At 39.1% G+C, this 72089-nt stretch overlaps 1 non-coding gene and 1 pseudogene across 1 annotated transcript; one reads left to right on the top strand and one right to left on the bottom strand.

The window, feature by feature from the left end:
• The first annotated feature begins 27807 nt into the window (after positions 1-27807).
• Positions 27808-56739, top strand: LOC130865834 (uncharacterized protein C6orf136 homolog; annotated as a pseudogene).
• Positions 56740-58304: 1565 nt separating this feature from the next.
• On the bottom strand, positions 58305-58387 carry Trnal-cag (transfer RNA leucine (anticodon CAG)). Its single transcript has one exon. It is a non-coding gene; the product is annotated as a tRNA-Leu (tRNA).
• Positions 58388-72089: the final 13702 nt, after the last annotated feature.

The following is a 72089-nucleotide window of genomic DNA, read 5'->3' as shown; positions in this document are numbered from 1 at the left end:
ACCACCTTGAATTCACATGAGGTGATAGCCTGGCTTCATTCATTGTTTCTGACCTGTTCATCATGTGGCCATTAACCCTGAGACATACTGTTGCCATTACTAATAACTACAGTGATACAGAGATGCCAGGGTCGTGCTGAGCCAAGTAAGCCTTGTCATTTCACTAACATAGTCATATTATTTTGTTGCCGTAATGCAAAGCTAACTGCTTTAGGAAATTAATAAAATTTGCTGCTATGAGCCTCTTGGATTTTTTTCTTCTCTTATAGATTCAAGGGTTGCCTTACGCTGTTATAGCAATCTTGTTTGTCAGATTGCCTGTGTTGATAGAAAATTTAGCTTTGATTATTGACAACTTAATTATTAATGACTATACAATTTTAAAAACAAATTATAATTGACTTAAAGATGTTTGTATATTAATTTTCATCAGTACCTTCTTTGGTAAAAGTGGAAAAGAACTGATGAGACAACGTAGACCTACAAACATACATGCAAAAACTAGGACCTGGGCAGTGCCAACAGTGTTCACACATGGTTCACATGTTTTTATGGCATTGTGTAAAAAGTGCTAAGAATGACTATGGGAAAAGATCGTATGGGAAAAGTAAGGTCTCCTGCATGGTTCAGGCTGATCCTTGGCTGTGACTTCACTTGTAAGAGGGTCAAGTGTACTACTGACCCTTGCTAAAGACAGAAATGCTGCAGGCAGAAAAGGTTAAATACAAATAATCAAATGAACAAAAAAGAAAAGAAAAACTTTATGAACTTCAACGAAACACTGGGTCTTATTCCTTGTTCTCCTGGGTGTGGACTAAACAAGGTGGGATAGAATCTAAGAAGACAAACTCACCTACGTATTCTTCTTTTCATCACTGATATAAGGTTAAGGCAGTGATAAAACACGTGAGTAGTTTTTCCCCACTTCACCCTAAATCTTGCCTCCTAAACTCCTCTAGAAGGTAATGTTGGGAGCAAAAGGAGAAGCTGTACTGTCAACTTCCAAACAGTAGATGAGAAGGAGGGTAATCCATGAAGCATATTACAGAACAGGAAAATCCAACAAAAAGTAGAAACATGAAGTTAACAAACTTTCCTAAATCCCAATTAATATGGGATGGTATACGGATATAAAATTAAGATCTGGTTTTTAATTGTATCTAGTATGAGAGTTACCTTGGAAGTCAGCGGAATATACTATATTATACAGGTCAGCTAACTCTGCTACTTTTATTTATCTCTACTACTGTAGCAACTGAGCAATTTGAGAAAGCACACAGAGCAATGTGTGTGACAGTAACCCAGAAAACTTTGTAGAAAAACATGTAGTCGGACTAGTTTGAAGGCCATACTTTAACTCATGCACAATATGCAAACCCTTAGATTTAGTTTAGTTATAAGCTACTATATTGTATAAACTGAGTACGTTTGCTCAATCCTTCAAAATCTTTTTTGTTCTTCACATTCCTCATATGTAAAATGACTAAAAAATAAGCACTGTAATAACATAAGAAATACCTATGATACAATACACATAATGATATTCATTTTAAGCCAGTGAATATGACAACTATTGTTGGCACAGAATCTCAGTATCATAATAAAATGTAAGCTTGTTTCTCATTCATAACAAGTTCAAAGTTGATGTTATATGTGTTTGACTTTGGGGCTAAGACACATACAAATGATTCAGGGAGCCCATTTCCATTCTTTGGACCTACTTTTCAGATACACCAATGTCATCCAGTCAGAAATGCAGAAGGAAGAGAACACTGAGGACCACTTCACCGTGAACACACAGATATTGCCAGAGACCATGCCCAGCTTTGACTGGTCTCAGGGACTACTTGAGTCCAAGAGAGAGGCATATAGGTTGTGGTCTCATTGTTCAGGAATAATCCACATAGTAGACACTACTCAAGTTTTTTGCATCAGGTGGATTTTGCAACAAGGAAAGTCTCATGTGGATCAAACTCTTCTTGAACTTGATATGTAGTGGAGAGTGATCATACTTCTGACCATAAAATGACTATGACTTTGCCCTTCCTTTCCTCCCTTCAGCACACTCCCCAGGCCCCTCTCTCCAAGTCCTTACATGTCTCCCCCTCAGTCTCTAATTGACAACTCTGTCTTCCCTTATTATTGTTGTCTGAGTTTTCTGTCCTGCCCAGTTCCCACAGCCATTAAGTCTCAAAGAAATGATATAGAGGTCTACATTAGTCACAAACTAATTGACCCATTAGCCCAGACTTCTTACTAACTCTTATAACTTATTCTTATCTGTGTTAACCACATGGCTCAGTACCTTATTCAGCGGGGCAGTCACATCTTGCTTCTTCTGTGGTGCAGAAAGAACTGCAGAAAGAGCTTTCTTCTTTTCAGAATTCTTCTGTTCTCCTCAACCCACTTATACTTCCTGCCTGGCTACTGGCCAATCAGAATTTATTTAAAATATAATCGACAGAATATATACCAATGTCCCACACCATATTATTACCATTACAGGTGTGTGTGTGTGTGTGTGTGTGTGTGTGTGTGTGTGTTTATATAAGCACAGCCTACTACATCTGTTTTGTTGCTTGTGTGTATATAGATGCAGGGTTGACCACTTTGTATTGGAAAACCAATTAAAAGACTTTTTCCTGGGATATGCTAACTCTCCCTCTCTCAGCAATCTTTTGTTGCCTATAGTTCCTCGTTTAGGGGTGTGGCAACCGTGAGATCTTACCCCATCTGCTTTAGCACCTCTAGTAATATTGCCAGTGTTCAAACCTTTTTTATGTAGACGTTTCTATAAGAGACTGCTCTAGGTGGAAGTTTCTGTCTTACCTGACCCCACAACTAATCCGTCCCAATTATACACATTGAGGTTTATATTAATTATAAACTGTTTGGCTTATTACTCAGGCTTATTACTAACTAGCTGTTACAACTTAGATTAACCAATAATTCTTATCTATGTTTAGCCTTGTGACTTGGTACCTTTTTTCAGTAAGGCATTCCTATCTTGCTTCCTCTACATCTAACTTGTGACTGCATCTCTGCCTTTCCTCTTCCCAGAATTCTCCCAGTCTGGTTGCCCCACTTGTACGTTCTTCCTGACTACTGCATTTTATTAAACCAATATGAGTGGCAAATCTTTACAGTGTACAAGAGCATTCTCCCACAGCAGCTGCTTCACAGCAGTTATCCTGGCATCTGGTTCCTATAATCTGTATCACCACCATCCCCTCCATTATGGATGATGTTCCCTGAGCCATAGATGCAGGTGGTGTGATGTAGATTGAATCCACTGGATGCTTGTGATGCTTGAGTGTGGGATTACAGGCATTATCCACATGCCTGATTTATGTGGATATCTAACTTGCTTTGTGAATGCTAGGCAAGTACTTCAGCAATGGAGCTTCATTCTGAACCCTTAGCCTCAACTTAGACACATCTACATGTCTTAGAAAAGTATTTATTGATTTAAAGATGCTAAAAAAGTATTAACTCTACCTTCTATGAAGTTTCGCGAGAATAAATACACACATTTAAATTATTGGGGAAGCAACAGATGCAAAAAATATCTCCAGTCAATTGCATGTGTGTCCACAATATTGAGGTTCCAGTAAAGACCGCAAACCATGGACTCAAATTTTAATTATATTATGAAGTCATGTTTATAATAAATTGAAATTTCCACAAGAATCTGATACCCATATCTACAAATGGATATTAGTAGCTCCCAAATTCCAAGTGGGCAAAGAACTATTTTGGTCTCTCTGGAATAACCAAGTGAAAACATTCTGCATCATAAGTATGGATAATTACACTTTATTCTCATTAGTTCACTTCCCTCCTGATTTTCTTTATAGCTGGTCGTATCCCCTACTCTGCTTGCCTGTCAAGTGTATTCCATTACCTTCTTTCCTACCTACTAAGAGTAGTATCTCCTCCCTTCTCAGGATTCCCTTTCTACAACCTCCCCCAAACAATACACACACACACACACACACACGCACGAGGAAAAAAGAAATTTTTATGGTGAATCAGATTTAGATTTCAAGCACAGGAAGGAGCTGAACCCCCTGTTAGGGATTGATATTTATGAGGAGATTATTAGAAGATGATTTGGACAGTACTGCTACCTGGTCTCCAATGCTGCAGAAATAACATACTCTTGATGCTTGTGCTGTCCCTAAAGTTTAGCTGCTGCAATTAGTTTTAAGGGTGTTACAAGCCAAGGGAAGATATATATTCAACCGTTTACTCTTTCTGAATACTGAACACAACACACATGCTTTTCTAAACAAAGTAATTACTTCAAAGCAAGATTACCATCAAGGCAGCCTACCAAGCAAATGAAACAACTCTTTTAAGAGAATTCATTTACTGAACATGTATTTACTGAATACTTTATCTTATCAGGAACAATATTGGGACAGGATATGCAATGTGATGGAAAGCAGTAGCAATAATCCTTGTCCTCATAGAGCTTAGAGTCTGTGTGAACGTGGAGACTAGGCAGGTAATGAAGCAAAGAATGTTCTGGAAATACTAAACATAAGGAATAGTAGATAGACAACAACATAAGATTACTCATTTATAATAGGTAGACAAAGATAAACTGAAAGGCATTGTACCTTAGACTTAAGGAAGAAAAGGAACAAGTCAAGTGAAGCCACAGAAGAACATTTCAGAACAAAAAGAACAAGAACAACAGTGCAAAGATGGAACACAGGAGGAGTCCAGCATGGCACACTGTCCTGAGAGAGGGCTCTGGGAGATCACAGGGACTGAAGGGAAGAGCTCTACAACCTGGACTCTCAGTCCAAGCTGAATGGGAAGCTAGAGTGGGGTTTAGAGCAAAGCCACGGTATGATTAAAGTTAATTTGGTTTTTATAAAAGTTCTGACTATGGAGAGAGAACATAATGTAGGGGGATAGGAGAAAGCCAGAGGCAGAGATAAAAAAATAAAATCAGAGTGAATTCTAGTTTTGCTGTCAATCTTGAACATGAATGAACATGAATTTAGAGCCTGGTGTGGTTGGCCCTTGAAGGTGAGACAAGAGAATCCAGGTCGACCTTGACAGAGGACCATACAGCTATTATAATAAAACCCAGTAAGGCAAAAATTGAGAAAAATATTTAATAAAGTATAACAGAAATGTAATTTTTATTTTAGGGCATAATTTTAAAGCTATTTATATGTATATAAACTTCAAGTTTCTGATAGCATATAGTACATATCACTGTAGCATTGTGTATACTCACAATTAAAACAATACACAGTGCATACTGAATAATTCCTTAAAGCGATAAATCCCAACACTAGAAACCAGTAGCAACACATGGCTTTGGATAATACTTAATAGGGAAAAAAAAAAGAATCATGCTAATTCAGAGGAAATTTACTTCCTTAGCATTCAGACCTGACAGTGTTGGAGAGACTTCATCTTAAGGTTAAAACTATTTGAAATCTCTCAAATGTGAGCAACTCAATTTTTATAAAACCAGATCACAATCAACAGGTGGTAAACTTCTCCACAGTTTGAGAAGAAGAAAATTCAGTAATATATATATATATATATATATATATATATATATTTCAATTATATATATAATTGAAATATAAAATATAGAATGTATCGTAAGAAAAAAATTAAAAATGCCAGATTTGGGGTTTTTGTGAACTTCATCCACAAATAATGGTTGGTAAAGGCTGCTTCAGTATCCATTTGGTATCACAAGGAAGGAGAAATTAAAAACATAAGAAAAATGTGGAATTATGTAAACTAGAAGGAATGGGTGTAACACGAGGGGCTGGCTTGTTGGGGTTAATGTCCTGCCCAGTACCCCACAGCTGGCAAGCCCCAAAGAAAATCACACAGAAGACTCCATAAGATTTTAAACTGATTGGCCCATTAGCTTAGGCTACTTATTAGCTTTTGTAACTTATATTAACCCATTATTCTGATCTATGTTAGCCATGTGGCTCAGTACCTTTCACAGTGGGGCAGATCACATATAGCTTCTTTGGAGTCTGGGCAGGAATGGGAGGAATGGGCTTCCTCCTTCCTAGCATTCTCCTGTTCTCATCACCCCACCTCTACGTCCTGTCTGGTTGACCCGCCTATAGTTCCTGCAGGTCAATCAGCATTTATTTAAAACATGATTGACAAAATACAGACAATTCTCCCGCACCAAATGGGCATCACTGATACCCCACAGTGACATGCAGTTGCTAACTAGCCTAAGGACCAGCCTTCAGGATCTGTCCAGAAACCACTCAATCCAACATCCAACCTGTATCCATGGCAAAGACTTGTTACCATAATGAAGGGTGTGGTGGTCTATCCTCTTGCTATTACCTATGTGGGAAAAACAACTAAGTTACACGTACAAAGGAGGTGCCATTGGACAACTCTTTTCCAGGCCTCAGTAATCAAGGAAAATGCAAGGAATGGCAAAACTAATTTCTATCTTCAAAACTAACATTAGGTAGTACCATTGACACTGTGTCTTTATATTATATTAAATAATCGACCAACACAGAAATGAAAATATAATGTATTTCAAAGCAATTTTAAAAATTCCAGGATATCACACATTTGGTTATGATTATTTTACAAGGCTTTGCTATATATTAAGCAGTTATCTAAGATTCCACTGTGTATAAAATAAACATGGGAAAGTTTCCATGAAATGAAATAAATGGATTTTGACTTCCCAGTTGCCTTAGTTTGATATTCATTTTTCTGAAGTTGCAACAAGGTCCTTTCTCAGAGTCTGTTAGCCATGGTACTTGCTTGAATAGGCTTTCCTTTGAGATTGCTTTTCAGCAAATCCTTATTAAATACTAATTTTCTATCTACCATAGTGCCTTAAGTTGGAGATAAAAAGCAAATAAAACATGATGAGTACTGCAGAGAGTTTAGCACATAGTGTGGGTAACCAGGCCCATAAATGACCATTAGCATCACAGTAACTATCATGTTGATCTGCCTCCACTTGGAGTGTGTCCTTCTGTGATTTTCTCAATAGAGCCATGGATGACCTTGGATGGGAAGACTCTGTCCAACCAATCTGGAACCTGCCAAATTAGCTTGCCAGGCAACTCAGGCCTCTTCCAGAGCCACAATTCCTTGACATGCTTTTGTAGAATTTGTAATAATGCCCATTCATTCCCACACCTACTTCCACTGGAGAAATCATGCTCTTTTCCCTCCTTTGAAATCTTCTACTTGGAAAACAAATGCATGCATTTTACTTACATAGAACTTACTGAATGTTTCCAAGACATAAATCAGTACACAGTGGCCCTGTGACCATTGTGAACCCCATATCATTCACCTATAATCTTCTCAGCACCCAGTGACCGACGGCAAAGGGAGCACTGCACACTCCTGCTCATCCAGGCTCATCGCGCAGCTCGCTTCTGAATCCACCAAGAAGCTTGATCTGTTGACTCTGAAGGTTCCAGAACAGAAAGAACTACCCTTTCTTCTGTTCAGAACTTAGTCGGTGTCTGCTGGTTGCCGGTGTTTTGTGAGTCACGTAAGAACAAGGCGAGTTTAAAGACGTCTGCAAATGACATTCCTCCTACCACCTGAAGTTAACAAAGGAGCAAACTCTGTCCAGAAAATCTCCTTAGAGATAGAAAAAACTTATAAAATAAAACTGAGTAAAAATAACTCTTTGAAAGCGCATAGTGTAGAGAAATGAAGAGAACCCAATATTTTAGACAGAAAAGGACCTCCTGTCAGTCAGGGTTCATGACTCCGGTCTTCTTATTAGGCAGTATAAAGTATAACTAAGGTTGTCTAGAAAGCAATAAATTAATGTTAAAATGATTTAATGTTGTCTTTGATACTATTTCTTCTTGGTTTATAGGGCCCTGAAAGAAAGCCTCATCTCTCTTCTGTGTCTATATGTTGCTCTTGATTTACTGACCTTCTTTTTTCTTTGAAATTTACTGGCCACAACTCATTTCTGAAGGCATAAATTTTCAAACAGTCAAACTTTTTAAAGCGCCATTTGAAGCCCTCATGTGGTGCCCATTACATCTAGTCACTCAATGAATATCGGCCTTTCCTTCCCTCCTGTCAAGTGTTACAAAATAATGCGTGTCAATGAAAATTTATTGCAGAAATATTTTTAAAATGATGGTGGACTTGCTGAATTAAGGAACATAGTAGACTGAGAATTTTATATTAGTTATGTTTCACATCATTGTGGCAAATTAGCTTACAAATGACAAGCTGCTTTGACTCACAGCTAGATGAAATAGTCAACCATGACAGGGAAGTCAGGAAACAGCAGCATGAGGCAGCTGGACACACTGGCTCTGCCATCAGGAAGCAGAGAGTTTTCTTTTTAATTCAACCCTAGATTTTAGCCCATGGGATGATGCTGTCCGTTTTTAAATATGTATTCTTGCCTTGATGACCATCACAGTCATGCCCAAGGGAGCAACTTGAATTATTCATGAACATAAACAAACTCAGTGTGTAATGTCTGATTCAACACACAGTATCAAAAGAATTTGAACAAGCACAAACAAAGAAGATAACCAAAGTTCACCTTATCACTCAGTCCCAAATCAGACCAAACTTAACCAAATAAAAGCCCTACACCCACCCCCCAAGAAAACTTTCATTCAAAATCCCTGAAGATCAAAGGAGTTTGTTAAATAACCTGGAAACTGTTAAGACAGTTCATCAGGTGAGGTGGCCTCACCAAGAACCACGTGGGGCATTAAACACGTGCAGACTGCTTTGTCGGAATAGGTTCCCAAGGGCAGCTAGAGTCCTTGAACTACATCAAGAAAAGTGATCAAGTCCTGGTGTTGGTGGTGCTTGCCTTTGATCCCAGCACTCAGAAGGCTGATTCAGGTGGATTTCCATGAGCTTAGATCCTGCTCTACAGATCAAGTTCCAGAACAGTCACAGCTACACAGAGAAACCCTGTCTGTCTGCACAGACATAAACACAGCTCCTCTCTCTCTCTCTCTCTCTCTCTCTCTCTCTCTCTCTCTCTCTCACACACACACACACACACACAGAGAGAGAGAGAGAGAGAGAGAGAGAGAGAGAGAGAGAGAGAGAGAGGTAAGTAGTTTGGGAAAAATATAGGCAAAGTAAAACAGAAGAGAGCCAAAAGGCTAACTTGAAAGTACTGATTGAAATAAGGCGCAGTCTAAATTTTTATATGTAATGACCAAGCTACAGGGTAGACTTCAGAAAGAAGAAAGTTGGCTTAAGGACTATAATGACTTAGAGACAAATGATCAAAAATACTAGCAGTGTGTAAGCAAATGAGACACTGACTTGCTGAAAGAATAGGAAGCTGAGTTTTCTTGTCCATCACTCCACGATACTGTATAGCTCTGTTTTGAATTAGCTGACTAAGGTCCTAGAATAATCCTGAACTACACCATGGCAACAGTAACATGCAATACAGGAAAGAAAAAGAAAGGGACAGGTCTGAGCCCTTTATGTGAGGCAGATGGAGATCTTCAAACACATAAAAGCTAAAATATTAAAATTACTAAAAACCACAGTACCCACAAGGCTGCTCACAATCTCTTGGAACTTCAGTTCCATGGCATCTGATGCTCTTCAGAAGTCATCAAGCAAGCTCCAGGTTTGTATGCGGTGCATATGAATATATAAAGGCAAAATGCTCATTTACATAAAACAAAAATAAAGGTAAAAAACTCAATCATATAAAAAATAAGACAAATGGGAAGTCGATAGTCTACCTGATTGACAGCATACACAGAAACCTGCAGGAACAGGCTTTAGAAATAAAAGTGTGGCAAGATATACATGTAAAACTTAATGGCACATAAATGATGATTATAATGTTGAAAATTATATACAAGGAAATTACTAGTTAATGGTAAGGTAATGTGGCTTTACAGGTGGCAGACAAAGCTGACAGGGCCAAAAGCCTTTGTTATGAATAAAAGATTTACTCCATAATTTTGAAAGGAGCATTTTATGAGGAATCTTACAATTCTAAAATATATGTGCACTTAGTCTTCTCCAAACAGTTAATGCAAAATGTGACAGACATTTTCAGAAGACAAATTCAAAATCATATGTGAAAGTTAGTATAATTCTTTTTCTCCAGAAAAAGAAAGGTATGTATATGAGTGTGTGTGTCTGTGTGTCTCTGTTTGTAAGCATGTGTCTGAGTATTTGTGTGCATGCATGTGTATGTGTCTGTCTACTATCTGTCTGTTTTCACATGTATGTATGTATATATACACATAAAATTAAACATTCAAAGAATATAATAATTAGCAACTTAGTATGTTGGTCTACTTGAGCTATCATAACAAAATTCCACTTACGAGAATCCATTTCTTACCTCATTGTGAACTGTAGGGTTCAAAGTTGAGGCTCCCCCAAGGCGAACATTGTTATAAGGTCTAATCTTGACTCCATGCTGTCACAGTCTACCGTATCTGTGCACGGGTGAAGGAAGAGAAAACGATCCCTTTCTTCCTACAAAGCCACTTGCATACTTGGTTTAGGACATCATTTCACCTGAATTGTCTTCTAAAGACCCTATGTATCTTTAATATATGAACTTGTCAGGGAAGGAAGGGTGGCAGAAATAAACCTCAGAGTGTAGTACTTAGTTCTTAGAATCCAGAATCTTGAAACCCAAAATTAAAAACTACCGATTGTCTGCAAGGATGTGGAAAAGCTGTTGAAGCTGTCTAATGCACTGAGCAATACAAGTGACCCTTAACAAACATGTGGCACTCATTCCAATTTAGTTTCTGAGGTGCCAGGGATTAAAGCTAGGGCTTTAGCCATATAAGCCAAGTACTCTGCAACAGAGTTTTATTTATAGCACTCCCCCCATTATGTATTTTCTAAGATATGACTGTTGTTTTGAAATTATTTGTGAGTCAAAGGGGAATTATAAACTTTTGAACTTGACAGAGAAAGAAAACACAGGTATTCTGAGTCTGTGTGAAGAAGGACGCTTAAAAGAAATCCCACACTAACTCAGAATTGAGATTAATAGAGGGTTATTTATTTAGGGGTAGACACAATCATCTGCTGAAATGGGGAACAGCAACCAAATCCCACAGCCAGAAAACAGGTGGGACACATGCTTTACGTCGGCATAAATATAATATGTAAATCCGTATAAGAGGCCATGCCTTAGTATGCAGGTAACCTAAAGACTACTGGTGGTCGGAATTCCTACAGCACCTCCTTTTTGTTTAAATAAGAAAGTTCTAAACCCAATACAAAAGTATATACAATAAGAACAAATATATTAAGCAAAAAAAATGTGATAAATGGTTCAATAATTATCCTAATGAGTTTAAGTCTTGTATAATAAATAACTTGGCCAAATCATGAGAGGAAAGTAACTACAACTATCTAGTCTTCAACCCCATCAAAGATCCAAGGAGGGAAATAATATTACTTGAGTGAGCAGGAAGTGTAATCAAACAACTTCCAAAAGGTACAACAAATGACAGAGACAACTGGCTATCTGGGCAATCACCCAAAGTCTCATTTTCAATGTTGGAGCAACCAACTTTGGCTAAGGCCTTGAGTAACTGACAGACTATTTTCAGAGGCAAAAATATTTTGAAAACTATATTACCCTGTCTTGGCAAGATTTGACAGTCTCTTTTTCTTGTATCCTGCTTGTCCTGACTGGAAATGGTGCATTTTGCCAGTGGTCAATGCATGGGCAGTCCTTTGCCCAAAGGCCAGTTTTGCCAAGAATAAAACAAGCTCCAAGTGGAGTGTCTTCAGTGCTCAACATTCTCTCCGGAATAAATCAGTGCTATCAGGAGCAATCGTCTCTCACTTCAACAGAACCCTAAGTTATTTAAATGCCATATTCTACAGCTCTTTGAAGTGGTTGAAGATTACCTATCTATGCAGAATACAATCTCTATGTATCTAAATAACCTGATTAGTTTAACTATAAGTATGACAAACATAGATGACTGTTGATGTATAATTCTTAATACCTATATAACTTAAAGACTAAGACTTCATATTAGAATATTATACAATAAACAACCGTGCAACAAATGAGGAAAAAGACCTCAAAATGTAAACAATGTATAAGTATCTTGATCGGAGGTAGAAATGTACATTGCAATATGATAAATATATCCTAAAATTGTATCAAAATACAAAATATTTTAAGCAGATGTAGAAGCATGCATGCATACAATATGACAAAAATAACTTTACCTAAGTATACAAATATTGTGGATGAAATAGGAATATATTCAATATAATTTAAGCTTGCATTAATATACAAGAATGTATACCAATGTAAATTGCAGCTTGCAAGTATTCACTCTATTACTCACTATTATTATTAATGTGAGTAAGCTCACACTAATCTATTATCCCATCCAATTTTCTCCCCTTCTTTTTCAAAGAGATTCCTGAGCCTAGATAATTTCCATTCTAACCTCCAACCTATACCAGTTATAATCAACCACTAAATGATGTCCCTAACCCTGAAAACAAACTTGGTTGGGAGAGGGAATGTCATCTTCTAGAATTACTTCCAGCTGTCATGGGGGCAATGTTCTTTCTATGTGATCCTGTGAAAGTAAAATGATGTTTATGTTCCAAGATTACTGTCTGGTATTATCTCAAATAGTCTCTGAGTATTCGGTGGGATTTTTCTGAGTTCCTATTTGGAGTTCTGGCCATAGCATTGTAAAAAAGTGCACCATTTCAGCTATCCAAGTTGAATCCATCTTAAGCAGCCAGTACCAAAAACAGGTCTTATAGTAGTGCTATCAGCATCATGACGTCATATCAACAAGGTGGAGTTGTTGTGGGGCCCCATCTTCTTCCTGGAAACTTGAAAGATTACTGCTGCAAAATTCATTGTTCATTGTGGAAAACTTAAACATTATTTATACAGACATATATTCAATGAAAGTTATAATAGAGACAAAAAAATAGGTATGAAGAAAAGTCAAATTCTTTTCTAAATTCTTTTTTCTTTCTGTCCCATATCATGCCTTTTGACATTAGACAGAAACTCTGAATTTTTATTTTAACAACATGCTTGGATTTAGAGAAGGACAGAGCCAGTGCCCAACTCCAAAGACAGTTTTTATTTTTAAGTGACTCATGATTATTATTTTAGTTTATGTTTCTTGAGATTCTTACCTTCGGATGACATGTCCTCATAAGTCATAATTCTCTTTGCTTGGTGATCCTATCTGGATAATTATCTTTTCCTCTTTAGGTATCTAGATGTCCAGGGTCTTTTGAGCATTTGAAGATGAGTATTTTTTCTACAAAGACAAGAACAGAACCCTGCCCCAACCCTTATGAGGTTTCCTTACCACCTGTATGGTTGTCACCATTATGGATGAGCTGTAATTTCTCTTTTTCAAGAGGTTTCTCCTTTTCAAAGTGAATCTTTATTAATTTTGATAGTATCCACAGTTTTTCTTCTCCTGTGGAAATAAGAGCAAAACCCCTTCCCCAATATAGCACATCTCCTGGTTTCCATTGTAAGGTCAACACATCCTTGAAATACACTGGGTGGTTTAATTCAGAAAACTTTTCTATTATCTCTTTGCTGCTGTTGTCCCTTTCTCATTAGCATTAAGAAAATTTAAGGTTACTAAAGCATTATGTAATATACTTCTGGGGATATTTTCCAATGTTTTCTGATTATTTAACTTATCATTTATAGTTTGATTTGATCTTTCTATAACTGCCTGACCTGTAGGATTGTGTGGTATACCTGTAACATGCTTAATATTATAATAAGCAAAAAAATGATTTGATTTTCTTAGGACATATGCTGGATCATTATCTCTCTTTATTTGTGCAGGTATACCCACGATGGCCATAACTTCTAATAAATGTGTGATTACCAAATCAGCCTTTTCTCAGCTTAAAGTAGTTGCCCATTGAAAACCTGAATATGTTTCTATGGTGTGGTGAACATATTTTAATTTACCAAATTCCGTAAAGTGGAACACATCCATCTGCCAGATCTCATTTCTTTGAATACCCTTTGGGTTACCAATGGTGTTTGGTTATAGAAAGAGCAAGTAGGACATTAGCTCTGCCATGGTGGGGGTTTTACAAAAACCATGTAGGTAAAAACAAGCCAAGCGGACAGGGTTGGGAGACTTTCTGGGCTGTGGACTGGTTAGACCTTTAGGCCATACCTGGTAGGTGTGGAGTCCAAATCCACATGGGGCGCCAGACGAAGAAGGATGCTTAAAAGAAATCCCACACTAGCTCAGAATTGAGAACAATAAAGGGTTATTTATTTAGGGGTGGACTTACAGATCACAATCCTCTGCTGAAATGGTAAACAGCAACCAAATCCCGCAGCCAGAAATGAGGCCAGATGTGAGCTTTACATCAGCATAAATAGTATAAGAGGCCACACCCAAGTGGGCAGGTAACTTAATGGTTACTAGTGGTAGGAATTCCTACAGCACCTGTGCAATATGCTTAGCTTCTCTTTTCCTTAAACCATCCACCAATGGGAAAATAGGCAAATAAATACAACACCTGAAGTCTCCAGAGCTGTGTCTTGAGATCTAGTGAAAGTGGTAACAATCTGGAATGGGGAGAGGCGATGTAGAAGAGTGCATGTGGAGCAAGCGTGAGATCCTGAACTTCGATCCTATATCCCATGTAAAGTCACACACCACTGCACATGTGTGCAGCCTCTGCACCTCTATAGTGAGACAGAAATAAGATAATGCCCAGGAATCTCCTAGGTGTGCTAGTCTGGCATATGCAGAGACAAACAAGTGACCCTGTCTCAAACAAGGATGAAGGCACGGACCAATGCCTTAGGTTGTCCTCTGACTACACAATACATGCACTGTTGCTTGCATGTGCCCACATTCATTCACATGAGAACACAATATAACATCATAATAACAGTCCCTACTAGACCAATAGCCTGGATAATAAGCATGTCTATTCTTAAATAATTCATTTCTGTGGTAAACATGAAGCTTTATTTCTAAATAGAACAAACATAATAAGAAGGTATTGAGGAAGCACAAGGGGTGCTAAATTACAGCAAGACTGAAATGCACGGAGAAGGGAAAACTCACACATGAAGCAATTGCAGGAGCGGCATGCGGTGAACAGAGTGGAGGCGAAGCTGGGGTGGTCTGGGTATCCTGTATACCAGGAGCTAGTATAGCTAGTAGAATTCACTTTGCTTTCTGTCTCAGTGCTATTGTTATGCCAAGATCATGAAAAACCCTCAAAAGACCACCACGGAGACCAAATTCCTTGTGTAAAAACAAAGAGCTTTATTCAATCTCAAGCTTGAACTCTCTACCTGTCCGATGCAGTGGCTGAGAGCAGAGAGTGTCCAGTCCAGGTGGGGTAGGATTTTTATTATAGTAGATGTTGGAGGTGAGGGGATTTCCAGGGACCAGGACCCTGATTGGCTGGTGTTTATCTGGGGGTATCTTGGCAAAATGGAGCTAGGTGAGACCTAGGCTCAAGGACATAAGGTGATCTTATCTTATCTGAATATTGGAATGTCAGGTATTCCCTTTAGATGCTGGCCTTCCCTGGGTGATGACAGCTTAGGTAATGGCTTTTCCTGGAACCTGTGATGTCTGCCAGTAAACAGGACTATGTTTTCGTTTGCATCTGCCTTGGCAACCGTGTGGCCTGAGCCCCATATGTGTGTCTAGGCTGCCCTGGGCATCACAGCTATTACAGTTGGTAAGGTAAAATTTAAATATATTTGGTTCATTTATTTGTGTGTGGTGAAAATGGTTCCACGGTGCTTACATAGAGGTCATAGACAACTTCATGGAACTGGTTCTCTTCTCAGACGATGAAACTCAGACCTTATGGTTTTCATACCATATACCTTTACCCTGAGGCAGCCCAACATTTGTTTCTGTTATTTGTATTTTCTTGTATTAACTCAAACAATACATCTACTATGCCATCCTCATCTCTAATTCTTGGCACAGAAAGAATGTGCTATAACAGAGGAGCTCTTGCCATTTGTAGAAAATTCACTGCTAAAATTGGATTAATAACTTTAAATGTGGTTTATTAGAAAATATGCCAAAGTACCATAATAAAGTGTAGTCCTTTGTGTGTTAATTTTTTTTTCTTTTTTTATGTACAGAAGGAAAAGAACACACTGAACTGGTGGTAAAATCTGTAATCCCAGAACCTGGAGGCTGGAACGGGAAGCTCAAAAATATCAGGTAGCAAGATTCCTGGAGATACAGAAAAACAGGAAGACAGGGAGGGAAGGAGAGAAGTAGAAGGGAGGGAAAGAGAAAGGAGGAGAGGGAGGGGGAGGAAGAAGAAGAAAAAACCTAGGTGTGGCTTGAATTTGGAAACTGATTATGCTGAGAGCTACCTAAAGATCAGAAAAGAATCCTAAGATACTCTATTCAAGGCTTGAAGGAGAGTGTCCAAGGCAGGGCAGTCTTAAAAAGCTTCTCAAACCTTGTCAAAGGTTTGGTAGCAACCAGTTAGGTTAAATAACCAAGACGTTTGCTAGACTTCCAAAGTGGAGCTGGTCCACAGTTGTCAGCCCAAGCAGGAAGAGCCCACATTGGAGCACAGATAAAGTGAAGATGATGGAGTTGAAGCTTCATGGCGGACATGGGGAGGAGAGTGAGTCACTGGGTTTACATTAGCCAAGCTGCAGGAAGCAAACCTTGAAGATGCAGGAAGCTAGACAAGCAGATTTGAAGCTGGAGTGAGGAGAAGGGATGTCGGCTGGAGGAGCAGACAAGGGAAAAAAGAAGACTGGTGGGGCAGGGGGAAGTCTGGGTGGGGGAGAGGGTAGAGGGCCTTACTAGATGCAGGAGCTAGAGGACTTAGCACTCTTCTTCCTGGCTGCCACAGCACAGCTGGTTGTAGAACTGATACTAAAGATGAGGTTTGGGTGAGCCCTCACTAGAAGGTCAGCTGTTGTGCCCCCCAGTATGGTGCAGTTAGGGCTAAGGGCAGAGGGTAGGCAATAAAGACTTCATTTAGTTCAGGCACTAGAACCAGCCCATGCCATTGTGAGGCTTGACCAATGTTATTGCTCCCCATTTCAACACCTAGAAAAATAACAGGACAGTCGATCACTGGTGAATGCTGAACCCTGCAGGTACCCAGCACTGGACATACAGGACAGACCGAGCAGCGCATAGAAAGATGCGCTCTTCACAGCTGGACCATCAAACTGCCCCAAACAAAAGGAGCCCACACAGTTTCTGCTCCAGTACACTTTGAGGTCTTCTTTGCAGGAAAAAGAAATACCCACAAGGCCAACCTCTTCTTTAAAAAAAAAAAAAAAGCATAGTTTGGAAATGAGAGGCATAAATCAGAGACCATCACAGCATTATCTTGGGAAAGTAGAAAAATAAAAATAAAATATAAAAATACTGAAGAAGGAAAGAAATGAAGCAAGGCAAATTCAAAGAACTGAAAAACACAATCCATGAATACAAAAACACTGACTCTTGGAAAGGCAACTAAAAGACACTTACGTCCTGTCAGAATTCATCAAGAAAATTATATGGATATCAATAAAAATTGGGGATTGAAAAGTAGGATGACGGTAAAATTATAGAAGAGCCCCCAAAACAAAATGAAGCTATAAATAAATTTCATGTGGGATAGTTGAAAACTCATAAAGAGATTGTTTACTAGGAAGCTATAATTCTCACCAACAATAATGAAAGATGAAAGAGAAAAGTCCTAAACAATTTATGATCATTAAAGAAATATATTCAGTAAATAAAAACGTACCTTCCAATTTACACAAACACAAAGAAAAATAACAAACTATCAGACCTAAGGAAACAGATAGCAAGCTTTAAACAAAGAAGAAAGATAAAAACAATTCAGTTCAAGCATGAGGACATGGGCATGGGCCTAGCAGCCTTGTAGGAAGCCAGGAATGGGCAAGCATCTGTGCCTGTAAGTCCAGCATTGCACAGGGTGGAGATGGAATACTCCAGTAGCTTGCAAGCTTCAGCTAAATTGCAGGCTCAGTGAGAGACCTGTCTCAAGGTAACAAGTCAAAGCGACAAAGACACCTGACATCCCCCTCTGTCACTGTATTGACACAAACCTGGTGTATGGGCATACACCACACACATATGCCTTATTCTCTCGCCATTTTTCTGTCTCTCTCCCTCTCTCTCTGTCACTGTCTCTTTGTGTCTCACTCATACACACACACACACACAGTTTGAGTCAATCTCAGAGAACTATTAGAAACAAGTACACAACAATTTCACTTTGGTATGCAGTGAAGCTAGGCTAGAGTGATCTAATCTAAATTCAAACTACCCAGAAAAATAACCGAGACTATAGTGACTTTCATTTTAGTTTAATGTTGAGCGAATAAGCAACTAATATACAAGCCATGTGAACTAAAACCACAACATGAAGGAGATGTTTCTTAGATTGTGTTCTCAAGGCAGACCAGAAAAAGTTACAACCCCACCATTCAAAGCACCTACCGTCACTGGTTCACTCCCTTTGATGAATTCAGAAAAGACAAGAACCATTTCAACACTCAAGAGTTAACATGGTTTGCAGCAACTCCTTTTTACAGAAAAGTCACATTTTCTGCCATTGCTGTGCTTTTTTTAATTTGGAGCCTCACACTATGTCTGCACATAACTTTTATAAATATGTGCTCTGTGTGTATGTGTGAGTGTTCACACTGAATCCGTGCCTTAGTTAAACAGCAATTCATGACCAGGTTAGCCTAGAAGGGCTGAGGTAATATACTGTTAAAAGCCCTAACAATGTAACTCATAACATTAATAGATTCAAAAGGAAGGAGCATAGTTTTTGTATGTACAGAAAAAGTCAGCCCTAATTTAAGGAGGAAAAATAGTGAATACTACATCCCATGTTGGTTAATCAAACCACATTTCCAACTCCTTTCCCAGCCCTGGGAAGAACGCTTGACAAGTTGTGCTCCCAGCAGCCGCCCTGGGAGGAGGAGGGAGCAATGTACAGCTTTACAAGTTGAACTCTCAGACTCTCAGCCCCTTATGTCACCTGAAATGTATTCCTAAGAGCTGTGAATTATCGAACAAGCTCAATGATGATTATCATCAGCATTACCTTTAAACTTCACGTTGCAGTTTATTTTTCTGTCGCTACTATTCCAGTTTATCTTGATGTGAGACTCCATCCAGTTTATCTTGATGGGAGACTCTGGCAAGAAGTAAAACCCCCAGATTTTACAGGGGAAAGCAGGGCCCTCCTTATCACAGAAACTGGACATTCAGAAATCTGATGAAAAATTATTACAATTTAGGAGAAGAGTTTAGGAAGACTGTTGATATATGAAGACCCAAAGTAACATCAAGTGCAATTGTTTAAAAATAACAAAAGGGTGCAGGTTAAGCATACATCCTGTTCTTCTAGGAAATGCAGTTTTCTTCCCAGCCACCATCGCTGGTGGTTCACAATCACCTGTATTTCCATGAGATCCAATGACACCTACACTTGTTTGTACATAAACACACAGATACTAATACACATAATTAAAACTAATAAATTAAACATAAGATTAAATAAATTAACATTAACAGCCCTGCTCTAATTCCATTGTGGTAACATTCTTTTGACAGGAAACAATAAGGAAACAGGAGGAAGGCCATCAAATCCCTTTTAGATACCGCAAATCATGAGAAACAAAACTGTCACACACTCCAAAAAAGGAATGACAGACACAAGTACCATGAACCTGAAGAACAGAAACCCTGGAGTGTGGTAGAATGGGAAGATTCTTCAACAAGACATAGTGTCTTATTCACTGAAAAGTAGCGTGTTTAATTAATGGAGTCTCAGATACTTGAAAGTTGAATAGTTGAATTGTAGAGATAAAAAACCATGTATAAAAGCGTGTCCTAGAACAGATATACATATAAATATACATTTAACAGATAAATGTTAAACTGTACATACATATAAAAAAACTACATGAGATTGTAAGTACTTGGAGGGTTTGATAAACTATATAATTCCAACAGCTTGTTTGAGGCAGGTAGTCGTGTCAACTGTGACCAACTGAAATGGACAGTATTACAAACCATGGGAGCAGTGAGAACCCCAGAAAATCACATCTGGGCAGTAGAAGGAAATCGCTCTTGGAGTAAAAGTGAATCAGTACTACCCTGTCACAGTTTTAAAATGACCTTGAGAAAACCAATACATTCCTGATAATCAAACAGTCTTCCAGAAAAAGTACAGACATCATTAACAGAAGCTTTGAAAAATCCAAATTCGAACAAAACGATAATGTTGAGCTGCCAATAAAAAATAACAAGGAAACCCAGGATGTAAGACACTGTGACCAATCAGCGAGACAGCTAGTCTCAGAAACCCTCAGTAAGCTGACACCAGAAAGCAACTTCATGGACCTGATCGCGAACATCTGTCAAGTCCAACACTGTCATGCAATCCAGGGTGGAACAGAATACGTCCTCTGAGCTCTGGAAAATAAAAGGATGTAAGCTCTCACTGCTCTACTGAACACTAAGCAACGCATTTCAGAGAAGTATTCTTTATTTACAAATGGCATGATCATATATAGAAAGTTCTGAAGGATCTTCTTTAAAACGACTCAGATTTATGTGAGTTTAAACCAAGATGTAGGACTGAAAGTCAGCACATGAGGAGAAGGCTCAGGCAGGCTTGAGGACAGAGATCTACATGAAAACCAGGTACAGAGACCCTCACGGTAGCACTGGACTGAACTCCCAAAGTCCAGTTGAAGAGGGGGAGGAGTGAGAATATGAGCGAAGAAGTCAAGAGGACACCCACTGAAGCAGTCTACCTGAGCTAATGGGAGCTCACCAACTCCAGCTGGACAGGGAAGGAACCAGCATAGGACCAAACTAGTCCCTCTGAATGTGGGGGCAGACTGCAGGGCCACAGGCAGTGGCACCAGGATTTGTCTCTACTGCTTGTACTGGGTTTGGGGAACCCATTCTCTTTGGATGGATACCTTGCTCAATCTAGATATAGTAGGGAGGGCCTTGGACCTTCCCCAAAACAATGTGTCTTACACTCTGAGGAGTGGATGGAGGTTGGGGTGGGAGAAAGGTGGAGGGAATGGGAGGAGGGGAGGGAGTGGGAACTGGGATTGGTATGTAAAATGAAAAAAGATAGTTTGTTCTCTTTTTAAAAAACAGAAAAAGAAAAAAAACCAGATACACATGGAAAGTCCACCTTTGAGATTGAGACACAGATTTCTGGTTCAAACTGGTTACACTAGAAAAATCAGAAAGTTTGGGATTCAAGTTAGATACTTGCCTTGATGGTGAAATGAAGAGCAATCTCTGAAGACAATTTCAACCTTTGGCCTCCACATGGATGCATGCATGCACTCCTTCACACATGTGCACCCATACATATGCAAGCATCTATACATGCACATGTTCTAAACAAAGAGTCAACATTCATGTACCAATTGTATAATAAAATGGAATTTGAACTTTGAAAACATGTGTTCCTAGTTTTGTTTTGTTGCTATGAGAAGACAATCTAACGAGGAGCATCTTATGGAACAAAGGGTTTGGTTTACTGGTCCTACAGTTCCAGTTCCCAGCCCCTCGCTCTGAGGAAGTAAAGGCAGGACTTAGAGACTCGCAGTCACAATCAAGAGCATGGAGCGAGAAAGGGAGATCCTAGGTCTCTTACCTGTGTGCTTGTAGCTGGATACTTCCTCTCTTTCAGCTCAGGACCTCCTGCCTAGGGAATTGTACTGCCACCGGGTCTTCAGACATCGATTAACACAGTCTAAACAACCTGACAGCCATATCCACAGGCCAACTTGATCTAAGTAATTCCTCATTATGAACCCCTTCCTTGACGATTCTAGGTTGTGTCAAGTTGAAAGTGGGGGCACAGCATTGGGGCTGACATGTTGGCACAGGATTGGTGCTGGAATGGGGGAGCGGGAGTGGGGGCACAGCATTGGGGCTGAAGTGGGGGCACAGCATTGGGACTGAAGTGGGGGCACAGCATTAGGGCTGGAGTGGGGGCACAGCATTGGGGCTGGAGCGGGGACACAGCATTGGGGCTGAAGTGGGGGCACAGCATTGGGGCTGAAGTGGGGGCACAGCATTGGGGCTGAAGTGGGGGCACAGCATTGGGACTGAAGTGGGGGCACAGCATTAGGGCTGGAGTGGGGGCACAGCATTGGGACTGAAGTGGGGGTGCAGCATTGGGGCTGGAGTGGGGGCACAGCATTGGGGCTGGAGTGGTGGCAGCAAGTGCTTTTACACAGCACCCAAAATTGGTTCTCACCACTTACATGATGTCCAAAAGTCATGTAAAGCTTCAGTTCCAAAGGATCCAATGTCCTTCTCTGCCTTCCACGGCTTTGCCTGGACACGGTACGCAAACATACAAAAACAAGCAATAAGCACCATATACATAAAAAAAGAATAAATTGGTATCTTTTTTTAAAAAATAGCCAAAAGAAAGCAATTTATAATGTCATGTAACTCTAGAAAATATTGAAAATTGTATTTATACTATATGTAAGAAATTGGTCAGAAAAAGATTCCTAGAGATACAGAACTTATTTTGTGAGCTGGAAGTCTCGATTGTGCTAATATGTTGATTTGCACCCAATGATTAAAAGATTTAAGTTATATACATCAACATCTTATGAGCTTTTTAAATTTTCACAAGCTTATATTAATAAAAAAATAAGCTACATGGAAAACTCCATACAATTTTGAAAAAAAAGCAAAATTAGAAAGTTTTATACTATCTGAATTTAAATCTTACTAAAATGGTACAATACTCAGAGTAGTGTAAAATTGACACTTTGGTAGCCATATATAATTATAAAAATATTTTTAAAAATCCCATAAATAAGTTTACATACATGTAGTTAATTAATTTTTGACAAAGGTTTGAAAATCTCCAAGCATAAATTTAGAAAAGATCTCCATGTGAACAGTATGACTGAAAAAGTGGACTATCTACAAGGAGAACAATGAACACCAACCCTTATCAAAAAATTAATCCTGAATTGCTAAACCATTTGCCTCAAAACACCCGAGTTCTGGTGTATGATGATCTGCCGCAAGGAACCATGACATGACTTGTTTCAGTTTTCTCACTACTGTGATCAAACACCCAACAAGAGTCACTGAAGGGGGGAAGCATTTGCTTAGGATCAAAGCTAAAGGGTGTGCTACATGATTACTGAGAAGTCAACAGGACCTCGGAGCAGCAGGTCACACTGTGTCCACAGTCAGGATGCAAAGAGACCGATGCTCATGTGCAGCTTGCTCTCCCCTTCATTCTGTTGGGATCCCAGCCCATGGAATGGTGCCATCCACATTATGGAAGGTCCCCCTATCTCAACTAACCCAAAGTAGAAATTATCTCAATGGTAAGTCCAGAGCCTTGCCTCCCAGGCGATCTTAAATAGTAGTAACTGTTAAAGAGGAAGGTCAGAACTTAAACTACTGAGGGATTGACTGACCATTGTCCTTACCGTCCACAGAACCCAAACCAGTCATTGTACTGTGTTCAGAAAAAGGAGATTATTTGTATGTGTGTGTGTGTGTGTCTGTGTCTCTGTGTGTGTGTGTGTGTGTGTGTATTCATAGAACAAAAGTGTCTTCTTCCTAGATGGGATGTGTCTTCACCTAATGTCAAGGAAACATGTACACCTTGAAGCCAGGATCTAGTAAAGTTCCTCAGTCCTCTCCAATGCCTTTGTTTACAGTCACCTGAGAAAGTGCAGTAGAGATAAGTTATAATGTGATATAGCACGATTTACAATTAATATATTAATGAAGTGAAAAAAAAATTTAACAAGCTCTAAGGTGTTATCCATGGTTATGTCAAGAACGCTGCACCCCTACACACTGAGTCTACAAAGACCTAGGCAGTAAATTCTACACAACCTTTTGCAGGTTATGATAGCCAAGCACCTTCGTTTTTTAACAGAAATTATGGAATAAATTATTTATGACTTTGATGAAGGTAAAGATATCTTAGCTAGGGTGTATTGCTAAAGCAGAATATGACTCAGCTCAAATATACAAAACAGGAATTGTAAGTAAATATTGACTAGGGTTTATGAAAGTTAAAAATCAGATGTGTTTCTCAAGTTGCTAAGGAAAATAAATAAATAAAGGTAAGCCACAAGCATTGAAAAAATACTTGTAATGCACATATCTAAAATGTAGTTTTTATCAGGAACTCAAAATAAGACGAATAGCCTATTTTTAACAGAAAAAAAAAGTACTCCTGTTTTACAAAACAACACACACGGAGCCAATGAACACATGAGGAGATGTTTACATAACCAAAGATCAAACCATGGAGATTAAAACTAAACTTTCACAACAATAGACACGGGTGAAATAGCCACACTTCAGCTGACGATTCCACTGTTGCTGAAGATCCAGAGAGACGAAAACTGCAGTATTTCTTGGTGGAAACAGGAAACGCTGCTTCCACTTGGGAAATAGATTGTTGCTTTCTCAAAATGCAGAGTAATCAGCATACCCCCTGATTAGTCTACTATGGGGTATTGTTCATCTATAGTGATATATTGTTTGTAGTTTAATAAATAAATCTTGCCTGAAGACCAGAGACAAAGCAAAAGCCACTAGAGGTCAGGTAACGGTGACACACACCTTTAATGCCAGGATTTGGGAGACAGATGAATCTCTGTGAGTTCAAGGCCACCCTGGGCTACACAAAATCACTGCAGAAATAAATCCAGGTGGTGGTGGCTCACACCTTTAGTCCTAGTAGTAGGGAGTCACGCCTTTAATTCCATCACTAGAGGAAATATAAAATGAGAGAGAGAGAGAGGCTTAGTCCTCTTTGCTTACAATCACCAAGCCTTGGTAGAGGTAAGACTTCTCTAGTGGCTTGGCTGCTTTGTCTTTCTGGTTTTCAGGCTGAAGCCCAATTTCTTTCTCTGGGTTTTTATTATTTGTGCTATATTCATCCAGGATAATGAAGACATATCTAATACCTATCTCTCTTGAGTGAGAAAGACAGAGAGGGAGGTAAGAGAGAGAAGGGGAGAAAGTAGGGGATAGAGTAAAAAGGGAGAGAAAAAGCAGGAGAAATGGAGAAAAAGGATGTGGAAGAGGAGGAAGCAGAGAGAAAGAAGGAGGAGTTGGGGCAGGGGGCTCTATGATTTATACTGAAATAAGTAAGATGGTTGATTAGCTGTGGCCCGAAGGGTGGTGGGCTGAACCACAAAAATCACACAGAGATGCCCTGAAATATTAGAAATATTTTTATCTTAACTGTGCTCATGATATAAATAAACATTTTCCAAAATTCATCAAATTATTTGTATACAATAGACTTAGTATACAATCTCATTAACACTACCTCATTAAAGTTGACTGAAAAAAAAATTAGCCCTCAGGGCTGGGGATGCAACATCATGCTAAGACAGTTGAAATGCTGAGCCCTGTGTCATCCCTAGTACCAGAAAACAAAGAAAAGAATTGCCATAGCTACAGACACAAATATCTAGAAATAAATTGTCAGGGAAATTGGTTGGCCGTAGGGAGAAGAAATGTTGTCCCTGTTTCTCACCACGTACCCAATGTGTTCCAGCTGCTTTAAAGGCAGAAATGCAAAAATTAGATAGTTAAAACTTTCAGGAGACCATCCTAATAATCTTTGAGCTGCAAAGTTTTTACACAAGAGAAAACAATCACAAACTATAGTGAAAATGAAAAGATGCACATTAAATATAAAAAAATCCTTCAGGCAGGCACGGCAGCACGGTCTATAATCCCAGCACTTGGGATGCTGAGGAAGGAGAATCATGAGTGTTTTCTATCTCTGTGTCTGTGTCTGTCTGTCTGTCTGACTGTATCTCTCTCTTTCTGTCCCTCCCTCCCTCCCTCCCTCCCCACTTCCCATGAGATTCCCAAGTTCCCCTATTTATCACCGTGTTTCTGCGGTGAACTCCCTGACCAGCAGGAAAAGATGACCACCAGACGAGGATTCTTCCCAAATCACGCTTTATTGGAGCCTCTTGGTTGAAGGGAGAGCGGAAGCGAGGGGCCCCGAGCGCCAAGCAGCAGCTGCTTATATAGGGGGTAAGGGAACGAGTCGTGCCTGGATTGGCCGATGCGCACCTGCCGATGCTCCTGGCCATGGGATTGGCCCTAAGCACATCATTGCCACTGCGCATGCAAGAGGCACGGTTCCACTGCATTGCCTAATATGGAGTTGTTCACCAAGCGATGCCGGGGCCAAGCGCCATCTTGTAATGGCGGCCACTCGAATCGGCTCCCAGCATGTTTCCACATGGGCTTTTGGATTTGTGGCATAGTTAGTCCAGGTCTATTCTGTCTGACACCAACGTGTTACATAGCAATGTGTAGAATTTCTCAGGAGGTCGGGTATGGGTTATCTTTCCCCCAAGACTTTAGAGTACAAAGGAAGCAGCAGGAGTTTCTTTCATGTTAGTTCTTGGTGTTGATGGTAAAATCTTGAAACATAGGCTTCACCTCTGTGTATTTTGTCTGGGAAGGCAAGTGACAGGCAAAACACAGATAGACTGAGCCAAGGCATGTGCAGATATAGAAACATAAGTAGATGTGACTCTTGTGGCCCCTAGTAGTAGACTACCATGATAAGAAGGTATTTATTCCTAAACTGGACTCAAGTTTTACTGCACAGAATTCATCAAAAATGCCTTAGTATCAGAAAAGAAAAATAAGTCGTGATGGGTTGATTTACAGAGAAAAGTCACATGTGCAATGAGAGAATGCTCATGAAAACTCAAAACCAGCACCCGCCTGTGCCCTCTAGCCTAGCTAAGACTATTTGCCATTGCTAGTGAGGGCGGAACACAAGGAATTCTTGCAAGATGCTGGGAAGGTGTAGATTAGTATCAGAAGGTTTGGAGTCCGGTTTTTCAATATTTTGTAAGTGGAAAAAAGACATGGTTTAAGCCGGGCGGTGGTGGCGCACGCCTTTAATCCCAGCACCTGGGAGGCAGAGGCAGGCGGATCTCTGTGAGTTCGAGACCAGCCTGCTCTACAAGAGCTAGTTCCAGGACAGGCTCCAAAACCACAGAGAAACCCTGTCTCGAAAAACCAAAAAAAAAAAAAAAAGACATGGTTTACAAAAAGCAATTTCCCCAGCATATAATATGACCTTTAAAAGTCTTGTACAATGTACAAAGAAATAAGTACAAAAATGTTTGCAGTAACTTTGAAATAGAAAAAAAAAACCTTTAAAAATAAACATCTATCAACTTGAGAACTGGCAAATAAAGTGTAATGAAGTCGCGCGATGAAATACTATGCAGTATTGAAAAATGAATGACCTGTAGCTACATGTACAATGTAGGGGGGAATAAAAGAAGACATTAGGAGAGGACTAAGCTGCCAGGGTGTGCACAGGAGTTGATACTGAAACATGCAAAGTGATATTCATGTTGTTGAGGAACATATGTAATTGGTAAAATAATAAAAATAGGAAGTTAAACAGCAAATTTACCTTAGTGTTTACCTGAAGATGCGAGTTCATACAGTAAGCATGACAACTGCCTTAAAGAGCTTCATGCAGATTTGAAATGCTTTTGTAGTCAGGCTGTAGAGTAGACACAAGAAAGAACACTGTTCATTTTATAGTTTTATAAATATGAGGTGTGACATAATAAAAATAAATAAGAAAGAAAAACAAAGTACCATTAAGCTATCCAGTCATATGAGGAAAGAACATATTGACCAATGTTCACCTCATACAGCTGAAGGAGAAAGAGAGGAAAGAATCAATAAAGCAGTTTTCAGAAGTATGCACAGGAAAGTGAGCGCCATTCTTCAGGAGTCTGTGCCTTCCTACTCGTTGCAGCTAACCAGTCGGACAATCTGCGCTATGGAGGAGAACCTAACAGTTCCTCACCGGGAGCAGGTGAAAACCATCTCCTCCACCCACTTCTGGGCCTGATGTATTGAGTTTGTACCAACCTTGGACCTTGCTTATTCCCCCCTTGCTTCCGTGATAGAGCCTACACCTGCTCTTCTCTCCCAGACCATGAAAGGGGAAAGAATTCAAACTAGAATGTGGTTATTCCTTCCCAAATAAAGATCCTCCTAAAGAAACCATGCGTTCATTTACTTCATTCCACTCTATGGATATTTAAACATAAAAGAATCTGAGGCTGGAAAAATACCTTTGTCAGTGAAGTTCTTGCCAAACAAACATGTGAACCTGAGTGCCAACCCCAGAATCCACACTTAGAGATCCCAACACGGTTGTGCACACATGTAAAGCCTGTGCTGGACCATGATAGTGGATCTCTAGGGATGATTGACAAGCCACCGTGGCCAAAGGAGTGCACTCCAGGTCCAGTAAAAGACAATGTCTCAAAAAATAAGGTAGGTGATGTCTTGAGGAAAATCCCTCAACTTTGCCCTCAACACACGGGCATAACTGTGTACAACCACACAAACACACACACACAAGAATCTGCCACAGTACCTGACTCTACACCATATTATAAAAACTGTTTCCTTTTTGTATAGAAAGTGTGAGGAGAACTACATAACTAAGAATCTTATTTTGGGACTGGAGAGATAGGCTACCAGTTAAGAGCACAGTCAACTCTTCCAGAGGGCCCCTGTTTGATTCTCAGTGCTCACCTGGTGGCTAACAACCATCTGGACCAGCACTTCCGAGAAATCTGACACCCTCCCCGGCCTCTGCAAGCTCTACAAGTATATGATTTCAATACACACATGTAGGCAAAATTCCCAATCATAAAATTTTCCTACATCAAGAGAAATGCATAATCCTTCCCACTGGTCTTTCTCATACATAGGTATAAAGTTCATACTCTAAGGACAATAACCTAAAAGTAAAGTCACACATTAAAGAGCAACTTCGCTCAGTGCCCTGCTCCCAGAAGACTTGTGCCGCTCAGGTGCTCAGGTGCAGACCATACCACTCAGAACAAGTGAACGACCTGCCTGCCAACAGAAATCCACCTCTCCCCAGATTAGACTCCCAATGCCATGACCCCCCTCACCTTTCTGCTGTCCCCTCCCACTGCTGTGACCTCAGGCCCCACTCGGGAGTCTTCCATTGTCCAGAAGCAGGCCATGCCAATGAGAGCAGGTGCAGCCTGCACTAGTCAGAAGAACTGCTGGAGGCCACAGTGGTTGGAAGAACAAGGGCAGGGGAACCAAGCCAGAAAAACAGATGGACTCAGACAGGGACTCCCTGTGGGCCCAGACACTAATACCTGCTGCTGGAACCAGAGAGAGGCAGCCAATCAGCAGATTACCTCCCTCACCCAGTGACCCCAGTCCTGATTCCTTCTTCATCACCTCATCACCCTGAGCTCAGGCAGAGATCTCCTGCTGAACCAAAGTCCAAGCTTACCACCAGGTTAGCCCTCAGTTTTGACGAAGACTCTCTCTCTACTGGATCAGAGGTCAGGCCAGCTACCAGAAGACCAAGACACAAAGACCAGAAGACCGAAGAGAAAACAGAAATCAAAGAACAAAATACCCATCCAATGAAGACAAACTCAGAAATCAGCACCAAGACCTATAATCATCCCAAACCCAGATGACTAGAGGCCAGTGTAAGAACACAATCAACAATAGCCAGGGCAATATAGAACCACCAGAGCCAAGTTATCCTGCTACAGCAAGTCCTGAATACTCCAGCACAGCTGAAGCATGAGAAATTACCCTAAAGCCAACTTTAACATATGTTAGAGGTCCTTAAAGAAGAAATGAGTGAGTTCCTTAAAGAAATCAAGGAAAAGACACCTTTTATTCAGTCTACAGAGCTGTACATGGCCAGTTTATGTCAGAATTTCTGTGTCATTCTTTCGAGAATGTGGCATGGAAATTAAGTGGTCTGAAAACATCAGCTGTGAACTACTGGTTCTGTGGAATAAAGCTCAGGTGAGAGTCAGCGCTGGCTCTTTCTTCTGCGCCGCTGAATTATCACTGCTCAGCCTTTGCACTGTCGTCCAGTTAGCTCTGGCCCCATTGGAGCCCTGGCCCCAGCTCTTGCTGTAGTCTTGCCTGCCTCCCTGTTAGGGACAGAGTATCTGATGTCAGACTTCTTTAGGGTCTTGACTAGGTATCATGTCTCACACCGGGTATTCACTCAACAAAGTTCTGCTCATCAAACAGGTGTCTTCTGGCTTATGTGTATTCTGAACCAATATCCACAGGAACAACAATGTAATTAAGTCTTTATTAGGGTCTGGGCAAAAGTGTTTGGAGCAACATCTCAGGAAGAAAGTTGATGTTACTTTTCCAACATGTTCCCTTTTTGTTTCCTTTTCCTCTCTTTCTGCTTCAAAGAAAACACTCCTCTGACAGACACAGCATACCCACTTTCTAGAACATTGTGTTTAAAATATCCTTCGATGAAGTTCATGAAATATACCAGCGAGCCAGGCACGTTTCAATGCATATCTTAGCAACCGAAGCACCGCTTCATTCAATGTGCATTAAGATTTCATCTGGGATAATATTTGAGATCATTTTCATAATGTGCCTGAATTCTTGTCAAGGTATCAAGAGACATGTGAGAGAACCTTCCATCTCAAAACATGGAATAAGGGACCCATTGAATTATGGATTGCACAAAGAGAAGTGACAGATGATTTATACAGCGTGCCGAAATGCTGGTATTTATACAATAAGCATTAAGTGTGTTTCTCGAGATGAATGAGGTTATTTGCAGGTATGACGCACCTAACCCTGGAAGAATGGTCTATTTTAGGGTTCTGTGCATCACACTGCTTATTTTAGAGGTTTCATCTGTCAGAATGGAACTGATGTGGTAGAGGGATTCAAAAGCTATCACAGAGTTCTGAGTGTGGAGGAATGTGGCGGGGCAGACAATGTGGAAATTCGGCAGAACTGGCGGGGGTGGGGGGCATCAAGTAAATCATTGACATCCCAAGGATTCTGGAGAAAAAGGACTTAAAGTTGATTGTGTGTGTTGTATTGAAAGCCATCCAGAGACATGAGTTCACCCAAAACTGAGTGACAATTGAAAATTTCTCTTATATGTGGTATCAGTATGGTTCACTTTAACAGATATCAAAATAAATCTTTTGAATATGGAAATGGTTTATTCACACAAATTTCAGAAATTGCATTTCCTTTCTTTGGCTTTTATGTTTGGGAAACACAGCTTTAAGGACTCTAAGGGACTGAAAGATTCTTTCTGTGGAAATTTGAATTTCTTTCTAAGTTCATGTCTTCCTTTCTGTTGTGGACATGCAGGTGGACATGTGGTGGTCTGCAGTGGTTGCTCTCTTCCTACCGTGTGGGTTCCAAGAACTGAACTCAGGTCACCAGGCTTGGCAACAAGTGCCTTTTCTCCTGAATTGTCTTCATGGCGCTATTATAACATTTTTTGGTCCAACTCATTTCTCACCCATTTTCAAATCTTCACTTCATGAAGAAATCTATTTTTTCATTTTATAGTTGTTTACCTTAGTGTGTGACTGTTTTGCCTTCATGTATGTTTGTGCACCATGGGCATGGCTGAAGCATGAGGTCAGAAGGTGTCTTTGGTTCCTATAGAACTTGAGTTGCTGATGATCTGCTATCTGGGTGCTGGGAATCAAATCAAGCATCACTGCAACACCAGCAAATCCTCTTAACTTCTCAACCACATCTCCAGCCCCAAGAAACCGGATTTCAATTCAACATTTAGCAGTGAACTTGACCACTCCCTCCTTACACCAGTAAACAATTTCCCTTTTGTTTTGAAACCACCGAATGTTTTATTTGAAAATTCATTTTTTTCCACATTGACACAAAAAGTGATGTGTCACAAAAAACAGCAAATTTTTAGGATTTCTGGGTTTTAGGAACAGTTTTCTTCAGCATAAGGCTCATTTTGGAAACTGCTCTGGTGCCTGGCCCCAAGCCTTTTGGCAAAGGCTACCTTTAATTCTGTTTCCAAGATAAAGCACTGCTGACCTGCACCCCTGGGGATGTCAGAGACGGTTTCTGGACCTACAGGACTTTCCCTGGGGCTTAGTGGGATGGTGAGTATCCAGTGTCCAATGACTCAGACCTTCAAACGACTCAGACCCTCCCCCCCAATCCCCCGGGAGAAACATACACACTGAGCCAGGAGTCTATGGAAGCAGAATCTCATTTAATTGCATCAGGCAGGAACTTATAGGCTGAGATAGGAGGTGGGAAGCCTGGGATGGGTCAAGGTAGAGCAAGAAACAAGGGCTAACAATATTCTGTCACATTAAGGGTGGCTGGGCAGAGGCAGGCTTAGGTCGGGTAGCCAGAGACAGGTTTCCAAAGTCGAGCTAGGCTCAGGAAGTTACACTAGGCCTCACCAAACTCAAGTTAGGCTTAGGAAGTTACACTGGGCCTCATGGCCAGGCTTCATGAGACCCAACATTTTCCTATCTTCATGTGTATATTGTTTGACTTGCATACATTTGTGAGGTGTATGTCATATGTGGGCATGCATGTGGAGAGTCTAGGTGGAATGCCAAAAACCGTTGTCAATTGCTCTTTAATCTTACTTTAATCTTACAGCATCTCTCAATCAAATCCAGAGCTGTTGGTACAGCTGGCCTTGCTTGCCAGTTTGCTCTGGGCACAGCTTGTCTTCTTCCAAGGCTGGAATTCCACGTGGTTATGGCAGGTGTGATATGAGTCCTGGGACTGTTTCACCCACCTGACACGTATGTGGGTTTTGAGGAGCTAAACTTTGGTCCTCATTTTTACATGGCAAGGACCTTAACCACTAAATTTAATCCACCATGGAATTTTTTTCCTGATCATTATTCCTTCAGTCCAACAGTATAATAACTATCTATGCAACATTGACGTGATATTGTGTTTTAAAGTCATCTGAAGATGATGTTCCATGTGGGATCATGTGTGCAGGTGAGAAACAATCACCATGCTATTTTATAGAAAAGGTTTGGGCATCCACAGATTCTGGTTCCCGGGATGGTTATTGAACCCATACCCCACAGATACAAGGAAACAGCGCATAGAGCAGGACATCAGCACTCTCTACATATATATATAAACTATCCTATCCTAAAACTAAAACACTCAGTAATGATGCCAACAATAATTAAAAATATTAGAAACTGTCTATACAGTTGTGGGAGGTATTGGATCAACAGGTGCCATCATTTTATTTTAATGTTTGTTAATAGACTTATAAATTAGGTTTTCAGGCCAATGACAATGGATACTTTCAGAAGAAAAGAAATACATAAACATTAACTCATAGGTTGTCAAAGATGAATTGAAAAAATTCATGTTTTCACCCTATTCATCCCATGTAAGGATATGCCTTAATTACGGTTTCTGTTGCTGTGAAGAGACACCATGACCACAGCAACTCTTATAAAGGAAAACACTTAATTGAGGAGGCTTGCTTACAGTTTCAGAGATCCAGTCCATTATCATCATGGCAGGAAACATGGCGGTGTATAAGCAGGCACGGTGCTGGAGAAGCAGCTGAAGAGTCCTACCTACATCCTGCAGGCAACAAAAAGTCGGCTGAGACACTGGGTGCTATTCTAAGCATAGAAAACCTCAAAGCCCACCCCCACAGTGACACACTCTTTCCAACAAGGCCATACCCACCCCATTAAAGCCACATCTTCTAATAGGGCCACTCCCTATGAGATTATGGGAGCTAATTACATTCAAACTACCACAGCATAACGCGGATCCTGGAGACATGGAACTACAAACTAAAGCAGAAAAGACATAGGAAAACACCAAACACACAATGAAATGTATTGGTCTTTAATTCACAACTAATTGATCATGAGTTGGTCAGTTTCTTTCCTTTAACTTGTGTGTATTCTTTCACGTGATTTCTCATGTGAAACACTGAAAATCATAGCTAGCATTCAGGAAACATTATTATAACGACAATGCAGGGAGAGTTACTTTCTATATCTAATACTTGCTCTTTTATTCTCTGAATAAAAACAAAGTATTTACTCCATTGGGCAGAAAGCTGTGCCAAATGACTTTTTGTCTGTTTAAAAATCCTCCGAGGTCTGCTCAGAAGGAGAGTGGAAGTCTTTGATGGGAGTTAGCAGGGCACATACTACAAAAGGGAAATTCAAACCAGGGTTTTAGAGACTACTTAACATGGGACTAATAAGCACACCTCGGCTAAGAAAATAGATATGAAAGCAAGGTCCATCCTTCTGCTGTATATAAGAAAAACATCTCAACCTCAAAGACAGAGATTACCTAAGAGTAAAGAATTGGGAAAAGATTTTCTAGTCTAATGAACCTAAGAAACAAGCAGGTGTAGCTATCCTAATATCTAACAAAATAGACTTTAATCAAAATCAATCAAAAGAGATGGAGGACACTTTATACTCATAACGGTAACAATCCATCAAGATGAAGTCTCAATCCTGAACATCTATGCCCCAAACACAAGAGCACACACATATGTAAAAGAAACATTACTAAAGCTTAAATCACACATCCAAGTCCACACACTACTAGCAGGGGGCTTCAACACCCCACTCTCACCAATGGACAGGTCAACCAGACAGAAACTTAACAGAGAAATAAGAGATCTAGCAGATATCATGACTCAATTTGGAATTAACGGACATTTATAGAACATTCCACCCAAACACAAAAGAATATACCTTCTTCTCAGCACCTCATGGAACCTTCTCTAAAACTGACCACATACTTAGTAACAAAACAAACCTCAACAGATACCAAAAAATTGGATTAACCCCCTGTATCTTAAATTCAACAACAACACTAATTTCAGAAAGTCCACAAACACATGGAAATTAAACAATGCTCTATTGAACAACCCCTGGGTCAAGAAAGAAATAAAGAAAGAAATTAAAGACATCCTATAATTCAACAAAAACGAAGGCACAAGCAGTACTAAGTGGAAAGTTCATAGCACTAAGTGCCTACACAAAGAAAGCAGAGAACGCTCACACTAGTGACTTAAGAGCACACCTGAAAGCTCTAGAAAAAAAAGAAGCAGACTCACCCAGGAGGAGTAGAGGACAGGAAATAATCAAGTCAAGAGCTGAAATCAATAAAATAGAAACAAAGAAAACAATACAAAGAATCAATGAAACAAAGAACTGGTTCATTGCAAAGCTGTTCTTTAAAAAAGCAAATTGAATGGTGTTTTCTTTATTTTCAATGTATAGCTTATAACATGAAGTTCTTTTATGGTTTAGTAAATGAATAAGAAGAACACAGAACACCAAGGGTGTTTGATAAAGCCTCAAGGAATCATATTATTTTATATTTACCTAAAATTACATAAAATACATGAATCTGTAAAACAAGATTATGCCCCTTGGGCTAACAGTGCTCCACACAAAATCCATAGAATAACAAAAACACTAGTAATGTGCACAAAAACCCTCCTTTCATGTCCAAGCGGTTCCCTCAAATAATATAAGCAATTGCTAGAGGCCATGGATACCCACAAGAGGCTGAAGATAAGGCCTTATTGCTAAAGACACTTTACACTTTGGTCACAGGACTCAGGTGGTTCAATAAGTATCCAACCTGAAAGCCTCCGTTCTGTGGTCTAGCTTCCATACTATCAGAAAGTACTCTGAAAATTGCCAAGTGAAACAATTAAGTGTTACCTGTCTGTGACATAGCAATGACCCAGTATAGCAAGATATCTGTAAGAGTGCAATAAGGGCCATTCAGAGATTGATAGTGAGTGACAGTTGTCTAACTGGACTGAAGGCCCGCTCAACAGGAGGGAAATTCTTTCTATTACTAGAATCCAGGCTCACTACACAGAGCTAGTGAGGTCATGATCTAAGAGGAGACCTACAGCTATCACTTTACCAAACGAGCACAGCTCTAAATCTTAGACTCACAGACAAATGCAGCTGTCAAAGAACTTTCTATTTACAACAAGGAGACCATTACAGGAAACAACAACTGTGCACAATCCAGAAATCCAGGACATGAGGCTCCGGTGACAACGGATGTATCTGCATCACAGTCCCTGCATCTGTTCCTTAGAGAACACTGCACCAGAGTAGGGAGAAAGATTGTAAGATTTAGGATGCCAGGAGGTGGGCTAGGAGACTAACCGGCCAGAAATGGCTGCATAAAGGAGACCTGATCAATGAATGGCAATATCAACAGACATCATAACTGGGAAGGGGAAAGTCTGATGGGCTTCCCACCCCTAGATAAAAACTGCAGGCAATTAATGGCTGTGGACATAGAGATGACTGGCCTCTCTCCAGGATGAGCCCCCTTTATGGTTACCCATTCCACAGTGGTTACCCTGAAAATGTAACATGGAGGGTCCAGGCCTGCATAGAATGGGGGCAGGGTTCTGTTTGTTGTGGTGGTTTTCGTCCCAGCCGGTACCCCCAGCTGTTTAGCCCCAAAGAAAATCACACATAGGTCTCCATAAATTATAAGCTGATTGGTCCATTAGCTCGAGCCTCTCACTGGCTAACTCTCACATCTTGATTAACCCATTTTTCTGATCTATGTTAGCCATGTGGCTCAATACCTTTTTTCAGTGGGGCAGATCACATCCTGCTGCTTCGGTGGTCTGGCTGGGCAGGAGAGGGAGGAATCAGCTTCCTCCTTTCCAGAATTCTCCTGTTCTCATTACATCATTTCTACTTCCTGTCTGGTTTTCCCACCTATATTTCCTGCCTGGCCAATCAGCATTTATTTATAACATGACTGACAGAATACACACAATTCTCCCGCACCATGAAAACATATACACACAGCAACAAAAATGAACTCAGTAAACTGTATTTACATATTTGTGTATATATGTATGTACTCATGTAAGTTTACATATAAATACAGTATTATAAATGTATATACACACAGGTGTGTATGTGTGTGTGAATAACAAAAGGGTAGGTCATCAATTTGAAAATATGGATGAGATGAGTGGGTACAAAGTACATAGGAGGAGTTGGCGGGAAGAGAAGAAAGGGAGAAGTCATGTAATTATGTTTTAGTTAAAATGTATTTAAAAGTAAATAAAATTTGAAACAATAAAAACAAATTCTTAACTTCAGATTAGCTTCCAACTTTTATTCTCGGTATTATTCATTTACAAACTTCCCTAAGAGTTGCTTTAATGAGAAATTATAGTATCTCTTCATTCATCTTCACTTCCCGTCATAGCCACACCACTGCGCTTGTGAGGTCACCTTTGCTTCTATTGTAATCCTGCATAGTCTGTGGCAGCAATGCCAGCATCCTCGGCCAGCTCCTCTGTGCTCCATCTACACACTGTCCTCGGGCTTCAGTCTTCTTGCTCGTTTCTCGGCCACTCACTCCTCTCTACTGCCCAAGTCCTTCCTTCCCGTAGCATTCTTGCCAAGTCTCATGCGGTATTACACGCTGAAGACAAACAATGCACCTACAGCTGGCTCTTTGTGGCTGTACTGAGCAACACTTCAACCATGATGTGTATTAAAAAGACTTGGGAGGTGGTGATACTACTGATCACACAGCATTAGTTGCAAAGTAATTTGTGGACTGGAGAGCGCAGGACATTTTAGGCTTTATGCAATAACCATAACCAGTTTACAGTAGTAAAGGAACTGTTAACCATGTGTTTGGAGGCAGATTTGCTTTGGTTTTGTTTAGCAATCTTGAGAGATTGCTTTGTTTCATCTTAAATTCCTCGTCTCCATAGATCCTCGGGGATTAGCCTTATTTGTGGGTATTTTAAGTTTGCTTACTACAGCTAACCTTGGCATATTTTTATGTTCAGAAAAAAATACCCCATTTTCCTGTAAACTATGCGTACCATTTGCTGTTTTTATGAGTATTGTTGTGTCTTGAATATGAACTACACTGTGAAGTTACACAGCCTCTTCACCTGACTACTGTTTTTATGAGTATTGTTGTGTCTTGAATATGAACTACATTATGAAGTTATACAGCCTCTTCACCTGACTATTGGGCATGCAGCTACGGAACATAGTGATTGTTTCTGGCTTCCAGTCTTGGTTGAATTGCAACCTTTCTTTATTCCCTCTTTTGTTACACAGATACTAATTGGTCTTGTAAATAATAAAATTCAGATATCAGGGTAAATGTTGAAAGATCGGAGAAGTAAAGGAACCAGTTACTAGAGGGACTTTTTACCTCTACTGAAGGGTATCCTGTCTCTAGGAATCCTCAGACTGAAGACCTTGATCATCTGTCTCCTCCTGCCTTATATTCCTTTCTCAGCACAGCCATATCCCTTCCTGTCTCCATTTCCCTACTGCTGGGATTAAAGGCCTGTGACTTCCAAGTACTGGGTTTAAAGGTATGAACCACCACTGCCTGGCCTCTATGACTAACTAGCGGCTAGCTCTGCTTCTGATCTTCAGGCTAGCTGAATTTGTTAAATCACAAACAAAATATGACCACACTCTTCCTCTCTGAAATGAGAACCTGTATTCTATATCATTGTGCATTTTAAGTACGTAACCTTCTTGTGGTTTGACTTTAGAGGTTCTCACAGCTAAGAGCTAACTTTGAATCTTTGTAGGGACTTTGTGCTTCTGAATAAAAACTGCTAAAACTTTGGAGATGGACTAAATGCTCTTTGTGTTAACAGATGACCATGAGACTTTGGATGCCAAAAGAATAATGGTATCATAACAAAGCCTGGGAACCTTAAAACAAAAAAAAATTAATCATAAGGAAAATCATTGTCGACTCACTGAAACTTCTTTCAATTATTGTCATTAAAAATATTCCATTGTGCTGGACTGTGTTGGCCCATGCCATTAATTCCAGGAATTAGAAGGCAGAGGCAGGCAGTTCTCTAAGTTGTAGGCCTACCTGGTCTACAAAGCAATGTCTGGGACAGCCAGCAATACACAGAGAAACCCAGTCCAGAAAAAAAAAAAATCACTGATATTATGTAACGTAGGTTGGGAGTGTGGTTTTTTTTTTTTTGGATGATGCAAATGCATATGAATAAATGTAGTGTTTTAAGCTATTCAATTTATACTGACTCATCACATTATTTAGCTTCCATACACATTTCTCTTTCCTTATAAATTATTGCAAGTGCTTTGAAAAACTATTGATCCTTCTTCCTATGAATGTTTTAAATTTTCCCCCTAGAAACTTTTCCATTCATAGCAGAATTAATCTGACTACTTGCAGTTGGAATTCTTAAATAACACAACATTAACTTAGAAGCTGTACAGAAACTGGTATTCCATAAATATTTGGTAGCTGATATCCTAGAGATATCAAACAAACATGGTATAACAAGTTACACTAAGCCTAGGCACATACAAGCCTGGATGAGGCAACCCAGTCAGAGGAAAACGGTCCCAAGAGCAGGCAATAGTCAAGCTCTGCTCTCACTGTTAGGAGTGTGACAAGAACAAAAAGTTACACAACAATAACATATATGCAGAGGACCTAGGTCAAACATAAACAGCTTCCCTGGTTGGTGGTTCAGTCTCTGTGAGCCCCTATAAGACCAGGTCATTTGATTCTCTGGGTTCTTTACGTTTTTTTGTCCTTGACTACCCTGGCTCCTATAATCCCTCCTCCCCTTCTTCTGAAAGATTCCCAAACTCTGTCTAATGTTTGGCTAACTGGTCTCTGTGTCTGCTCCTATCAGTTACCGGATGAAGCCTCTCTGATGACAATTATGTTAGGCTCCTATGAGAATGGTAAGATATCATTAGGAATCACTTTACTGACATTCATTCATTCGTTCGTTCGTTCGTTCGTTCGTTTGTTAGTTAGTTTGTTTGTTGACAACTATGTTTGGTTCGATCATAGTTCTCTGATCTATCCAGCCTCTGGTTCCTTGGCCTCCAGGTGGTGTCAAAAACAGGCTTGCTCTCATGGCATTGGCCTCAAGTTACTATTCATTCATTTATTCTCAGTTGGGGGACATCTGAAATGCTTCCAGTTTCTGGATAATATGAACAAAGCTGCTGTGAACATGGTTGATCCAGTGTTCTTGAGGTAGGAGTGCCTGTGTGTCTTTTGGGTATATGCCCAGGAGTGGTATAGCTGGGTCCTGAAGTAGATCCATTCCCAATTATCTGAAACTGCAATATAGATTTCCAAAGTGGTTGTACAAGTTTACACTCCCACCAGCAATGGAGGACAGTTGCTTTGCAACCTCACCAGCATGAATTGTCCCTTGTGTTTCTGATCTTCGCCATTCTGACAGGTGTAAGAGAATCTTAAAGCTGTTTTGATTTCCATTTCCCTGATGGCTAAGGATGTTGAACATCTTTTTAAAAGTGTTTTTTAGCCATTTTGGTTGCTTATGTTGAGAATTCTCTGTTTAGATCTGTACCCAATTTTAAATTGAATTATTTGGTTTGTTAAAGTCTAGTTTCTTGAATTCTTTATGTATTTTGAATATTAGACCTCTATTGGACATGGAGTTGGTAGAAAAATGGAGCCCCATTCTGTAGGCTACTGCTTTATATTATTGATGGTGTACTTTGGCTTAAAGAAGCTTTCAGTTTCATGGGATCCCACTTATTAATTGCTCGTGTTAGTGCCTGTGCTATTGGTGTTCTGTTTAGTAAGTTTCCTCCTGTGCCAATGTATTCAAGGTTTTTCCCTATTTTCTCTTCTATCAGATAGTTCAGTGTGTCTGGATTTACATTGAGGTCTGATCTATTTGGACTTGCATTTTGTGCAGGATTATAGATATGAATTTATTTGCATTCTTCTACATGCAAACATCCAGTTAGCCAAAACTATTTGCTGAAGATGTTTTCTTTTTCCATTCTTTATTTCTGGCTTCTTTATCAAAAATCAGATGTCCGTAGGTGTGTGGATTTATGTCTGGATCTTTGATTCAATTCTACTGATCAACCTGTCTCTTTTTATGCCAATACCATGCATTTTTATTACTATAGCTCTTTATTACAGATTGAAATCAGGGATAGTGATACCTCCAGGAGTTTTTGTATTGTATAGGATTGTTTTAGCTATCCTGAGTTTATATTTTTCCATATGAAGATGAGTATTGTTCTTTCAAGGTCTATAAAGAATTGTGTTGGGATTTTAATGGGAATTGCTTTTAATCTGTAGATTGCTTTTGGTTAGATGGCTTTAGATGGCCATTTTTCCTATGCTAAATCTACTGATTCATAAGCATGGGTGATCTTTCCATCTTCTGATATCCTCTTCAATTTCTTTCTTTAAAGATTTGAAGTTATTGTCATGCAGATTTTTTATTAACTTGGCTAGAGTTACACCAAGATGTTTTATATTATTTGTAGCTATTGTCAAGGGTATTGTTTCCCTGTTTTCTTTCTCAGTCCACTTACCATTTTATATAGGAGGGCTATTGATTTTTTTTTTTTTAGTTAATCTTGTATCCTGCTTCACTAAAGATGTCTGTTAGCTGTAGGAGTTCCTGGGTAGAATTGTTGGAGCAGCTTATGTATACTATAATATCATCTGCAAATAATGATTGTTGTGAAATATTTGTGTAAAATGTAAAGATATGTTGCTTTGATTTAGTTTAATAAAAGTTGAATGGCCAATAGCTAGGCAGGAGAGATAGACGGGACTTCTGGGCAGAGAGAGAATGCTGGGAAAAGAAGGTGGATTGAGTCACCAGCCTCACTCAGAGGAAGCATCATAGGGAGAATGGAAATGAGGTAATGAGCCTCTTGGAAGAATGTAGATTTCTAAATGGGTTAATTTATTTATAAGAACTAGTTAGGAACAAGCCTAAGTTAAGGCTTAACTTTTTCAATTAATAGTAATTCTCCATATTATTATCTGTGGACTGGCATTCTAGATGAAAAAGAATAGCTATGAATGGTGCCCAATATCTGGTCATGTATATCTACAAAGGCCTGAGAAAGCTAATCAACAAAAAAAGGTTGAAATGTGAAAGAAACAGCTCCCTGGTGACTGCGGTCTCTTGAGTAGGCTTGGCAAACAGCTTAATGACATTATTACAATCTAGGTGGAATCATCATTTTGTGGCCCCATAATCCTTTTAGAGACTTCAAAGATTACTGTTAGGCATGGTCTTGGTTCACTGCAGCAAAACATTTTAAATGTCATATGCAGCAGATCTCAAAGAAGTTAAAGGATCAATATTTGTTATGTATATTCAGAGAATAAAAACTTAATTCCCAGTTACCTGATAGAAACTCTCACATAAAATCATGTATAGGAAGCTAGATGAAGCCTTTTTATAAAGTAAATTAGTATTCTATATGACCATTAATATCATGACAAAAAATTACATATATATTAATCATAAATTTTGAGATATATTTATACCTTATGAAAAAGTTTTAAGAAGACAAAGTAAAAAAAAAGAATTGTGAAATAGTGGCAATAAAATAGTCCCTAATTTTGGTTTTTCTTCTGTTTCATATCAGGTGGCTCTTCTGACATGAGACAGAGATTTTGGATTTTCCTTTAATAAGCATGCTTGGGTTTAGAGAAGCAGAGAACCATGCTCCAACTCCAAATCTAGCTGTAATTTTTAACTGGACTGGAACTACAAAAGACCATTTGCATTATGTGTCTGTAGAGAATGGCAGAAACAAACATTTGAGATGATTTATGAAATTTTATTCTATTAGAAATGTGATATACCAATAGGCCAATTTATGCTTTTTATTGGGACATTTTTATGGGTGATTTGTTCTTTTCTTCACATGTTTCGTTTGTCCAGTGGTCTACAGATTACTTAGCTGGATGCCTTTATTCCTCTGCAAGACAAAAACAAAATCCCACCCCAATCCTAACTTTGGGGAGGTTCCCTTTTGGCAAGTTATATCTGATCAAATGATAATCATTGATTAGTTTGATTTAGTTTAGATTGTATGGTCGTGATTTTTGATGAATTATCTTCTAATCAAGAGATCTCTCTTATTCAAAGGTAACCTTTGTCAATTTTGATAGTATTCTTAGCTTTTATTCTCCCGTGGAAACAAAAACGAAACCCCTTCCCCAACATAAAACATATCCTGGTTTCCATTCTGAGGTCAACACATTTTTAAAGTACACAAGATTTAGTTCAGTAGCTTTTCTATTGTCAAATGTGTTTTTAATGACATTGACAGGGAAAGGAATCTGTGTTCCCTTTCTTGTTAGCGTTTAGAAAATTTAAAGCATTATGTGATCGATTTCTGGGAATCTTTGTTACTTATTTCTCTTTATTGAGAATATCTTTTAGAGTTCAATTTGACCTTTCTATAACTGCCTGACCTGTAGAATTATGTAGTATACCTGTAATATGCTTTATATTATAATATTCAAAAGCTGTTTTATTTTATTAAATACATACGCTGGAGCATTGTCAGCCTTTATTTTTACAGGTATACCCATGATGGCCATAATGTCTAAATTACAAAAGCAGTCTTTTCGGAACTCAAAGCAATTGCCCATTGAAATCCTTAATATGTATCTATAGTATGGTTTATATCATATTTTCTAAATTCTATAAAATAAATACATCCACCTGACATATTTCTTTCTTTGAGTATCTTTTGATTTATATCCTATAGATAGTGGAGTTTGGTTGTATAAAGAAGTAGGACATTTTATTACAATTTCCTTGCCTTGTTGCCAAGTGATGGGAAAATCTTTTTTTCAAGCCATTGATATGATGTTTTTGTGAAATTCTGAGGCCTCCAGCACATTTTCTATCAACAGCTGATCAATTTCCTCATGACCTTGTGCTAGAGGACATGGCAGAACCATATGGGATCTAATACGGGCTATATAAAAGGGATAATTTCTATTTCTGATTATTTTTCGTAATTGAATAAATAAGAAAGCCAATTTTGTATAACTGATACTAATTCAGCAGTTTCAATATGTAGAACGTCTCTTTCTGCATATTGAGAATAAGTAGCTATGGTAAGAGCTTCTGGAAAATCTAACAGTACCATGAGAATGGTATATAATTCTGACTGTTTGACAGAATCATAAGGGCTCTGGGACACACACTTGAATTTCGTGATTTATAACATGCCTTTCTGATTTATTTGCATCAATTTAAAATATAGGTGCTCAAGATATTGGTGTTTCCTGTACAATGTAAGGAATGATCCGCTAGTTCTCTTTATAAATTGAATTATTTTGCTTTAGGGATATTTGTTGATGATATCTTCCTCAAAAATTACTTCAAACTCTTTTCCAAGGTTCATTTTCTGCCCATAATGAGTCAATTTTATCATTAGTAAGAGGTACTACAATTTTTTCTAGATCTGTTCCTGGTAATTGATGAAGCTTCAGTTTTCCTTTTTGAATCAACTCAGAAACATTTTCCATATAAGTTTTTAACTTTTTACTCAGTTTATGTAGTAAAAATATTAAGATTTTAAAATATCCATTTTAAGATAATATCTTCCCACTGCATTAAAACTGTTATAGGGGAATTTATGGAAGGTAAATTAACCAGAATGAAATTAAGTACTGGTTCCAAATGATTCACATGTGCATCCTATGATTTCTTCTCTACAAAAGCAATTATTTCTCAGCTTCAGCTGATAATTCTCTGGAACTATTTAAGTCTTTATCACCTTTCAAATTATGGAACAAATTAATAAGCTCTAGATTTGTTACTCTAATAGTGGGCAATAGATGGGCCACATCTCCCAGAAATCTTTTCTAAAGTTGTTAAGAGTCTGCAATTGATTTCTCCTGATTAGACCTTTTGGAGTCAAATTTTTTATAAAATCATTTTATATCCTTAATATGAATAGAATCTCCTTTTTGTATTTTTTTCAAGAGCAGATTACAATACCCAGCAAGGCAAAATTTTCTTTACTTCTTCAAACATTTTCTCTAAGGTATATATATTTTAATCAGCTAGTAAAATATTGTCAGTATCTGACTCTGGATTTTTATTAATAAGATTTAATAGAATCTCATATCACTAGTTTTATTTTTAATTTGCCTTTGTCATGAAATATCTTGTTTCTGTCTATATCTATATCTATGTCTATATCTATATTTTGCTGGGTATAGTAGTCTGGGCTGGTATCTGAGGTCTCTTAGAGTCTGCAAGACATCTGCCTGGGTCCTTCTTGCTTTTAGAATCTTCACTGAGAAGTTTGGTTTATTTCAAATAGGTCTGCCTTTATATGTTACTTAGCCTTTTTCCTTTGCAGCTTTTAATAGTTTTCTTTTGTTCTATATGTTTAGTGTGCTGATTATCATGTGGTGAGGAAACTTTCTTTTCTGATCCACTTTACTTGATGTTCCATAAGCCTCTTGTGCCCTTATAAGCATGTTCTTCTTTAGGTTAGAAAATTTTTTTCTTGATTTTATTAAAAATATTTTCTGAGTCTTTGAGGTAGGACTCTTTTCTTCCCTCTACCCATATTATTCTTAGGTTTTGTCTTTTCATAGTGTCTTAGATTTTCTGGATGTTTTGTGTCAGAAAGCTTATAGTTTAACATTTTCTTTGATCAATATATGATGTGGAATTTCCCTCTGTATACTGTGAATGTGTTTTATTATCATTAGTTAGTACAAAAACTGTTTTGGCCTATGGTAGGACAGATTAGAGATAGGCAATAAAACTAAACTGAATGTTGGAAGAAAGAAGGTAGAGTCAGAGAGAAGCCATGTAGCTGCAGAAGGAGAAGGACACAAGAACCTTACTGGTAAGCCACAGCCTCATGGCTATACACAATTTAATAGAAATGGGTTAATTTAAGATATAAGAGCTAGCCAGGAATATGCCTAAGCTCTTGGTCAAGAAGTGTAGTAATTAATATAGTGTCTGTATGATTATTCACTTCTGGCTGGCCAGAAAATGAAGGCCCAATCTCTGTCTACAGATATATCTATTTCTTCTATCATGTCTTCAACACTGAGGCTCACCCTTCTATCTCTTGTATTCTGTTGGTGATGCTTGGACCTCTAGTTCCTGTTTCCTTAATAGATTTTCCATTTCCAGAATACCCTCAGTTTGTGCTTTCTTTATTGCTTCTATTTCCATTTTCAGATCTTGAACACTTTTATTCATTTTCTTCACCTGTTTTCTTATTTTTTTTCTTATAGGTTGTTATACTTTTCCTCTAATTGTTTGCCTGTGTTTTCCTAGATTTCGTTAAGGGATTTATTTATTTCCTCTTTAAGAACCTCTATCACCTTCATAAATATGGTTTGAGGTCATTTTCTTAGGTTTCAGTTGTATAAGAATATGTGAGGCTTGTTGTAGTAGGCTAGTTGGGCTCTGGTAGTAACATATTGCCCTGACTGTTGTTGCTCTTATCTTAGCATTTAGACATCTGGGTTAGGGATTATTACAAGTCTAGGTACTGATTTCTGAGTTAGTCTTCAGTGGATGGGTGTTTTCTTCCTAGGCTTCAATTTCCTCTTTGGTCTTCTCGTTTTGTAGCTTCGATTTCTGTTGGCCAAGGAATGACTTCTAGTCCAGCAGTGAGTCTCTGTCCAAATTTATGGCTGGACTTCAGGAGGTCCAGAAGTGGTCTCTGCCCAAGTTGGAGAATGGAGTTCTGGTAGCTGGCATGACCTCTAGTCCAGCAGTAAGTCTCTGTCTAAGTTTTCTTATGTGATTTTCTGACTGGCATGACCTGTACCTGTTCTTCAGACTAGTATGATCTGCAGTTTTTGTGATATAGCTTTCACGTGAATAGCAGATATGAGCCTGAAGTGAATGTAGGGGCACAGTAGGAGGCATTGGCAATGGGCAGGTAGGATGACAACAGGTTGGTTATTTAGGATCCAAATCAAGTGTGTGAGAAGTTTCAAGGGCAGGTGGGTCTCAGGTCCCATCCTGTGAGCAGCATATATCCACCTGTGTCTCAGTGTTCTTTACTGACCTCATTGCCTAATGTGGGAGTGTCATATATCAATCTGTTGATTTCATTGGTTAATCAATAAAGAAACTGCTTGGTCTGATAGGTTAGAACATAGGTGGGTGGAGTAAACAGAACAAAATGCTGGGAAGAAGTGAAGTGAGGCAGATGCCATGCTGCGCCTCTCCAGGGCAGACATGATGAAGCAAGCCGCCAGGTCAGACATGCTGAATCTTTCCCAGTAAGACTGGTGCTACACAGATTATTAGAGATGGGTTGATCGGGATGTGAGAGTTAGCCAGTGGGAGGCTGGAGCTGGTGGGCCAGGCAGTGTTTAAATAAATACAGTTTCTGTGGAATTATTTCGGAGCATAAGCTAGCCAGGTGGCCAGGAGCCGGGTGGCAGGAATGCAGCCCGTTGCTCTCACTACAGAATGGCGCCCAACGTGGGGCATGAACCCACAACCCTGAGATTAAGAGTCTCATGCTCTACTGACTGAGCTAGCCGGGCTTTACATTTAAAAGGGGAGAGAGACCACACCCCAATGGGCTGAGATCTCAGTGGCTATTGGCTGAAGGAGCAGACGGAGCTCCCGCAACAATTGCCAAACATGGATTTAGACTTGTCAAAAACAGAAATGGACTGTATAGAAGAACCCCAGCAAGTTAGAGTCTACTTAAGTGGAAGATTTACTTTAAGTATGAATCAATCCTACCAAACAGATTTGGACAGGAAGTCAAGAAATTGTTGTTGGTAATTACCTATAAATATTACTTTTCTGAATTGTACACACACACACATACACACACATGCACACAGTTTCACATAAATTCTGTCAGGTGGCTTCCTTGCTATGCTTCTTATAACTACATTGTTTTTTTTTTTTTTCTTTATAGAGGACCTTCCTCACTTTAGATGCTTTGGCTGTTACCCTTCTTTTTTTTCTATGCCACTGTTTGTTCATACAAACAACACTAATGAGCAGGAATGTGTATGACAAAAAAAAATCGTCTTCTTATAAGGTCAACTGTACCACATCACAATTGAACTCTACCTGTCACTCCATGACAATACGAAATAATAATCCTTTTGTCTGTCTCTTTCAGCTCTTCCATCAAGGTTCTTGTCAACCTATTTTCAGTCAAGAATTTACAGTATTTCTTGTGAAGGTTTCTTTGCATAAATATTTTGTTTCTTAATTTTATGCCATATTTTTCCCTTGTTTTTTAAAGCCCTGTTACTCAAACTGAAAATCTCATCCTGTCTTGGCATGTTAAAACAACAAACAGATGTTGTACACATCACTGTTGGTTTTCTGTTTCTATAGGAGGAAGTTGGCTGAAAGAATCTATGTTGATCAGTCCTCAATGCCAGTACCATCAGGGCCATCCTTGGAATGTCCCTTCCTGTCCATAACCCCACTGTACGCCGGCTACTGTGAGCATACAAAGTCATTTCATGCCACGCCACACTTACACACAACCTTGGTACAACTGTACAACAATCATTTTGTTATTCATTAGTATAAATGATTAAAATTATTGCCACTTCTTTTTTTAACATTTTCTGTTCAATTGTCCTGTTTTTGAATAAATTGTGAGCTTTCTGAGAGAGGGAACTCCCTGAAGATAAATATTCTAGATTCAAAACATCTCCAAATCTGACTTTTGGATAGCTTGGCAATATCATTTATAGTGCACATTATGTTTAAGAATGTACATATTATAATAAAGACTTTCAATTTGAAAATATGTATAAAGAGCAACTAAGCACCTATATAAGAATATATTCAATTTTGTAGATATTTTTACTTCAGCCATTAAACTTCCTCAAGAATACATAGATTATATGGATTATTTTACATTACTAACTTATGTTAGCTCATCTCACTTACCTAACACTTAAGCAGTGCAAGATGACTATAGGATCTTCCCTTTCCAAATCCCCGGTTCTTAGTCAACCAGATGCAAATGCATACACAAAAGCCACTATGTTTATGCATAGTTTAAAATGGCATTCTCCTTTGTATATTTAGTATAATAGTAAAGTATTATTACTTTAGTATAATTCTTCCCAATAACCAACACTGAACAAAAAGAATAAATTACAAAATGATTAGATGAAAATAATGGTCTAGGTATTAACATTTTATTAATAATGGTAAGTTCCATAAAGATTTGTATACCTACCACAAACAAAACGTTTCAAACACATTTACTATAGGTTTACTTTCATCTTTGTTTTGAATGATCTAAAACAACAGGTCCCTATTTTAAATACTTAATGTTTCAAAATAAAAATGGTATTTCTGCCTTATTGTCAACTCAGAGACTTCAGTTTAATATGAATTAGTCTTGAGCTACACTGGAAAGGTCCCAGCACATTAACCCAAAGCAGTCTTCTCCTGCCAAAATACAGGCAGGAAGCCATTCATTTTGTCGGGTTCATTCATATTGCTCTGTTCTGTCTCACTCTGTTGTAGCCATCACCAGCATTCTATGCTCAGTTAATACTGTTCTTAGATACAAACACAAGGGAAGATCTTTTTGAAGTGCTAACATATGGAAACTTCAACCCTTGGAGAATTGATATTTCTTAGCTAAAGCCAAGAATCTTGGAAGAAAGAAGTTGAGTGCCTTCTTTGAACTTCCAAATGATGAGCTGTAATCTGTTTATCTCATTAGAAGTGACTCACAATTTCTGTCTTTAATCATTTAAGAGTTTAAGATGCTAGTGAGGGATGCAACCGTATAAGACAGGACAAAGCAAACGTAAGTGATTCTGAAAGAGAGAATGTGATTCTGACAGTATTTTAGATAGGCCTTCTTAGCAAGGGAGAATGTACATATATTATATGAAGTGCTTTGGAAGTTTGTAGATTTGAACCTTAATAAACCCAACAGAGTAACCTGATTCTAAAGAAAGTGAAGTGGTGTTATCTTATTGTCAAAGAACATGAATGGAGTCCTTAGACAGCAGGACATCCAGAATAATACAGACAATGGAGCCTCTTGGAAATACAGAAGTGGGCCTTCTCTGCAGCATCTGCTTTTCAATAACTCCAAGGAGAGTTATTGAAGTTTAAACATTAAAGTTTAGGAAGCACTGTAACTGGAGGTTTCACTCTTGCCTGCCAGTTCCTGAAGTGTACACTGAGGCTTAATATTAATTAAAAACTGTTTGGCCTATTAGCTCAGACTTCTTATTATCAAGCTCTTACTACTAAAGTAATCCATTTCTAATAGTCTGTACTTTACCATGAGGCTCTTTGCATGTTACCTCACACCTTGTTTCTCTATTAGCTTCTGGTGTTTCTCTGATTCTTTCTCCTGCTCTCTCTCAGCTTACATTTCGCACCTAACTGTTTTTGCATGAATAATAAAAACCCAGAGACAGATATTGGGGTTCAACCTGAAGATCAGAAAAGCAAACCAACCAGCCACTAAAGCAACCTTTTACCTCTACCAAATCTTTAGACCAAAGGGGCATGATCCTGTGTCCATGAATCCTCAGACTCCACACTCCAGTGAGTTCCTGTCTCTTCCCCTTTATGTTCCTATCTGCCCAGCCATATCACTCCTGTCTCCACCTCCCTAGTGCTGGGATTAAAAGTGTGTGATCCAAAATGCTAGGATCACTATTCTTTTAGACTGATTCAAACATGAACAATCCTGCATCCTGGAATTAAAGGTGTGTGCTACCATTCCCTGGCCCATGGGGCTGAGTAGTATGACTTCTTTGCCCTCTGATCTTCAGGCAAGCTTTATTTATTAAAACACAAACAATATGCCACGATAAACTGTATTCTGACTGGCCACGTGCCAAAGCAGCTTCTTTATTAACCAATGGTAATGAAACCTATTCGCAACATTCAGAAGGACATCCCACATCAAAGCACTGCTCCCAAGCCTTGTATCATCTCTCTTCTCCTACACTTACTTCCTTGGCAACTGTCTTAGTGTATCTTTTCCTGATGCCTCACCCCTTTTTCAACTCTGCAAAGGTTTTAGAGTTCTGTTGTGACTGTGACCAGTCTGTGAACAGGAAGAATATCAGCGGTGGGTGACTTTGTCTTCCAGGTCATTCCCATTCCAGTCCTTAGCTCTAAGAATACTTCACAGAAGTGGAGGAAATCTGTTGCCAGGAAACCAGGTCAAGACCATTACAGTCAAGCTTAATTAATTCATGCTGACTCATATACAAAATATTGTCTACTGGCTTGGAAAAAATAAAACTAGGCACATAAGCCTCCAAAATTAGGATTTGACAAATATTAATAGATATGGTTTTTAAATTATACAAAGTAGCAAAGCCTAAAATGCTTAATCAACCACAACTCTCCATTGGTTAAATTCAGTAATTGACTTTATCTGTTAGTGTATGTGTGTGTGTATCTGTCTGCGTGCGTGTGTTACTGGAAACTGAATCCAGAACCATGCACAGGCTCAGCAAGAACTCTACCACTAAGCTGTGTCTGTGGCCTCTTTTTTCCATTTTTATTTTGAGGCAGGATCTAACAAAGCTGTCCTTTCTGGCTTGGGTGTTGAAATCATCCTGTTTCAAACTTCCTAAGTGACTGGGATCAAAGACAATCTAATCTTCATATTTTGACCCTTCTCATCACCCACAGAAAATTTTCCTGGTCACTTACACTCCAGTTTTAAAATTGTCTTTAATGTGCTGATTTTGGAACAAATATTCATGAAATCTTTTTTTGTTGTTGTTGTTTTTTTGTTTGTTTGTTTTTTGTTTTTCGAGACAGAGTTTCTCTGTGGTTATGGAGCCTGTCCTGGAACTAGCTCTTGTAGACCAGGCTGGTCTCGAACTCACAGAGATCCGCCTGCCTCTGCCTCCCAAGTGCTGGGATTAAAGGCGTGCGCCACCACCGCCCGGCTTATTCATGAAATCTTAACATTTTTTCCTTTCCAGTGTCTATATATTCCATCTTTTCTATTGCCACTTCTATTCTCTGAGTGACATCTGTATCAACACTGACCTTGAGGAGCACAGAGAAAACCAGACTAAATTTCATAAATTTCCTATTCCTTCATACTAGCTGATTTTACCACACTTCTAGAGGATCTACACTGTCTCCAAAGTAAGTTTTGTTACTCTTTCTTTGTTTTTGTTTTTTGAGACAGGGTTTTTCTGTAGCTTTGGAACCTGCTCTGGAATTTGCTCTGTAGACCAGGCTGGCCTTGAACTCACAGAGATCCGCCTGCCTCTGCCTACTGAGTACTGGGATTAAAGGCATACACCAACTGCCTACCAAGTTTTGTTACTCTTAACTGCTTAATATTTGCACATCCTAGCTAGACAGTTGTGATGCATGCCTTTAACCCCAACACTAGGAAGGTAGAGGCAGGTGGATCTCTGTAAGATTGAGGCCAGCCTGGTCTACTACAAAGTGAGTTCTAGGACAGCCAGATCTGTTACACAGAAAAACCCTGTCTAAGAAAGAAAGGTATGCACCTTAATAGTTTTGTACTATCTTAGTATTGTGTCTCTCTTTTGGGGGCATCATGATGTCCCTAGCAGTGACACCATGAAAAGATGTTGTGGTGGCTATTCTGGCTTGTCAGCTTGACTATATCTGGAATTAACCAAAATCCAAAACTGAGGGCACAACTGTGAGAGATTTTTACTTAATTTAAAGAGGGAAGTTCTACTTCTAGGGTCTTTGACACATTTTTAATCCAGATCTTTTGAACTGGGAAACCCATTGCGAATCTGGCCTATGCCTTCTGCTGGACGCCTATATAAGAACATGGAAGAAGGAAGCTTTTGCTCTTTGCCTGTTTTATTTGGTTTTGCTAACAGCCCATTCTTTCACTGGCATTAGAGCCTACTTCTCGTGGTTCCACAATATACTGAAGACCAGCTAAAACAACCAGCCTTGTGGACTGAGCATCTGCTGGATTCTTAGGTTTTTCATTCAGAGCCAGCCATTGTTGCATTAGCAGAAACACAGTTTATGATTCATCCCAATAAATTCCCTTTCTATATAGAGAGATATTCATTCTACAAATTCTGTTGCTCCAGAGAGTTCTGACTAGTACAGTAGCTAAGAGCAAAGTTTTCTCTGGTGCATGTCTGACAGTATATGGCACTGTGGGAGAACTTCCCAGCTTCTGTCTATTGTGTGTCCCACTACATACATGTCTTTCTGCACCCCTTTGTTCATACGTGTTTTTCTGGGCTAGCTGTTTCGATTTTCAATCATTCTGGCCTCTAGTGTTTTCCTAGCTGTCTCATTTTTGTCCTATGTGGTGAGGGCTGTCTCCCTTCAGCACTCAATACTGAGAAGCTTCATCCTGAAAGGATACATTTGAATCCATTTTTTAAAGATGAAAGGGTATGAAAAAGTCTTGTCTCCTGTCTTTTCTATTTATCTAACCAACCAAGCTCCTAAACAGACCCAGCTTTGCTTCCCCCTTTATAAATCCAACATGCCTCCCTTCCTCTTAGAAAGAACAGATCACAGGCACCCACACAAAGAAAGCATTCCATATTCTTCAAAAGACTTAGAGTATCTCATCACTTTAGCCACTATGTATCCTTTTTTTCTCCAGCTGTATGCACTTTGTAACCTTTGAATCTGTCTTTTGTTTCTTTTAGGATTCCTGTGGGTTTGTATCTGTGATGATGGAAGTTACAAAATAATCTCACGCTAGTTCAGAATTCTGTATAATAAAGGGTTATTTGTTTAGGGGTAGACTTATAGATCACAGTCCTAGATCACAGTCCTCTGCACACACAGGGAACAGGAACTGAATCTAGCAACCAGAAGCAAGAGAGAGTGAGCACACACTTTACAGTTGCATTTATAGTATAAGAGACCATCCCCAAGTGGAGAGTGAGCACACACTTTAGAGTTGCATTTATATTGGCTGAAAGAGCTCCCACAACACCCTCCAACTTTTGTTTAAATAAGAGAGTTCCCAACCCAATATAAACTGTGTACACTAGGAACAGATATAAAGTATAAAGTTAGAATTACAGCCAGCATAAATAATATTACACAAATAAAACATGTAACAAATGTTTCAATAATTATCCTATCTTAAGGCATATTATAAATAACTTGGCCAAGTCATGAGAGGAAATTAACTACTACTATCTAGTCTTCAACCCCATTGAAGACCCAAGAAGTGAAATACTGTATCTAAAGAAACTAATTGGTCTGACTAAAAGTATAACAAACATGAATGACTATTGACCTATAACACTTAGTATTTATATAACTTAAAGATTAAGACTTCATATCAGAATATTAAATAATATATAAACAACTGTACAGTAAAGGAAGACAATGACTTAAAAATGTAAACAATGTATAAATATCTTGATCAGAAGTAGAAATATATAATGCAATTTGATAAATATTTCCTAAAATTGTGTCAATATACAAAAAGTATTAGGCAGAGGTAGAAACATGCATGCATGCAATCTGACAAAATAACTTTGCATAGGTGTAAAAATATTATAAACAGAAATGGGAACATATTCAATATAGCAAATATAATTTAAACTTGCATCAACATACAAAAAACTATACCAATGTAAATTATCCAAAGTAATAGCTCACAAGTATTCACTCTATGACTTATTATTATTATTATTATTATTGTGAATAAGTTCACAGTAATGTATTGTAAATTATCCATAAATAATAGCTCACAAGTATTCACTCTATGACTCATTTTATTATTATTATTATTATTATTATTATTATTGTGAGTAAGTTGACACTAATGTAATGTAAATTATTCATAAATAATAGCTCACAAGTATTCATTCTATTACTTATTATTATTATTATTATTATTATTATTATTAGTGTAAGTTCACCTTAATCTACCTATTATCCCATTCAGTTTTCCCTCTTTGTTGAGATCTCTTAGCCTACATAATTTCTACCCCAACCCTATAAAAGTAATAATCAACCCCTAAATGGTGTCCTTAAGAATGAATACAAACTTTTTTGGGAGAAGGGATGTCGTCTTCTAGAATGGCTGTAGTAGTTGAAAGGTTTGAAGAATGCTTTTCCATCTGAAATACATCTTTGTACATCTTGAAAATCTAATTAACATGACTACAAGCTTGACTATTATAAATGATTATTAACCTATTTTTCTTAATTATTGATTAAGAAAATTTTAAATGAGCTTCACAAACATAATACCTTAATAAATAACAGAAATATATATATGCATGTATATATAAAACAACACTGATTTTAAATTTGTATCAATAGAGTAAGATCTATACCAATGCATATCTCTATAGCCTATCTCCCTTTAAATGAAAAAAAAAAAACATTTATAGACAATATTTGGGAATATGGGTGCAGTTCTCTCCAAACCGCTTCCTGTTTTTTGTTGGGTAAAGTATTTTTGGGGGTGTTCATTGCAACCTTTCAGAAGGGTTTGGTGCATCAAATTACATTGTCTGGAAGAAATTTACAGGTTCTCATCTTCTGTGAAAACAAAAGAACCTCTTTTCCAAAGCAACATATCTTTAGACCTAAATTTTGAAATCATGATAACTTTAAAATATATATTCTGGTTTAGCTCAGCAGCTCATAACAATGAAATATTTCTCTGTACTTAGCTCCTTCACAGTAAAAAAAATTAAAAAACACAATAATATACATAATTCAGACTCTGTGAATATTCCATCTTTACTTGTTATCAGCCTTTTTACTTAATTTCCACATTGCTGTCACAAAACGCGTGCCAAAAGCAACTAAAAGGGGGATTTAGTTGGGCTCAAAAACCAACACTACAGTCAGTCATGTGGGGAACGGCAGTTGGTCATTGTGTGCATATCAAGAATAGAGGTGATTCTCTTTCCCCTTCACAAAGCTGGCTCAGGGGCATGCTGCTTAGTGAGAAAATGGGACATAGAAGGCTCCCCTCACCTGGAGAACACCACATACCATCTGGGTGAGGTCAAGGGCTAGGCCTTGAGCTCTGCCTCTGTGCCTACCAGGCTTGACCCCAGGCCCAGCTTTCTCCTCAAATTCATCCATTCCCACCTATCTGGTCCCACTCTAATCCATCCAATTCTCCATCTTTTCCTCTTCTCTGGTCACTCCCACTCCCACATCTTATCATGTACCCTCTTCTTCAGGCTCTCCTACCACCTTGCTCTCAGGTTCAGGCTTTCAACTCACTGTGGGTGGTTCTTCTAGGAAAGAGGGAGGAGGACCCGAGTTGCACGGCAGCTGTCTGGATGGGCTTAGGAGCCTGTTGGAGGGACCTCCTTACCCCTGTCCTGGGGCTTTGATACCTTTCCAATGGAAATCTTACCCTTTCCATGTCACCCAATCAGGAGACCAGATAATGGAAGAACACCTGGCTGTCATGTCTGAGAAACTTAGACATGAACTTCCTAGACACAACTATACTCTATAATCAATATATGTGGACCTGAACATTAGTACCAAGGGCTGAACACAGTACATTATGTCCATGGTCCTTTGCAGCTTCCCATGATGACACTCTATATTTCTTGGATGTGGAAGTCACCAGTGAGATCCTGAATATTCCATACAAAGGAGTGGATGTGGTACATTGTGTTCCTGGTCCTTTGCAGCTTTCCTGCTTGGAACTACTTGCACAGTTATGGTTGAAGATTTTACAGTTGACCTGTTACCCTGAGAACTGGTCCCTGACATCCTGCTTGCATCTAGTAGATCTGCCCATACATATCTTCTTCCTGCATTTCTACAGGTATAATAAAGAGGAGCTTCACTGGACCTTTGATGCCTAGTCCACCTTCTACCTGAATTTCTGTGACCTCATTAGTCACTATCACCTATGGTAATGCCTTCATTCCCACCTTCAATGCCTGTGAATAACTGCTAGTGAGAGCTCTGGTGGCCCCGGATCTGTCAGAACCTGAGCCCATCTTACATGTGTGCTCCAACACCTGATCCAAACCTGGGTGAGAGCAGCAATAAAGACTTGACTACACACAAGAAAAGGTAAAGGCGGACAAGAAAGACCAGGGCTGATCAACTCCCTCCACTCTCCTTCCTTCTTCCCATCTCATGCTGTATTAAGCTGCTCTGTAATTTAATTTGTAAACTGTAAAGACAGAAGAAGAGGAGGAGGAAGAATAGAAGAAGAAGGGGATGGGGAAGAAGAAGAAGAAGAGGAAGAGGGAAGAAGAAGAAGAAGAAGAAGAAGAAGAAGAAGAAGAAGAAGAAGAAGAAGAAGAAGAAGAAGAGGAAGAGGAAGAGGAAGAGGAAGAGGAAGAGGAAGAGGAAGAGGAAGAGGAAGAGGAAGAGGAAGAGGAAGAGGAAGAGGAAGGCAATTATAGGACCCCTCACATTTAGGATATGTCTTTCCACTTTAACTAACCTTATGACAACTACCAGCAGACATTCCTTGACATTTGTTTGTGGGATAATTTGAGATTCTGACAAGTTCACAGTCAACACAACTCATAGCCTGTTCTCAGGCAAAATAGCCTGGGTTGAATCCCCAGGGTCCTCACTGGAGAGAAGTAGTGGCTGGCCTCTTGTCTTAGTAAGAAGCTAGATTGGAGTTCCTGACTTCGTTAGGAGAAGCTGAGTGGCTCCCTCACGTTTTTTATGCTTATGGGATGAAGAAGCTGTTTAGAGTTCTTGGCCTGTGTGCAAGTTATCCCTAGCTATGAACTGGAAACATCAGTCGAATGGGATCTGGAGACAGCTCCATGCCGCCACCCGTGGCAGCCCGCTCACTTCTTTAAAGGGATCTCTGCTAGGACAGAGGCAGGATTCTTAATTTTCCTGACGAAAAGGCTCTTGGGGGAATCCAGTAGGAAGCACAGTTGGGGAAGAAATTACTTTAAAGATAAATTTAAACACAGGCCGAGGCAAAGAGGGGTGCTTCGAGGAAGTATAGAATATACAAAACTGTGAGCACAGACTCTGGAGAGCTGGGCTTATGTGTTTTGGCAATAGCCATGTATATGATTTTAGTGACTTTCAAGTCATATCTCAAGGTATTGCTTAGAAACTCTTTTATCCTTTCCTCCATGTTTTAAATAAGCAAGATTATAGCGTAGCTTCAGAAGGGACTTAGATAAGATTGCAATGTGATAAGATAAAACCATAGGTCACAAGAGTTGTGCAGGGTTAAGTCATGTCTTTTACTGTTAATAGGAATTCTTGTCTGAAAGAGAAAACTATGGGAATGCAAGTATGAAAGGAGAAAAGTAATACTCAAACGCCATATATATTGAGGCCTTAAGCAAGGTTCATTGCTATTTTAACTTTATTTAGGAAATCTTGATTAAAAAAAAAAGAACATTGTCACTATGTAGCCAAATTTTTGTTTGTTTTGTTTTATTTTATTTTTTGAAACATGGTTTCTCTGTGTTGCTTTGGAGCCTGTCCTGGAACTAGCTCTTGTAGACCAGGCTGGCCTCGAACTCACAGAGATTTGCCTGCCTCTGCCTCCTGAGTGTTGGGATTAAAGGCATGCACCACTACCCGGCAAACAAAAATCTTGTCAGAAGTGGGATTCGAACCCACGCCTCCAGGGAAGACTGCAACCTGAACACAGCACCTTAGACTGCTCAGCCATCCTGACATGTACCAAATTTTATAGCAAATGTTATAGTTATGATGCAATCTTGGACTCGGCTCCCAATTTTTCAGTCAGACTCTAGGGTCAGGCATTCTGTCCTTTCCCATTCTGTCTCCATTTCCATCATCTTTTCCATCTCCGTCTCCGTCTCTGTCTCTGTCTGTCTCCATCTATCTCTATCTCAGATTTCCCTGCCTTTTTATTCTGCCTCAGAATGAGAGCATCTCAGCAAGGTCACCTTCTCTCCTTTCTGGAATTGCTTTTACCATTAGGCTCCAGGAAAAAGATGATGTTTTTCTTTCCTTATTGTCTTTTCCAAGGATAATGTGGGAGCTCAATGGCATCTCTAGGAGATGATGCTACACTCTGAAGCTTCTCCTTCCTCCTTCTCCTGTTCCTCTTCCTTCCATCCCCAAGTCCTTCACAACTTGCCTCCCCCATCTCTTTACCCATCCCTACCAAACACCCATCCAGTCTTAGTCACTGTGTTCCCTGCAACCACTAAATCACTAAATTTGGACTGCCTGTTCCCACAAGAGGTTCTCAGGGGACTCAGGCGGGTCCAAAAGCAACCGCTGGAGCCTAAGCCAAAAACAAAAATGGAAATAGAAATCACAATGGATATCAGGTGCTTACGAATTTTGAGGTTCGTAATGAAAAGAGCCACCTAATGCTTAATCCAAAGACTCTTTAAGACTGCATAACAATGAAATTATATGAAATGAAAAATTTCCAGAAATTTCCAGACAAGTGAAAGTCTCCATCACATATATTGGCAAGAGTGTTAGTCCCATACCATATAGAATACTTAGTTTGCGTTATTCTGCCAGAAACAACATTCAGGTTAACAAATACAAAATAGAAATAAATCAGTAAATTTGTATTGCTGTGCTCACCTGCTTCAGTTTCTCCTGCTTCAATGTTGTAGCTTGTGGATTTCAATAGCTTTTTCCTTTTCTCTTAAGTTATCTGTATCAACAGTTTAGAAAATTATACTTTTTAGAACAGAAACAAAACGCTTAATTTTGTCCTCTGTCCTTGATCTTTCTATAATTGGAAAACACATTGAACTTATGCAAATAACTATATTCTCATTTTCATGGTTATATTTTAATTTGCATAAGTCCAATAATAATCTATCTTTCTTGTAATAGAACATAATTAGAAAAAAAATGATTATATAAATAAGACTTTGAAATGACATATTCCAAAATAATGAATGGAATCACAAATGATCAGAAATTCTTTTAAGGAACAAAGATTGATTTTATGAAGACAAATACTTATAAAATTCTCTTCAAAAACACATCCTGGTAGCTAGTAACTGACTTATAAGATTCTTGGGCTTATTGATAAGTAAGGAAAGCCATTTCCTACAAAGGCTGGGGATACTGAAACACTCTCAGAACTCTGAGAAAACAATTTAGCCAGATCTTAAAGTATTGTACTGAATTTGGAAGTGAGCTTGACTTTTTACCCTTAAGGATCTTTTAAATTCAAGTACAAAGTTCTTATAAAAACTGGCCCCAAAACAAAATGTGAGACCTGTGTGGTCATTATTACTCTTGCTACTATAGCAAGAACAATCAAGCTAAGTCTAATGAGATCACACTTAATTTATAAATAAAAAGCCAAAGATGGTAGACCACAAAGAGACAAGTTAAGTCTCAATGGATAACAGCACCAGGACAGCTCTGTAGATTATAAGGTTTTATATATATCACCTTGAGGTTTATTTTGTTTGTGTGTTTGTTTAATCTGTCTGTAAAGTAGACTGGATGTGGCTGTCTTGAATATTTTGTCAGTGCTCATCAAATACCAGAGTATTCTAATTCCTTCAGTACTTGATTATTTCCAAACTAAGATTTCCTTTATTACAAAGGACTATTTGGAGAGAACAAAATAAACAGGGTTGATCATGAGAAATGGTTCCTGCACCAGACACCAGAGAGTTCCATGATGTACCTGGAGACACCAAGAAGCTGGAGGTGTTGTGTCAGTCAAGTGTGAAGTCAGAAAAATCTAAGGAAAGCAATTATGTAAGTTCTAGCCAAGAGCCACGATGTGAGAAGGAAAAGCTCTAAGAGCCAAACACAGGAAAGGAACAATGTTCACCCACTTGAGCACACTGCTCTCCTCGAGCTTTCTGAATGGGGCCCACCTGCATTGGCAATGGTAGATGTTCTTAATCAGTCATTGATTCAAATGCAAATGGCTTCCAGAGAGATCCTCAGTGTCATTTCCAGGCAAAACGACAAAATTCATTCACACATAGTTATGTGGGGTAAGTCCAAGATATGCAGTTGTCAGATTGGTCATCCTTTTACTGATATAGAATTCCTAGACAGTCAGCTTACAAAACGAGCCCAGGTTAAGGCAGGATCTCTTCCACCAACTCTTCATGTCTATCTTTCAGGTGAAGTCAATTTCAAATCATTTTCATGATTTCCTCTATTGTCTTCCTCATTTTTACATTATCTAAATTAAATTATCCATCCATCTTCTTCACAAGTTTTAGGTGTCTGTTACTAACTTCATGTGACAGACACAAGGACTTCCTATATTTTGGAGGTGAACAGGCTTGAGACAGGTCTGCTTTATTCTAAGATAAAGTGATGGAAAATGGTCATGTTTATGAAGGGTCTCTAGAATTACGACATACACTCTTCTGCTTTGCTTCTGCAAGGAAAGATCCTCTAATCCCCTGCTAGAGAACAGAAGCATGAGTGTCACCGAGGAAATGGGAGTTGAACCTTTTCAGTTTTTTACATAGATTTTTACTGAAATATTTCATTTCCGTGAACCACTAAAATCTTCATCTGGCTTATTGTCAAAAACTCCAAAATCTCTCATTTTCAACCTATTCAGAGTATAAATGCCCACTGCCCTGCTTCACTGATGAAGGGAGTGTGATTACCCAGTATGAACTAAAGGGTCTCCGGGAAAGAAAGAACCTGCCATCACATGGGAAGGGATTCCAAACTCCACTGTATTAAGGTATCTTCATAGTCGTCAAGTCTCTGGCTTACCTGAATCTGCTCTAGATAACTCCAATTTCGTTCTGCCTTCCTTCCTTCCTCACTTGCTGTGACATTTATCTTGCTATTACAAGAACTGACAAGAATCAACTTCGGGGCCAGTGAGCTAACTGCATAAGTAAGGACACCCCAACCAAGCTGTGACTGCCCAAGTTCAATCCCCAAAGCCCAAGTGTTGTGAGCTGAGAACTGGCTCCCCAAACCGTGTACTTTGATCTCCAAAAACTAGCGACAGCATACACATACACACAATGAATAAGTAAATGTAACAAAAAAACATTCTAAAAGTCAACTTAAAGGAGGAAGGGCTTATTTCTTACAACAGATTGTGGTGGAGAAAATGGTGGCCCAAGCCTGGGACATCTGCTCCATTGTGTCGGCGGTAGAGAACAGATAGCAAGAGAAGCTGGGCCGTGCTTACTCTTGGTGATCCACTCCCTTCAGCAAGATTCTACCTCCTAAGTGCCTCTCAGACTTCCTAAACAGCGCCACAAGCAAGAGACCAAGCATCAAACACATGCAGTTACGGGCAGCATTCCACTTCAAACCTAACACTTGACCTTCTCGTTACAATGTGCATATGTGTCATTTTTTTAACCACCATATTCCACCATCTAAAAATGTCATGTATTCTCAACAGAGCAAAATTTACAATCCAAGTAACATGCAGAAACAGCATCAAAATATAGTTCACTGATGTGGTCAGAGCTTCATAATCTAAAGCAGTGGTCCTCAACCTTCCTAGTGCTCAAACCCTTTAATAATTAATGCCATTGTGACTCCCAACCAGAAAAGCATTTCATTGCTACTTCATAACGTAGCTTTTCAACTGTTATGAATCATAATGTAAATATCTGATATGCAGAAAATCTAACATGTGGCCCCTGTGAAGCAGTGGTTCAGCCTCCCAAAGGCGTTGACATCCACAGGTTTCAGAACCATTGTTCTAGTACTTCCGAATGCCGTCATAATGTCAACTGCATCTCATTTTTTATTTTATAATTGCATTTATTTTCTATTTCCTTCTTTATTTGTGTGTCTATCTATATCTATTTATTTATGTGTAGGTGTGTGTGTGTGTGTGTGTCTGTGTGTGTGAAATGAGTGTCACCACACTTGTGCAGAGGTCAAAGTACAACTTGAAGGATCTATTCTCTCCATCTGATGTGATTTCAGAGATTGAACTCAAGCCGTCAGGCTTGCCTTTTAGCACTGAGCCTCCCTGCCGGCATGACAATTAGATTTCAACAGAAGTTTACAGTCAACATTCCAAACATATCTGTATTTAGTGGCTGGTTGGGAACAAGTGGGTAAAAGAACCTTTCTGTCTAGGTAGAAGGAAATACCCAAAGCCATCAGAATATGCAGGTAAGTGAAGTGATTGATGGAAGAAGTGACCGATGGAAGAAGGCTTTCATTGGAACAAACCAAATGGACAAGAGGTGACACTGACAAGGGCTGATTAGTCCAGTGACAGCAGCAATAACTACAGCATATCTGGTACTTGAACTCTAGGAGATCATTAAGAGATTATCAAGGTAAATCTTCCCATGTATCAATAAGGGAGATGATTTGTCTTTACAGACCCAGATGTGAAATAACATGCCCAGAGTTTCAAAACTAATAGGGCAAAATCAAGATCTAGATGTAGGGGGTAGGTTCCATGATGGGCTTATTTTTTCTGCTAATTCATTTCATTCTAACAAGAGTTACATTTTGTCATTATCTCCTATTTCCAAGTCAGAAAATTGAGGCTACCTTAACTCCTAGAGCTTGGATCAACTACTGGAATACACTGTCACTCTGTTAGTGTTCATAATAAGAGATAAGTGTGTGTACAAACCAAGAGCAAAAGCATGGTTGGAAAAGAAATGAAGTCCAACAAAAAAACCGCATAAGATTTATTATTTTGGGGACCAGAAAAACTCAGCCCTGGTTTGTAGCTCTATTTTATCGTTTATTAGCTATATGCCCTTGGGCAAGTGCGATAAACTCCCTGGGCCTCAGTTTCATTATCTATAAAGTGTGGAAATAATATCAGCTTCTACACCTCATAAAGCTTCAGAAGGAGCTGCAGCGGAGCCCGTGGCTGCCTCCACCCGGAAGAGCTAAGCAAATGCCTGCTTCCGGTTTGTTACCATTTTGAAAAGACAATTGCTTCAGAGACACTCAATAACCTGAAAATGGAGCCATAGAAAAGTTATTTTATGCTTACATGAATGGAAATTATTCAGAAACATGATTTTAAAATAAGAAAAGATAGAAGTTTGACTTTGTAATTAGAAAGAAATGAAACACACTTAAAGCCCAGCACAAGAAGATAACATATGGACTGGAAGCGGTGGTACCCCTGAAGAGTCTTTGGGCTTTTATTCCTTCAATTAAGGAAAAAGAAAGAAAGAATATGTGGAATATGCACAAGATATGTGAGTCATAAAGCACAAAGAGACCCCTCACTGGAGAAGTTTAAGACATATTTTTTAGAGTGTACTCTTTGGCTCTCTAAAATGAGTGTATATCCATTTATTTATTTATTGTAAATCTATCAACCGAAACTGTTACCAAGTTGCAGTATTCTCAAGAGAAAACAATTAAAATCGGTTAACTTTTGTCTTCCTCAGGCTCAAATAAAGTGTAATAAAAGAAAAGTTAATGAAAAATGATTCATACAACAGAATTTTCCAAGTATGTACCTTGAAATTAAGTTTGATTTCTAGTCCCATGAACTGTTTCATTTAAAATATAAACTCAGGGCCAGCAAGAGGCATGCGTCATGTCTGACCACATGAGTTCATTTCTTTTAGGTTACATGGTGTAAGAGCTGATACCTTCAAGTTGTCCTGTGACCTTATATGCGAGTGTGCTCACACGCGCACACACACACATAGTGATAGGACACACAAAAACAGATATAGATAGACAGACAGGCAGACAGAAAGATGACAGATAGAGATAGATAATTGTAAAATCTAATTTAGATGACATATCATTCCCCTCAGTTTGATGCTATCCCCAAAATACAGGAAAGAAATATTGACCTTTCTCCTTTTGTTCAGTTTTATTGCTACACCCACCATAGAGAAAGACAGGCCTCAATTCCTAGAGTCTACTTGACAAAAGTCTTATGAACATTTTTGCCTTTCGACTCTTTTAAAATGAGAGCAATCACTTCTATGGATAAAGGAATTCCAGTGATGAAGTGTGTGAATGCACAGATGAACAATCGATAGGAAATTGAGGACACATGCCATCCTTTCACACCATGTCCCAGGTGGGCCAATTTCACAGTAATCCATCTCTCAGAAAGTAGACTCTGAAACAGAATTTCACCATCTCCAGAAGATAAGAAAGAGACTAAAGGTTGCAGAACAGCTTATTAAAATTTCAAGTTGCCTCTTTTTTATGTATGGGGGCTGTCCTTGAACTTCTGAAATAAAACGTGAATATAGTTGCCATTGTGGTGGCATTAGGAAGCACCAGAGCAGTGGTTCTGAATCTGTGGGTTTTGACCTCTCTGGGGTCTAACAGCCCTTGATCCGGGACCACATCCCGGAGGTCCTACGATCAGATATTCACACTGTGATTCATAACAGTAGCAAAATCACAGTTATGAAGTAGCAGTGAAATGGTCACCGGGGAACTGTGTTAAAGGTCGCAGCAGGGAGGGCTGAGAACCACTGCTCTCAGCACCTGGGTGAACTGTAGTTTGATGCTGTTCCTGCAGGTAACCCATCTCAAGGGTTTGGCCTCCTTTTCCTCTTCTTCTCTCTTCCTTTCTTTATAGATATTTTCTTTCTCTTTCCCCTACTCTCCTTTACTGCTTCCCTCTTTTCAAGATTTCTTGCCATATGATGCCTTTTGTATAGTATACTGCATTCAAAATAGTCCCTCATTATATGCAGTCTCTTGATTTGGGGGCTTCACAGTTTCCAGATCTATGAACTAAATAAACCTCTATTCTTTATCATTTGTCTATAGGTGTTCTGCTATAGAAGGAAAAACATGTAAGTTATGTTTTCCAGAGCCCTTAATGAAAATAAACATAAGTATTTGGTTCATCCAGGTTTTCCCACCACCTACTCTGTGCTTCTGCAATAACATGTATTTATGGTGAATTCAGTTTGTGGTGATCGGAATAGGTATGGCCGGCACAGACTCATGTGTCTGAATACTTAGTCCATAGTGTAGCAGCACTCTTTGAAGGCGTGCCCATGTTGGAAGAAGTGTGTCACTGTGGAGACAGACTTTGAGGTCTCATATATTCAAGTTATGCCCATTGTGGTACACAGTCCTCTTCTGCTGCCTGCAGATTAAGATGAAGAACTCTCAGCTCCCTCCCCAGTACCATGTCGACCTGCAGGCTGCCATGCTTGGGGTAGTTCACTTACAGTTCAGAGGTTCCGTCCATTATCATCGTGGTGGGACATAGTGACATGCAGGCAGACGTGGTGTTGGACCAGGAGCTGAGAGTTAACATATCTTGACAAGCAGTCGACAGGAAATGGTCTGAATGTCACACTGAGGGAAGCTTGAACAAAAGAGATCCCAACAATAACACACTTCCTCTAACATGGCCACACCTAATCCAACAAGGCCACACCTACTCCAACAAAGCCACTCCTCCTAATAGCGCCACCCCCTTTGAGGGCCATTTTCTTGCAAATCACTGCAGTAAGTCAGCTCCAAAAAATGTTTTCTGAGTTGCCATGGTTGTGGTGTCTCTCCACAGCAATAGAAACCCTAAGACATGGCTTCTATTTCTATCATTTTAATATAAGATGAGGGAACCTGAGTGACACTGTGATTCTAGTCAGCAGTACACCAGGGAATGATTCTCTGTCTAAAACTTCAGGACCTTGTGCCAATAGCAGGCTACCAGAGGCAGCTTGTTGCATCGTGCCCTGTCTACATACTAAGATGAGAACTCTACTGTAATATTTAAAGGGAAATTACAGACTTCTTTTCCTTTGCATGTGTATTTCAATGCTTCTGAGGAGGGATACATTTGTAGAGGTCATAAGTCAATGTCACATGTCTTCCTCGATCTCTCTCCATTTCATTTATGGAGGCAAGGTCTCCCACTTAGCTCAATAATTCTGCTAGCTTGTTAACTTTCCATAAAGATCCTGTCTCTGCCTCCTGAGTTCTGGGGTTACAGATAGGGCACCATGCCTACCTGAGAGTTGAATGTGTTCCCAGAGATCCAAAGTCTGCTTCTTATGTTTACACGGTAAGCATTTTTTCCACTGAGCCCTCTCAACAGCCCAAGGCCAAGGTGTTAATCCTAGTAACTCAGGAACTGTTGCAACATGGTGGGAAAATGAGAAGGACAGTGGGAAAACCATCTGAACAAAAACTGAGATTTATCAGAATCAACTTTTTTATGTGCTTTCTACTTGCCAAAGCAAGTGACTCTGGATCCTTCGAAGTCTGGTTTTTCCTCTGCCAACAGAAAATGAAAACTCCTCACAGCCATGCCAAGCCCACCTGAAGCTGCCCTGCCCATTCAGGAAATGGTCTTGGTCTTTTTCTCTCAGTGTGTTCACAAGATTTTCTCCTGTGACGGAGACTATGAGTCATCCTTGGACTTGGTGGTGGGAAGCATACCATGAAAAATCCATTTACTGGACTAAGAGGACTATCATGGGCCAGCTCTCTATTTGTGACTCTACCATCATTGGTGTTTTCTTTTCTACTTTCTAGTTGGAGTCACACCAACTTCCTAGCATACGACTGGTCAGTCACTCTGTTCTCATGACTATCTGGCTTGCTCCTGCTAACCTGTCCCACAAACAACTCACCCTAATTTGTAAGACAACGTTGTCCAAATTCTCTACATTTTCTCTCTGGCATGGAGACAGTATTCACACATTGTGTATGTAGACCCTACACAGCTAATGGTCATGCAAAATCAAGTCAATGCAGGGCACATAAGGTCCATATCACCAGAGCAGATGTCATCACACTAGTGTAATGTCTCAGGAGATATTCTGCAGCCTTCCCAAATAGATCTCTCCCTATAAATTACTGTGGGAATTGTCTCCCCACAATTTTCACTCCCCGAAGGAACAGCAACTTATCACTTACTCAGGGCATGCCTTTCTGCGTATTATCCTGTAGACCTGTTCCAGAAGGCCAGCATGGTTCCACCTCCCCAAAGGTTCCATAATCTCCCTCCTAAAATGCCACTAGCTCCCTTGCATTCAGAAACAGGAGCACATAGGGATATATCTGATGTAAACCCCCAGCGTTCAGCCTCTAGACCCTATAGGCTCATGACCATCTCATGATGCACCAAATTTAAAAATCACCAGATGTAAAGGTTTTAGACATAAGGCAATCTCCTAAGTGTAACCCCAAGTAGCATAAAATAAAAATCCATTAAAAAAACAAATTACAAAGCTTGAGAAATGTCCCAGTAGTTAAGAGCACTTTCTTCTCTTGCAGAGGACCCAGATTCTATTTCCAGCACCCACATAGTGGCTCACAACATCCGGTAACTCCAAATCCAGAAAAATCTGTCATATTCATATGCATATATTCATATAAGGACACACAGAGATACATAATTTTAAAGAAAAATAAATCATTTAAAATTATTTCTTCTGTTTTTTAAGATTATAATTACACCGTTTCCCTCTTCCATACACACACACACACACACACACACACCACATATATTCTTAAGTACAACTGCTCCATCTGTTTAATCTTACTTGTGTGTATGTTTTCAAAGCTAATCATTTGGTATTAGATAATCAAGTGGTATCCTCTTTCCTGGGGGAAAAGTATTTCTCCTGCTCTCAGCATTCCTTAGTTGCCTGTAGTTCTGTGTGAGGTTGAGGCCTCTTTGTCTTTCCCTATCCACTTTGCTATATCTATTGTCATTGTCCTCGTTCCGCTCATGATTAGGCAGTCCTACTAAAAGACCCGATCTCACAGCAAACTCCCTGCTCTCTGGCTCTTGCAATCTTTCTACCCCCTCTTCCAGAATTATCCCTCAGTCTTCAACACAAAAATGGTGTTATAGATGTATCCACTGGGGCAAGGCTATACAATTCTTCATTTTGGCTGGTTGTGGCTTTCTGCATTAGTCTCTGCCTGCTGAAAAGAGAAGCTTCATTGATGCAGAATCAGGATAACACTTATCTGTAGGGAAAAGGACAACTATTTAGAATGTACTTATATACATAAGTAAAAGTAAAAATAAATATGTAAAATTTCTGTGACATCTTCAAACATAAAAACAATCACTATTTAAAAAAGTAATACTTACAAAACACCATGATATGGAATGTATATTCTCAATACCAAGAGAAAAACTGGGATACATTAAGGAAAGACTGGACTAAAGCAATACCAAAACCCATAAGGTTAACACTAAATAGTTCAGCTTCAAGTCTGATATTTAGAATTTCAGTTTCAAAGATCTTAGATCTATACACAGAAGCAGAAAGTATGGCGAGACTTTTGTCTAAGTTAGGGTTTCTATTGTGTGACATAACACTGTCACTAAAAAGCATATTGGGTCAGAAAAGGTTTTTTAGGCTTACACTTCTGCATTGCTGTTCATCGGTGAAGGACAGGAACTAAAGAAGGAAGGAACCTGGAGACAAGAGCTGATGCAGAGGCCATGGAGGGGAAGCTTCTTACTGCCTTGCTTCCTCTGACTTGCTCAGCCCACCTTCTTGTAGAACCCAGGACCAACAGTCCAGGGATATCATCACCCACAATGGGCTGAGCCTTGCCCCCTTGATTACTAAATGCCTTACAGCTGGATCTCAGCTGAGGCTTCTTCCTCTGATGACTCTAGTTTATGTCAAGTTGACCCACAAAACCAGCCAGGACAACTATAAATTCTCAAAATCTGCCCACAGTGATGTACTGTTTCCACCAAGTCTACTTCCTTAGCATTCCATAATATCACCAAATGGTGCCGCCAGCTAGGGACCAAGTGTTGAAATAAATGAGCTTGTGGGAGTCGTTTCTCACTTAACCTACCATGCACCCTCACTCTAAGATGACATACAACAGAATTCACTGTCTCTCAGGGATCTGGTCGTCAAGGAATACATACAGAATTTAGTTATAGCTTTTTCTTCTCTTAAAAAATACAAAATTTGGAAATAGAAGAAAGTTATTCACATAAGAAACAATAGGATACATTTTGGGGTTGAAAACTACATAGAGGAAGGGCTATGATACAAAAATCTCAGAGGCATTGGAACGTCAGGTTGATAAAATGGTACCAAAGGTACTTCCAGGTGCCTCCAGAAGCTGGCCCAACCCACATAAGGTTACTTTTTTAGACCACGCTCACTGCATTTGAAGATTTGAGTGACTGCTAAGCTCTAAAGCCCCGACACTAGCTGAGGAACATAGCATTGTGGGTCAAAATATGTAGAAATCTCTCACAGGGGCATTTAAATGAACAGCATTTATTAACATTTTCAGTTTTCCAGAGTATTTGGCTAACACTGCCAGTCATTACCTAACATAAATAGGCAAACATTATGTCATACGATCTGTGTCAACAAACCTGCCCCAGTTATCTTTAGCTGTCAACTTGACACAGCCTACAAGTCATTTGAAAAGGAAATCTCAGTTGAGCGATTACCTCATCAGATTGACCTGGGGCATGTCTGGGGGTTGCCTTGATTGATTTGGATGGTCCATTTTACTGTTGGCGGCATCATTCCTGCTGAGTTTCTCTTGAGCTATGTAAGAGAGCTATCAAAGTCTAAGCCTGTGCATGAACCAGCAAGCAGGATTCCTCTGTAGTTTTGGCTTCAAGCTCCTGCTTGAGTTCGTGGCTTGATTCCTCTGAACGATGGACTGTGACCTGAAGTATCAGACACAAAATCCCTTCCCTACCTTAACTCGTTTTCAGTTAGAATGTTTGTCACAGCAAGGGAATGAAGCTAGAACAAGACCTAGTGGTCTGCTAACTAGTCCGTAGGCAACTGTATAGATACTGGTCAGTGCATAGTTCATAGTTATGTGTGTAGATAGATAGAAATAAACATGGGTAGAGAAATAAATAGAGAGTAAAATGTAGATATGTATGAAGATGCACATGACTCTAATACAGAGAGATAAAGATATATGATTCTGAGAACTTCTTAAAGAGAAATCTCCAGTGATGATGAGCAAAATTCTTAATTTTCACACATCCTCTGCTTTTCACTATCAGCTTACTCTTATATGATCTATTCCTATAACTAATATTCAAGTGGAGCTTCAAGGCTTTTCATTTTCAACTATTTTAGTCAATGCACAAGACAATGGGTTTCAGGGTTTGGTTCATATATAATGTAAATAATTATGGAAAGCTACAACCATTATATCATCTGTACTGGCATTACCTTTTTAAAGTATCTTTCCTGGCTCCTGTTCTCTTTACTCTTTATATTAATTTCTATTCTCACTACTAACAATCCCAGCTCAACAACACAGTGCTGTTTTATCAGCACAAGTGTATAATGAAATCTTCCAATCATTTCTCAGCTTCTCCAGACCTGAAATGCCTTCTTTCCTTTTCTTAAGAACAAATACTAGAAAGAAAAAGACCTTTAAATCGCTACAACTAACTAAATGGCTAGGCAAGGGAGAATTATACAAATACTAATGTGTTCATGATTTTCCACTGCAATGACAAATGTCTGAGAAAAATGTTCTAGAAATGGAAAGGTCTGTTTCAGTTCATAGTTCCAGTCCTTTGGTGACTTGGGGTTTCAGGGTCTGTGGTAAGGCAGGGCATCATGACTGACGGTGACAGCAGAGGGAAGATGTTCAGTTCATGGTGGCCAAAAGTAAAGAAAGCATGAGCAAGGTGCCGGAGACCCAGTTGAGCTTTCACAGATTTATTTCGTAGCATCAGCCAGCATTCATTCGCAGTTATAAGAAGACCACATTTTATATTAAAGTAGTAGACTTCTTTTTCTCATGAAAATAAATTGTTTGTAATTGTTATGGGTGGAATGTAAAGTGTACCCCAAGAGCTCTAGCACTGAAGGCCTCAAAGGCCCTTGTAAAGCATTGGTTCTCAATGTTAGGGAAAGGATTGGATTATGAAGGTCTGACTTCATTGCTGGATTCATAATTTTATTGTGGTATTTGGAGTTGGTGGAGGATGTAAATGAGACATGCAACACACAGACATGAATAAAATAGATCTTTAAAAATATATCAGAAGTAACCAAAGACATTTCCTGGTAATGCTTGAGTATATAATAAAATACTAATAAACACAATAAGCCACTACATAATTATTAAGCTTGATATTATTGCATAGTTGTTAGTATACTTCAGAAACACTAATTTTTACCATTATAATGATTTAATATAATTAAATAGATATTACTCAGGATGATTTAATTTAAAATAATATTTTAAAAATAATTATCATTATTATTATTTGTCAAATTTTAATGGAATTTCTTTCATGTTGTCCAAAAAAGTCATTTTCTCATAAGATATTCCGTCAGCCATTACAAAATACCATATTGTTAAATTTTCAGAAAATCAAAGTCAACTGTTTAAAGTATGGTATTTGCATTTATTTTTCTTTGAAAATTTTTGTAAATCATTACTTTTCAGTAAAACCATAATTATCTTTAATTCTTATGTTCCATGTCCATCTCCTTTGCCACTTTTTTAGAAACCAG

Source organism: Chionomys nivalis, chromosome 24 (assembly GCF_950005125.1).
Source record: "Chionomys nivalis chromosome 24, mChiNiv1.1, whole genome shotgun sequence".
Lineage (NCBI taxonomy): Eukaryota > Metazoa > Chordata > Mammalia > Rodentia > Cricetidae > Chionomys > Chionomys nivalis.
This window is presented reverse-complemented; position numbering and strand designations above follow the sequence as displayed.